Genomic DNA, 72,089 nt, shown 5'->3' with positions numbered 1-72,089 from the left:
TCAAATTTAAAATAAAGTTCCGTTGGGTTGAACAATATTTGGTTGCACAGCATGAGTTTGTAATTGGATAAAATTATTGAATTTCGAGTTTAAAAAAAAGTCGGCAGCAACGAGTCTTATTGTCCCAGCTAGCCTGCATAAGTGTTTTCATTGGAACTCGGTTTGACCAAAGAAATAGTCCCAATGAAAACTGTTGACAGTGAAGCCTGTGGTTTATTGAAAGTAATGGGAACACTATTTCTGGGACAATGCCATTTTTTCATGCTGCGGGAACCACAAATGAAATTCCATTCACCTCCATTTTATTGGGATGGAGGCAGAAATCTCAGAGGCGGATATTGTAAAACCTTTTGCGCATTCATGAAAAACTATCTGCAGGGCAAGAACACCACTGAGTGTGAAACTGGGTGAAGTGGCCCTTTAATTCAGCAGCAAGAGATGTCTAAACTCAATCCTGCAGCAGATGCTTACACCCCGTTTGCACAAACCCATATTGCATCCTATTAGAAAGGTTCATGCACACACAAGCGCTCCAGTCACACAGATTCATATGCTCTGCGTACACATGTGGTCTGACGGAGCTGTTGACACTGTTGACCACTGCAGAGGTAAAAAAAAAAGATTTCAAAGTGCCTGCCAAGTGAAGGTTGGCAGCACATCTACGACGGGTGGGCTTACCAGAGCACTGGCACATTACTGTCAGACATGACACACACACACACACACACACACACACACACACTCACACACACACACACACACACACACACACACACACACACACACACACACACACACACACACACACAGTCAATAGCCAATGCAGTAGGGCTGAGTCATTTTACCACCGGTGCTGTGTTTTATATGGAAGATTTGTAATGCATCATCTTGCTTATATTAACAATTCTTTGCCAACTGCAAGTCCGCCGAAATCTGTTCTTCCCAAGCTGTATGTTAAAAGTTTCTCACAGTCTTGTGCCACGTTCTCAAGGTCATGAAACACCACATGGATGGGTATTACGTAAGCGATGATGATCCGGTTTCATTTTATTTTACAATCTGGTCGTTTATTCTTTTACTTTTTTGCCGTCGTACCTCTCTGTGATTTATGTTTTTACATTTTGCAAACCAACCTCCTGCAATGAGGAATTGTTGCGGGCATTTGGGGGGCAGCTTGTACCTTTCTAATAATGTTTCACCACATAAAGCAACGTCTCCAACAAGATTAGACCTTATCATTTGTTTTCCCAGATACGTTGTGGGAAGAAGCGTTACTGTTTCCTGTATTATGTTCATTGACAATGTATCCTTGAGTGAAAAGGAGTGCAACACTATTGCACCTCACAGGAACTCAAAAGATAGAGGCGGACAGTGGACAAAGTGTCGGACTCTGACAGGTTTCAAAGTCTTATCCTAAATCCATGTGTCTTTATTCCCTTTAACCACTTTGGTTAAGTTTATGGAAAGAAATAAGCATGAAAACATTGAAATCATCATATTGTAACAGTTGTAACGGTATAGGATTATTATTATTAGTTGTGTTATGATAACTATTATGCTACTGCTGAAAATGAGAAACGACAGCACTCTTTCTTTGGCATCTATTTCTGTGGACGGTCCAATCCTCTCCGCCATTGGTCACAGCTATTATTTGGAGAGAGCCTAATCTAATTGTTGATCAGTGCCTTTGGCCGAGTGCTAACTTGCTGTGACGGACCCCACAGAGAGCGAAGAGGAGGGAGGACAGACGCTGCTGATCTCTGATCCCAGATCTGACAGCTGGCTCCCTCAGGAGGACACTGCCTGGGGTGGCAGTGGCTTTGATCCACTCAGGGTCCTCACAGGAATGCACACACACACACACACACACACACACACACACACACACACACACACACACACACTGGGCTCGGCCTGTTGGCACACACATACAGGAGCTGGCACCAGTTGCCTAAGAACACACAGTCGACGCTATTTTATAATCAAATAATTTCTCAATCCCGTAACTAATACTCCTCCACCGAGCGCAAGCTATCATCCACGGTGGGCTGTGAGTGTGTGGTGTGTGTTTGGTTGGGCACATATCCTACACATCAACACACACACTTGAATAATCACGTATACACACACATGGACTGCACACTCCCACGGAACTTTAGACTGGGTTTATTCATGGTGGTCATTTTGTGGTCTGGTTGTTTGGATCGAGGCGGTTTCTGGTCACTCTACGAGCAGATGGCGCCTCCAGTGGCTGAAAGTCCATGTGCATCAAACAAATACATCACAATTATTTATTTCTGATGAAACTTTCTCACTTGCATTCCTGTTCCTCTCTTCTTCTAACTTTGAAAATAATCACATCCTACATTACAACCTGCCTTCTGTTTCCTCTGCTGTTGGATGGCGGTTCAGCTTGTCTGTGTGTGTGTGTGTGTGTGTGTGTGTGTGTGTGTGTGTGTGTGTGTGTGTGTGTGTGTGTGTGTGTGCGCGTGTGTGTGTGTGGTTAACAAACAGGATACTCGCTCGCCTTCCCGACACACCGCCTCACACACGCTAAGCCTGCTGTAGATAGGACTCTGCTCTTTAATCATCACACATTCACATCCCTGCCTCTTATCTGCAAGATGCATAACTCCAAACATACAGTCAGAGAAAGAAAGACACCCACATCATTTGCACATTATTCTTCACCCTTTGTCCATAAAATGTCACTCTGCTGAAAAAACCTAACCAGAGGTTCACTGGTTTGCTGAACAGTTTAGATCACGCAGGGACTTTGTTGACAGTGCTGGGTGTTGTAATCAGGAGAGGTCTGAGAATCTGGGATGTTTTGATGTTTCCTCAATGTGCTGATGAAAAGATAGGCACCGTGTTTGAGACTGATGTAGTAATCCCACCCTGCTGCAGATGTCCAAACACGTTACAGTGCAAGTGAGAGGAGGAATGCCATCATGTCTGCCATCGTTACTTGGGCTGAACGTCTGAATGCTCGTGTTTCTTAAAAGGTTGCTGCCTTCTCAGAGCCCAAACTATGATAAAACATCCCGATTATCAGGAGCCTGAGTTCCCCCTTATGTACTGTTTTAATTTGATGAAGAGCTCTGTATTATTTTCTCAGCAGCATGTATGAATTGACGTCCACCTCTCGAGACATTATGCTATATATAGCTTTTTTCAATCTTTCTGCAATACATCAAAAGAGTGAACTAAGACATTTCCCTGCAGAAAACCCACCTTTACAGACTTTAAATTAAGTCAATTGGAGTGAGTTGTTATGACATATTAGATATTTGTGTGCAGTCTTTGGCTCAGAGTTGTCTAAGAACTAAAGCAAAGACAAACCTTGATCGTCATTTAAATCAGACTGAACAACTAGAGTCAGCCAAACAGTCGGGTCTGTATTTCAAGTGTTTTGCCACAGATGATGAGCTAACGTTGTAACACTTACGGACAATAAGAGGATAATAAAGCAGTCAGTCATGCAGCTGCTGACAGAAGCCAGTTTGAGTGTTTCTTTGTGCTACTGTGCTGCTTTGACAAACAATCGCCCACACAAGTATCCACCAGTGAGGCTCCAGAGGTTGGCATGTGGAGCAGCTGTGAGAGCTGTGTGCTGGTTTTACACACTGATCTGTCACCAAATACATTCAGAGGTCCCAGTCGACATAACTGACCAGCTCACTGGATTCCTCAGAGGTTCATCTCCAATATTCCCGGTTATTGACGTCTTTATGTTGTAGAACGAAATACACAGGCATGCATTCAGACGTGTGCACGGATAAAGGACAGTTCACCCACACACACAACAGTGATTCAGAGCAACACAGGCAGCAGAGACACAGATAGGCTGGTTAAGTGTCTGAATGTTGGAGCAAAGTGTCTCATGACACTGACAGTGTGAGCCAGATGGAGCGTCTCTGGCAGATATTCACGCTCGAGGAAAAGTTGAGCAAAAATTCAGAAGCACTGATCGCAAACAGATGTGAATCAGCCAGAGGCGTATTTATTCCCAGGCTGCAGGTTGCCACAACTGCTTCACTGTCACTCCAATTCTGAAAAGTTTCCGTCTCCATTTAGTGAAATGAAATGTATCAAAATGTTTTTGCACTTTTTTTTTTGCATGTCGACAGAAAAAAAACACTTGAACTGTTGAACTGCCGTGCGATCAAAACCCCTCCCGTATTCACATTTCCCCACATGCCAAAATGTTGTGTATGGGGCTCAGATAAGGGTGAAGGTATTTTTTATATTTAAACTAGGTGAGGCAGAAGTAAGCCCCTCCCTCCAGCCCTCCCTTCAAAGACACTCCCTCAAAAACACATGAAGACACACTACAGGGTGGGGTCATATTAGGGCCTGTGTCCGCAGGGTGCAGGGTATCGCTTCAACAAAATATGGCTCCTCGTTGTTTCTATAACACCAATATCTTGACATTATGAGTACTCTTTCTTTTCATTACCTATTTGGGACACATTTTTTGTTTGACTTGTCACCTCTCAATCTGGCAGCCGTAATGTTAGAACACTACTTTTCTGTTTTAGTCATGTTCCAGTTATGTTTTTTTGTCTTTATATCTTAAAAATGTTTCCATGCAAATAACATTGATTTAGCATATTCAGCATTCAACATACAACAACAGTGTTGGCAGAAGCTACACGTGTTGTGTGTGTTCTAAAACATGTGGGTTGCCGTTTCTTTTGAGCAACTTTTTGTTGCTTCAGTTTTTTTAATCAAATGCCACATGGTGTAATTTGTTCTTGTAAAGCCAGATGAGCACACACACAAACATGTTGACATTCCATTTTCAATGTAAATAAAAAGGAATGAAAAAAACTAAAACTAATATTAGTTTAGTGACCACTAAATAAACAGGGAGCCTGGCAACCTGAGAGGAGTTCATTACTTTGATCAACAGTAGAAGATGTTTGGCGCTTAGAGTCGGTCAAATCAAATTATCAAGTTACCAACTTTTAAAATTGGCACGTTTTAAAGATATATGTACACTACAGCACTGTTGCATGCATGTTCAGTATGGGCGGCACAAATCTTTGGCTGTTCAGTCCTGAAATATTCTCCTTCTATACAGCATCTAATGCTGTATAGCGAGGACGAGGAGGTGGAATCTTCACACCTCACTTGTTCTTTCACTATCTTTACTTCTTAAGAGTTGGATCATATCACGGCATGTGACATATCTCTGGCTTTACTCGTATCTTCTCAGTTGAAAGAGAGATTTTAGATAGCAAAAGCCTCCTCTTGTTCAAGAATGTGCTACCTAAAAAAAAAAAGAGTGACCACCCGTCTTCTAAACGTTCTCTGCAGAGCCTCCAATGTTGATGTTCTTCACCATATAATCATCATATCTCAAGTTGCATTAAGCCCCTGTGAAATAGCTCAGATACATTATCATGTGTGCAGCGCTCTGTAACTGAATACAAGTGTTTCTTGTTAGTTTAATGTTTAAACGAGCCCGTGTCTGCATTGAACATGTGTTTCAATTTATGCTTGGTGAGGTTTTCTTGATTTATGCTGCTTCGCACCCACACTTTGCAATGTCATCGTCCCACACCAAAAAAAGGAAAATCAAGTCAAGTTGTGTGCTTTTCATGAACACTTTTGATGAAGCGTGTCCAAGCTTATGAGAATTTACTGTGCGATTCGCTATTTTAGTGACTTGTTTGGCAGGCGACTGTGAAGGTGAAGAATGATTATATGAGTACGGTATGAGTGGTTAAATATACCCATCTATTACAGCTAAATTGGCAATCTTTTTAAAACCCAACTCATCTAAATCGGGGAATAAAAATTGGACCGAACTAAACCCCGGTGAGGGTGAGGGGTCACGGTTGTGACAGATGTTGGCAGGAGTCACATCTGGTTGGTATAGCGTACAAAATGGAGCTAATGGGGTGAGAGGGTGAGGGTTTGAGGCTGGCAGATGTCAGCGGAGGCCGCGCCTGTTATTGACATAGCTGCCATCTTAGGTCTTCTTTTCATCCGTCAGCCGGAATTGGCCGAGGATCCCCACTGCTTTGTAATCTGACCCAGATGATGGATCTCCTGCTGCAGCTACAGCGAATGTGCGGGCATGCGCACACGGACACGTGTAAAGGAAACACTTGAACAAACACACATCTCTCTCGGACTTGGACACATGCACAAACACACACATTAGCGCTGAGCTCGGTTGCCGCTGTCATCCGCCATTTGGATCCGTATCAGTTCCCTCCCCAAATCTGCCCACATATTATTTTACTCGACCTCAGCCGGCAGAAGAGATTTGGTCCCGGCCTGCAAATGGGATCCCGACATGCAAAAGTCATGTTGGATTAAATCCACAGGCCGGGCGAGACATTTTTACAGCCTAACTTTCGATGCTGACACAACCCACCCACTGTCGCTGATGATTTATGAGGGATGTAACTCGTATTCATCACCTCCCATGAAATAGCAGAGCGTTATGTAATGTGTGCAGCACATTTTTGATGATCAAAAATGGGCATATTCCTGCATTGAACATGTGTTTCGATTTATAGCATGTGACGTTTTCTTGATTTATCTTGCCTGGCACACAGACTTTTCCAGTTGTACCCTGTGTGGTAAATCAAGCACACCTTGAGTAATTCAAGTGACCCAGGTCAGCTACTATTGTGTCTCATATCCTCCGGTTTATAGCTCCACAGTCCGTGCATGAAGGAGGGAGGGAAACAGAGCAGGAGGGAGGGATGCAGCAGTGGCGGACTCATGACTTGTCACATTCCAGTGGAGGTCTCTGCTGGTCCCAGTATGGGAGATTAGAGAGAGACATGAGGAGGGCCGGCTGAGGTGAGAGCTGATCCCGACCACAGATAGCACCTCCGGGGGCAGTTTCACTACCTACGATGGTGGTCTGTTGGGAAGCCTCCCTCAAAGTTGTCTGTCCCTAAATCATCAGTGTTCATTGAGCTCGTCGTCATCAAAAAAAAAAAAAAAAGGTGAGGAATTGAAGAAATAAATCAACATTGTGAGTGTTTCATTAAAGCAGCGCTAATGAATATTTTTATATGGACGTTGGTTTAAATGACTGTGTGCTTTTGTGGAAGGAGTCACTCGTAAAGAAGAACCCACAGAAAATTATCACCTATTTTTTGGGGAGTTATATGGTGACAGCTTTGCTGTTTTGTGTCACTCTCACCCCGCTCTTGAATTAAACTGTGGCTTTCTGGCGGGTCTCTTTTCTCGCCGTGGGTCTTAAATACAACCTACAAACAAAAACAGCAACATACAAAAAAAATGACAAAGTATAGCTCAAATATAACATTGTATTCATACATAGTAAAGCTTCTTCCATGTTAAGATCAGGCATCCAGTTTCAACTAATCTGTCAGATCCATGGACGACTGTAAAAGGAGAGCAAGAGCGAGAGGCTGCGTCCGAAATTACTGAACAAGCTAATTAGCAAGCTAATACAGTAGGTGAGATTTTTTTTGTAATGACGGAATTGACTGAAAGCTTAATATGAAACCGATAGTTTATGAATTGCGTACTATTTCCACCATTACGTCACTGATGCATTAGTTTAATTATTTATTAATTAGTTATTAGCAATTTTGATACTCACATGAGGTTGGCACAGGTTACGTTTATGTGACTTTAAGCTAAAGTTAATGTATTGATATTTTTACATTTTTACATTTTATTTAATTTCCTGTATAATTCTGTGAATGAGAGTTTGTCGAGCTGTGCAGCTTGTGGCGTTAGCGTGAACCGTTGTCCACGTTGGCGCATGAGGAGCATTTTGACACCGTTCATGGTATTACACAAGCACGTAGTGCATTTATGCAAGAGAGACCCTATGAACCTTGCAATAAAGTGCTGAAGGACAGTCCTGGGAAGTGTGGTAGAATCCACATCAGAGTTAAATTATTCTAGGAGTATGAGTGGACAAGCATAATCTTCAATACACATCAATTCCAACAAAAAGTTATTGAACAATCGATCAAACAACATTTCCAGCAAAGGTTAAATAAACCTTGATATGTTTAGATTTGTCTAAACACTGGCAAGGCTTCAATTTTGATACTAACACAGACATGTTTGGCTCCGGGAGCTTCAGTCCGAATCCCACTGATCCAATTTATTTTCAAATTTGGCCTGCAGCTTCTTCTGTTCTTCCGTTGACCATTTGAGCGAGTCAACGCAAAACAAATCCTCACCATCCTCTGGATTTTCTTCGTACTAAGCAGGTGATAAGGAGCTGAAGAAAATGTTTTATTGAGCGTGAACAACTGACTGGTTTTCAGGAGAGAAGGTTATTATTTATTTCCAAGGAAAAGAAGAAAGAGGGAGTGTGTTTGGTTTCAAGCACCTCTGAATTGTAGATCCTCTTGTCTGATTGTAATCATCATTGCCTCCATTTTGCGCCACTTCAAGTCTGTAAGTTAGTTTGAGTTATGGATGCTGACAGATGTGGTGAAAGCAGATAAGGACGGCGAGATAAGGGAAGGCGAGGATGAGGACAGGCAGGTGAGACCAGAGGAGACATTGTGTGCAGGCAAATACCCTGAATTTTTTTTTTCTCTAATTTCATACCTGCAGACAGGTGCTTAGCAGGGCACACCAAGCATGTGAGAGGTGGAGGAGGCGGGCGGAGGGAGGGTGGGAATGAGGAAGACCTTCAGAGGGGATCAAAGAAGGTCACGCTATTCCTCCCGCTAACCCGCCCTCCCCTCCTCGCACTTTCCCTCCTCCACTGATCTGGAAACGATAGATTTCATTCCTGCTTTCACTCCTGAAGAGGGGAAGTGGTGTCGGATTACCAGGGTGGGGTCCGAGGATGTGATGTGGAACTGAGACCGAAATGCAGGATTTGTTTGAATCGTCACAAAATCAGAAGTGAGCAAAGTCAAGTCTGCAAACCAGGAGGAGAGTTCAGTTTGAATAAATAGTTTCTCAACTACAACGAACACCAACGTTTTTCAAAACTCGAAGATGTCTCTTCTTTTTTTGCATAACACTATATAAGGAAAAATCAGGGACATGTTTTCATTATCTTTGCTTCTGTCAATTTATTAAAAGATACAGGAAGAATATGTGAAAGGAAAGACATTGCTCCATAGGGGAGGTTTGGTCAATCGGTCAGTCCGCTTTGGTAAAATATAAAATATCTCAACAACTATTTGATGGATTGCAATGACATTTTGCACAGATGTTCATGTTCCCCTCAGGATAATAACTTTGGTGATCCCTCGACTTTTCATCTCATGTTCTTTGGTTTATGACCAAATTCTTGCATCAACGAATGGCATTCTCATCAACCTCAGCTGTGCTTTGTGTTCAGTGTTGCAAATGTTAGCGTACAAAACACAAAACTAAGATGGCTAACATGGTACACATTCTGTTAAACATCAGCATGTTATCATTACCATTGTAAGCATGCTGATGATAGCATTAAGTACATTCAGTATGGCCCCAGACTCCTATTCTTGTCCATTCACTGCTTGATTTCTTTAAACTTGTGTCCTCAAAAGCCGTCTGTATCTGCTTATTTAAAGGGTTTTCGTTGAGTTTGTCCTTCTGAATTAACTACTTTAGCATAGATGGTGTCAGATAGTGATCAGATTGGAAAACCTTATCGCACAAATTTGTGGTTTGGGGCTATACAAACAAAATTGAGAAGCATTTATGTTTATTTAACATTCATCCAATGTAACTTATTGATTAGCATTCATCATTCATTAGTGTCAAGGGTTAGCGTTGCACTTTCAACTATCTCCCAAAGTTTCCACTTTACCTCTCTTTAGGATTACCTGAGAGTAATTCAACAAGTGTGTCTTCTGCTTTGTCCACTAACTCTGTTTTCTCCAAATCAATTATTTCTACTCCGAACTCGATTGTTCCAGCTTTCCTACTGCGCAATGTTACTTCACTATAACAATAAGCATCCTATTTCAAGGCGCCTTTGCCGTATTCAATTTATGCAGACGCCTCTGCACGGCCATAATTCCCATCTGTGGAGTATTTATAGAGCTGTTGGACGATGTATATTTATGACTGCAGTCCCTTTATGATTTCTCTACTGTAAAGGAATAACAGCCTGGCAAGTAGAGGTGCAGCCCCAGGCCATTATTTACTGTGGTGTTGTACCTCGGAGACGCGCAGCCATGATACGGGACAGGAGGCATGCAGGAATTAAATTACAGCAGAAATTTAGTGATCCTTCAAAAGAATGGGCTCCCTTGTTGGATAGGTTTACCTATGTTTCGGCAACGGAGTTCCCCCTTTGGAAATGTCTGCAGGAGTAAATGGCAAAAACAGGTCGGAGGGAGCAAGTAAAAATTCCAAATTAAGTGTTGAGGTGGTTTGTGGGTGCAGCGTGCGGTTGACATGCTGGCTCCTGCGTTTCGGGGCTCCAAAAAGGCCGTGCTGTAGGTTCGGTTAGAGAGGCAACGGCTGATGTCTAATTACCTGTTGAGATGTGGTTTGGATTGAAGCAGCTCTTGTGACAGAATGTCTTTCTTCTTGATGAGGAAATTATAGACTACAGCGTGGGCTCACATTCTCTTTGGTTTGCATCTGGAGGTCTTCACCTGCTCCCATGCTTTTTCTATAAGTTTGAATTATACACTGAGAGAAATTCCCCTTCATCAGAAGTGATGTGGGTTTATGTTCTCTGCTGCCTGGAGGAGGTGGAGGTTTCTGAACCTCAAATTCACACATGAGATATGAGTGTCCAATAATTTGATTTGCGTTTTGATAATAACACCCAGCAATAGAAATAGATCACAAAAGCAGACTGACTGAAAAGATAATCATGTTTTATCATCTGCTGTGTGTTTGCAGGGCTGAGTTATGGTGATATTTTGTGCAGGGTCGTGTTGAGGAGTAAACCAGTGACGTAAGATCAAACAGCAGTGTACGTGTGTGTGTGTGTGTGGAGGCAAAGGGGGCAGATAAAGGCCAGTGGGAATGATCAGGCTGCCCTTGATAACACACAGGTGGCTGATCTTGGGGCTTAGGGTCTGACGCTGTTCCTCAATCCACCACTTCCTACTCTGTACACACACACACACACACACACACACACACACACACACACACACACACACACACATACAGCTAAAAAAACACAACTCCTGTCCGGGGAGTTGCAATATCATGGCAGAGCTCAGGTTACTGTCCGGGTGCTCCGCTCTGGGTTGTGGAGAGTTAAGAATGGGATGAAATAGATAGTCAATGTAATATTCGGCCAGTTCGTGCAGAGGTGAGGGGTTATTGATGGAGGCTTTGTTGTCGGACTGCCTCAGGATCCCCGTTTGATTTACAATTTAACGGCCTGTTGCTGGAGGAATGAACAAAACCATTACAGAAGAAAAAGTGGAGAAAAAAAAGAATTTTATTGCACAAACAAAATAAGCAATCACTCTCTCCACCTCTCTGCTGCGCATTCTTAAGTGACGACAATTCATCTTCAATTTCACACCAGAGTTTTCCTATGTTAGACCCCCATAAAGTGCTGGGGCGGACTAAAACGCTCCATGGTTGCTGTTGGTGTTAGCGGTGGGGGCTAGAGGGAAGGGGGTTGACATTTATGGATGAGGTTTTCCACCATCTCTACTATCAGGTTTTAAGAGCTGTTGCTAGCAAGGAGCCCCTCTGCGTGCAGCGTCGAGGGCTGCAGCGCGGGGACTCAGCTGACAGGGTCTGGGGTGGCTGCACTGTATTCACAGAGGCTTTGTAAACCGCGGCTGTGATGTGCACATCCATCACGGCCCGGCGGCATGCTGGGTTTCAGGATGGGGGTGCATTCGTTATAGTGACTCGGCCAGGAGAAAGCGGAGAGGAGGGGCTGGGGTCAAGATTAGGGTGTTGGGGTAGAGTGGACGGTGTAGATGTAGGTGGGGTGTGGGCTGGTTGAAGATAAGGAGATTTGTGCAAGGTTTTAAGGGGATAAAGCTCCATGGCAGCGGTCTAGCCGCTCAAGAAATCTCACTTGTTCTTTTACAAGTCTTTGGATTATTACAAGGGGATTTGGGGAATAAAGGGTTTCTGTGGAATTTCATTAACAAAACAACTTTCAGGGGGAGACTTAATTAGGAAAACACTTCGGGACTTTTAGGTAACAAGAACATGACTGCAAACATTGCTCCCATTAAGCTGAATGCCACTTAGCTGCATCTCTTCACCATTTATATATCGTACGATTTGGGTTGTATCCCTTTCGCTTGGTTTTAAATTGCCACTACTCTTTATCTTTCAAGAGAAGTTGTCTGCGTTGTCTGAGACCGCTGTTTGTTTATTTTTTTGACAGATGTACCTGCATGTTGATGACGGATGAATCAGCAGTAAACTTTTCACATCATTTCCTGTCTCACTTGCTACCGAATGTGACCTTTTCACGCTCAACTAGTGACTCTCTCTTCACAGCTGTACACACCGCCTGCTCAAAGTCAAAGTGTTTGAAGGAACTATTTCTTCAGTAGAACGAGAAGAACGTTCTCAGAGGTTTTGGCCGATCATCCAGAGAGTAAACTGGACATTGTTCTTGTAAAGAGATGTTGATGTGTTGGACATGGCGGCAGAAATCTCAGAAATGGATTTCTCAAAAAAAGACAATCTCCAAGGCAATTTTGTATTTTCATTTGGGTGAACCAACCCTTTTAACACATAAAAACACCATTTTCATGTATTGACAACAGTGGAAAAAGTATTGTTTTGTGTGGCTGCTTCCCTCCAGCGCCCTGTAATCTGGGCTAACAAGGGTGTCTGGTGTTAGGGGGGGGCGGGCAGGGGGGACACTGGCGAGTGATGCTGACAAGGAACATCAAAGCAAAAAGGGGGGAGGAGATGAGGGGGGAGGGGAGACAGAGATTAGGTTGAGGGAGGAGAATGAGAGAAAGTATAGGTCAGGAGCAGGGCTGCATGGAAAGCATGACAAGAAAACAACAAGTCTGAGATAATTATCTTGTTTTCAGACCTTATCAGACCTCTGGCATGTCGACGTTACTGTCTGCACGATGGGAATCTTCGTGAACGCAAGGCATCGTTGCATTTGGGATAAATACAGCCAAATAAAATATTGAAACCTAACAGCGATCCAGGCTGATAAAGAGAGGCCCTTTTAATCCCCAGGGCCGATGGCTGTATCACAAATTCCATCTGAGAGCCGGTGGTAGTCCAGAGGGTCAGTCACAGAGACACTCTGGCTATTTCTGCTGCAGCCAAACCCTCCAATCACACATAATAATTTCCATTTGCTAGCTGCAGGCAGAGGGAGCATTTCTGAACCCCAAATAACTTAAACCCTCAATTCAATGAGAGCTGGTCTCAAACTTTCTTTCTTTGTTGTTGTTGTTGCTCTAAACAATTAATGAACTATTTGTAGTCGAGTTACAACCCAGAAATGTAATAATATAGTTGTTTTAGCAACGATAGAAGATTTTGCACCACAAATAAGATTATCGGAAATACAAGCGACTTCACATTTCTGCAGCCACAAATGGAGGAGGAGGAGGAAGAAAGAAAGAAAGAAAGAATGAAAGAAAGAAAGAGAGGAGAGTACAGGAAAGGGAGAAGAGGAGGAAGAGTAGAGATGATGGGAGGACAAAGAGGAAGAGGAGAGAACAGGATCGAGAGAGAAGGAAGAACAGAAAAGAGAGATGAGGAGGTGAGAGATGAGGAGGTGAGAGGAGGACAAAGAGGAAGAAAAGGAAATCAAATGAAGTGGAGAGGAGAGGAAGAGGAGAGTGAAAGAGGAAGAAGAGGAGGAAGAGGAGGAGATGGGGAGTGCTGCATGTAAATCCCACTGAGACCTTTCGGTTTCACACCCCACTGCAGCTGAAACCAAACGTCCACAGCCGAACATCTGTTGTGTTTGGCCGTGGCTGCCGTCCCTCCTCTCCTCCTCTCTTCTCCTCTTCAGCCGACCTCTCCGACAAACCACTTGGCTCTCGCACCCACGGAACTGTTTTATCCATCTCTTGCATATAGTAGATCCTTGACCTGGGTGGAGGAGGAAGAGGAGGAAGAGGAGGCCTAGGGGGGCCTGAACACAAAGAAGAGGTTAGAAGGATACAAGCTTCTCTGAGAAGAGGCTACCCTGCGGAAACGAGAGCATTGGCTCGACAGAAAGGCGTCCAAACACAACAGTGTCTGGCTGTAATATGTGGTTATTATGGATCATAGCTTTGCTGATTCAGTGATGAGCTCATGCTCCTCTGGCAGGAGATTATCTTCCAGTCGTCCTAAACAGCATCTCAAATTCTTGTTTTTCTGGACACATGAAGCGCAGAAAAAATTAACTTTGTGTCCAGAGAAAACACTTTTTTAAAGTGCATTTAAAAAGGGCTTTTATGAACATACTTTCCTTGTGGGATGTTAAATGACTGCGGTTGGCTTAATTGACTGACTGCTAAGACGTGTCTGATCTGCCCCAAGAATTTCTACATTTTTAAGATCCGTGCTGCATTCTTGTTCAACTTTTTGATAGCTGTGGTGAAGACATGGTAAAACAAAACATTTGCTAAGCACTGAAAAAAACAGAAAGAAAATTAAGTTAATATTTTCTAAATAAAGATCTTGTGTTGTGTGGAAACATCCAAAATGTGGGTGTTTTGTTACAATTGTTAAATCAGAATGTTATACGTTTTATTTTGAAACTTGTTTTATTTTGAAACAGGAAATGTCCTGTAACTTGTCAGGTGACCTATAATCAGGAAGTGAATAAGTGAGAATATGGCTCAGAACTGCTGTTTTCGGTAGTTTTCCAATCCAGTTGAGTCTGCCTGCATCTTATGCCTTTTGATGGTATCATTGGTATGTATTGATTTGTTTTATTGTTACTTATGATCGCAGATGATTATTTTTGTGACAATGTTTAGTTTTGGGAAGTTTTATGCACAAAGTCTTTTAGTCTATTAATCCGCTATGACTGTTGGTAAAGTTCATATGACAGAATAAATACAAGTAAATATGAATAAATAGTTGATGTGTTAAAATACAGTGGTTTACAGAAACCACCAGTGAATACATAAAAAGTAGCGGTTAAAAACAAAGCAATGTATGTCACTGAAGAATCAGTATATTGACATTGTGTATGTGTAAGGTTAATGAGAAAGCATTTGATTTGTATTCATTATGCCTTTTGTGTGTTTTTAGTTTTACTCTTTCTTACGTCAATAAACCTGTGGACAACGGACAACTGTCTTCAGAGTCGTGATGTCAAGAAGGAGTTTGTCTAACTGCCAAGGTGTATCACAGCGCATATACTGAGGGCAGCATAGTAAAACAATGGCTTTCTAGCGGGCAAGATAACGCAGACAGCTGACAGACGCTACTAACAACGTCATCACACGCAGCCAGTGGATGACCATCACAGCGGTGTCTAAACAGAGGTACGTCACCAGACAACGCCATGTCCGAGAAAGCAACTTCATTAAAGACGCGGTCCCGCGCTACATGTTCTGCTACATACTCAACTGTATCATCAACGGGGTCTGCTGCAGCAAAGGCAAGAGCGAGAGCAGAGGCAGCAAAGGCACGCATGTCCTACGCCGAAGAGGAAATGAGCCTAAAGCTAGTAAAAGCTAAGCTAGAAGTCTCAATAGAAATGCTCAATTGCAAGAAAGAGACAGCTGCAGACGTAGCTGAGGCTGAAGCCCTTGAAGCTGCGGTAGACGCAAATAGTGAAAGACATAATATCATGTTAAATATGGACTCCAGTCCTTTGGAAGCTGCGCAACGCACAGAACAATATGTGATTGATCAAGCTGAATTACAAAACACAGATGCTCAGCTGCTGGATGATGGTGTTGTAACAAAAAGAGGGACAAGCCCTAACTACGAAACTCCAGCTTCATCCATCAAATCTGAAGCCAACGCCTTCTATCCAGCCCAAGCCAATATAGCTTCCCATCATACACATGGCCACAATGCAGCTTCTCAACCAACTCGCCTCACCTCACAGCAGCCTTACATCTATGAAGATGAAAAGGTCGATAGCACACGCAATGTTCGGTTTGACAACCACAATGCCACTCCTGAGCAAGGTCTTGGACCTCAAAACGACAAAGGTCATCCTGCTCTTCAATCCTACCTCACATCTTCAAACACCAATAATAACAACTCCAACATTAGCGACTTCATGAGATACTTTGCTCGTCGTGAGCTTGTGGCAACAGGCTTACTTCAATTCAACAACAGACCTCAGAACTACAGAGCCTGGAAACGTTCTTTTCAGAGTGCAACCAGAGGTTTGGACCTGACACCAAGCGAGGAAATGGATCTCCTGTTTAAGTGGCTCGGCAAAGAGTCAGCAGAACACGTCGAGCACATAAGAGCAATCCATATCAATCATCCATCAGCAGGCTTGGCTATGATATGGGACAGACTTGAACAATCTTGTGGCTCCCCAGAAGTAATAGAAGATGCTCTGTTCAAACGTATCGACGCTTTTCCAAAAATAACAAATCGAGATTACTCTAAACTAACAAAGTTGAGTGATCTTTTAATGGAACTAGAGTCAGCTAAAGCTGAAGGGGACCTACCCGGCCTCTCTTTCCTCGATACAGCGAGAGGAGTCAACCCAATTGTACAGAAGCTCCCCTTCGGTCTGCAGGAAAAGTGGCCGTCAGTTGGGGCATCCTACAAGCGGCAACATCATATGTCATATCCCCTCTTTGCCCGCTTCGTGAACTTTGTTAGCAATAAAGCTAGTGTCAAAAATTACCCAAGTTTCCACTTTGTCTCTCACTCAGACATGTCTCTCAGGACAGAAAGAACAGCTTGGAGGCCAAACAGACAGCGAGAAGTTTCTGTTCACAAAACAGAGATATTTCCAAAAGCCATCTCTGATCCTTGGGAGCCCTCAACGAAATTCGATGACTGTGACAAACTGTGTCCAATCCATAAAAAACCTCACCCTATACGCAAATACCGTGCATTCAGAGAAAAGCCCGTCGAAGACCGTAAGGCATTCTTAAAAGAGAATAACGTCTGCTTCAAATGCTGTGCTTCATCATCACACATTGCAAGGAACTGCACATTTATTTCGATGTTATGAATGTAAAAGTGAAAAACACCACACAGCGCTTCACCCTGGACCTGCACCCTGGCTTGAAGGCACAGACTCGGCTCCAGAGCATGGCGGGGAGCAGGATAGCTCTACACAACCCCATATCACCACCAAATGTACAGATGTCTGTGGCGGAGACGTGACGAACCGATCCTGCTCTAAAGTATCCCTCGTGAAAGTGTATCCAGCCGGCCACGCTGACAAAGCAGTGAAGATGTATGTGATTCTGGACGCACAGAGCAACAGATCACTAGTTCGTTCACAGTTCTTCGAAGTCTTCAATGACCAAAGTCCAAGTGCTCCTTACTCTTTGAAAACATGTGCTGGAGTAAAGAAAGCGACAGGAAGAAGGGCCAGTGGCTACATCGTGGAATCTTTGGATAGGACCGTCACCATCCCACTACCCAGCCTCATAGAATGTGATGACATTCCAAATAACAGAGATGAGATTCCAACGCCCAATGCAGCTTTTCATCACGCACACCTAAAGTCAGTTGCACACCTCATCCCAGATATCGACCCACAGGCCCCAATTATGCTTCTCTTAGGTCGGGATGTTATCAGAGTCCATAAGGTCCGCAAACAGGTCAATGGCCCACACAACCTACCTTATGCTCAGAAGTTGGATCTGGGATGGGTCATCATGGGCAATGTATGTTTAGGCCGCGTTCACAAACCATCGTCAGTCAACGCCTTCTACATGAACACCACGGAACGGGGACGCCCTACTCTCTTTGACCCGTGTCCTAACGTGTTGCGTGTAAAAGAAAAATACAGTGACATCCGGGCCACAAACCACCTCCAAACACATCCTGAGGAGATATCAAACTGTGATGTTGACAGCCTAGGACAGCGGTTCCCAAACTTTTTAGGCCACGCACCCCCTTCTACATCCTGACCGGGTTCACGCACCCCCAATCCCCGACACCTTAAAAAAAAAACGCAACAGAGCCTATTTATAGCCGCATAAAATCGGACCAATGCGAGAACTGTTTGCTCGCGCATGGCGTTTGTTACAAGATTTAGTCCGCTGTATACATTTCAGTTACACAAGGCGTCACTTTTAAAGAGCAATAAGGATGGCGAGGACACACGCACAGGCTCAGAGACAGATTGCATTTCACATTTATTTACTTAAACACAGTAAGCCACGTAAAGAACAAAGAGTGGCACATGCATAGGCTCAGAAACAGATATAAATAAAAAAAGGAGGCTCCAGGGGTGCGCGCACCACACTTTGGGAATCCCTGGTGTAGACCCAACACATGAATGAGACTGCAATTGTTTTTGGCTGTTTTGTAAGTCTTCCAATTTTGATCTAAAAAATGTAAGGGGCTTCTGACTTGCACTGGCATGCTTGGTGTTCAGGTGGCGGCGCAAATAAGAGGCTTCAGACAGCTGTTAGCCAGAACCTCACTGCACAACACGCACTGTGGCTTCGGGCAATCTGCATTGCCAATCCAAGTGAAGCCCAGACCCAGATAATTGTCATCATATTTCCTCTTTTTTTTCCCAGTCTGATGCTCACTCTCGTTTCCTCTTTTTTCACCTTGACTCCGCGATGGGCCTCTGTGCTCCCGCTCCGTCTCCTCTTTCTCCAACTCCCGGTTAATTTCTTCTCCCGGTCTCTGACGTTAGGTGCACAAGCTAGGCTAGCTAGTGTGTACGTAAAAGACAGTCTGACCGGCCGGACCGGAAGTGCATCTATTTATGGAATTGTACATTTTTGATTGTAATTAAATGTAAATCTTACAAAGAGAATTTTTATAATTAAAAAATTCTACTTTTTTTTTTTTAAATTATGTTTAATATTAATTATTACACCATTAGACCACCATTACATTTTCCCTCTCGCGCACCCCTTAGAGGCAGCTCGCGCACCCCCAGGGCTCCCGAATAACAGGCCACAGGCATTGAACCGTCTCAAGTCGCTCAGGCGCAACTTTGAAAGGAAGCCTGAAATGAGAGACCACTTCCTCATTTTCATGGACACGATGTTCAAGAATGGTCACGCTGAGTTAGCCCCTTCTCCGAATGAGGATGAAGAACAGTGGTACTTGCCAATATTTGGTGGGTACCATCCAAGAAAACCCAAACAAATACGAGTGGTCTTCGATTCCAGTTCTATTGTTTTTCAGTAAGGGAAGACGATAGGAACTTCCTACGTTTTCTATGGTTCCAAGATAACGACCCCTCCAAAGACATTGTGGAGTATCGAATGACGATCCATGTCTTTGGAAATAGCCCTTCTCCCGCAGTAGCGATTCATGGACTGCACCAGTCTGTTCAGGTCAGTGAGCTCCACATCGACCCTGACGTCCAACGTTTTGTGATGCGTGACTTCTATGTAGATGATGGGTTGAAGTCCCTGCCCACAGTCGAAGCTGCGGTCAACCTGCTGAAAAGAACACAGGATGTTCTCTCCAAATCAAACCTAAGGCTGCACAAGATCGCAGCAAACAACAAGGAGGTCATGGAGGCCTTTCCAGCCGAAGATCATGCAAAAGACCTTAAAGACCTGGACCTCAGTGCAGATGCGCTGCCGATGCAGCGTAGTCTTGGAATCAATTGTGACCTCCAGACCAACTGCTTCCACTTCAGCGCCTCTGATGAGATAAAACCCAACACTCAACGGGGCGTCTTGTCCAAAATCAACAGCCTCTACGATACTCTAGGGTTTGTAACGCCAGTCACAATACAAGGCAAGGCTATTCTGAGAGAACTCACAACTGAGAAAAGTGACTGGGACTCGCCTTTGCCCCAAGAAATGGAAGAAGTCTACAGTCAAGAGATCAAATGTATCCAAAAACATGAGCAGATCCCTAAAAGTAGTTCTCTCAAAAATCTGGATCCTTTCATTGATGAACACTGCCTTCTGAGAGTCGGAGGCCGCCTCCACAATGTAAACCTTGATCAGAGTGAAAAGACTCCAGTGATTATTCCTGGCAAACATCTGATTGCAACCTTACTCCACAAGCACCAGTGGCGGCAGGTCCAGCACCTGTCCAACACCTTCTGGGACAGATGGCGAAAGCAATTACTCCCAACACTATAGGCACGCAAGAAGTGGCAGTCCACTCATTCGAACATCAACCCAGGAAGTGTTGTTCTCCTCAAGGATAGCCAAGTACCAAGAAATTAATGGCCTCTTGGACTGGTAACACAGACCATCCCCAGCGAAGACGGGAAGGTGCGAAAGGTCGAGATCAAGGTCACACGAACAGGCCTGTTTCTGAGATAGTGCTTCTTCTCCCCCCAGAGGCCCAGTGAAGTGAACTGTCTAGGATTTATTGAGTGGCGTGTATTCACGCCAGGCGGGGAGTGTTTTGTTACAATTGTTAAATCAGAATGTTATATGTTTTATTTTGAAACTTCTTTTACTTTGAAACAGGAAATGTCCTGTAACTTGTCAGGTGACTTATCAGGAAGTGAATAAGTGAGAACATGGCTCAGAAATGCTGTTTTCGGTAGTTTTCCAATCCAGTTGAGTCTGCCTGCATCTTATGCCTTTTGATGGTATCATTGGTATGTATTGATTTGTTTTATTGTTACTTATGATCGCAGATGATTATTTTTGTGACAATGTTTAGTTTTGGGAAGTTTTAAGCACAAAGTCCATCGAGTCATTAATCCGCTATGACTGTTGGTAAAGTTCATATGACAGAATAAATACAAGTAAATATGAATAAATAGTTGATATGTTAAAATACAGTGGTTTACAGGAACATATGTAGGTAAATCACCAGTGAATACATAAAAAGTAGCGGTTAAAAACAAAGCAATGTATGTCACTGAAGAATCAGTATATTGACATTGTGTATGTGTAAGGTTAATGAGAAAGCATTTGATTTGTATTCATTATGCCTTTTGTGTGTTTTAGTTTTACTCTTTCTTACGTCAATAAACCTGTGGACAACGGACAACTGTCTTCAGAGTCGTGATGTCAAGAAGGAGTTTGTCTAACTGCCAAGGTGTATCACAGCACATATACTGAGGGCAGCATAGTGGGATACTGTAGTAAAAGTGTATCAAGTCAAAAATATAAATGTGCACCTCAATAAATAGTGAGCCAGATTTGTTTTAAGTGGAAAAATACAATTATAAAGCTTTACCATCTCCTTTACCACAATTACATTGGTAATATTAATTTAAACTGTATTTACGCTATATAGTATATTGTTCACTTGCACATTTTATTAGTCAGTTTCCGTTTTTTCTAAACTATACATTTAAATATTATATGTATTCATCTCCCGTTGTTTATTATCTTTAGCCACCCTGACTTAAAGCACTGGTAAACAGAGCAAGATACAGCTAGAACTTTGAATTTCACATACACTATATTTCTATCCATTAAATAATCTAAGTTAAATTCAATGATCTTCAAGCTACCACATACATATTTTTTTATTCTAATACTTTTACGTACTTTTACTACTTTTAATTTATGACTACTGCCTACTTTTACTCTGTCTGACAATCTTCTCCATTTTGTCAGTTCTTGTTTAGTTTTGTCGCATCAGGTTGTGCTTAATACAGATTATGACACTTTGGTTGGTAGTTCCTTCTCTGTTTATGTTTGTGTCACATATATTCACGTTGTGTTCTTTTCTCTGTGTGCTATGGACCATATGGTCAAAGGAGCTTCCCGTCTCCTGTCTCCAGCACCTTGCATGTCAGCCTCACAGTCGCTGTTTGTCTCATCCGCCTCTGCTGCTGCTGCCGCAGTCCTGGCAGGCATGTGGTCCAATAATAGCCCGGCCAGGTAGCTCAGCCATGTGGAATTTGACATTATGTCCCAGGGCATGTCGGGCCCCCGATGGGAGAGTGTGAGTGGACGGGAGACAGCCGTGTCAGAGTTTTCTGGAGTGAGTTACACAGTCTTTGGTGCATTTGATCAAGAGTGTCTGCAGATAGTTTAGAAGATTGGGCTGGCATTGTGACATATATACATAATTATCTAAAAAACTCCTTTAGTTATCCTAAACTAGCCTGTCATGAAGCAGTAAATCAGAAAGAAGAAAACAAATATGAATCTAAATCTGAAATGGAATCAGAAAGTGGAATAAGATGATTTTAATAACGTTGAAGCTACTTAAAATGTATCGTATGTAAACTGTATGAATTCATGTCCCATCAATGCATATCAATAACTCTGCTTCTTCATCGGCGTCTTTGTGCTTTCTCGCCTCACAGGTTTCCATGGATCGTGGTTTTATCTGGACCCTGGTCCTGTCTGACACCTACTGCATTAGTATTAGTTCCATTACTATTTCCATTAAATACTTTTATTATCCTTTTTATTGTACTATATCCATTGCTGTTGTTATTATTGGTGACTATTACTCATTATATGAATCATTTCTGTCATATGCATTGAATGTGTTGTGCCTCTGTTATGTTGTTCATTCTGTTCCCATAATGCACCTCTGTTTATCCTGATAGAGGATCCTCCTCTCTTGCTCTCCCTGAGGTTTCTTCCCTTTTTCTCCTCGTTAAAGGTTTTTTTGGGGGGGAGTTTTTCTTGTTCCAATGTGAGGGTCCCAGGACAGAGGATGTCGTATGTGTATAGTTTGTTAAACCCTCTGAGGAAAATTTGTGATTTGTGATTTCGGGCTATATGAAATAAATTGAATTGAACTTAAAATGGAACATTTAAGGAAATAGTTTACTTAATAAAACCGTAACAGCCAGCTGGAGTTTACCTGTTGTCCAGAACTATAATAAATACTCAAGCTTAGTACTTAATTCAACATTGTACTTTTTACTTCATTACTTATACAAAATAGTAAAACATTTGATCCACCTCAAACAAGTAAAATGCAATAAATTCATATTATAGAGGAGCCTATTCTGCATTAAATGTTTTTACTTGTAATACTTTAAGTACATTTTCCTGGTTATACTTACACAATTATATATTTGCAGGACTTTTATTTGTACATGTATTTTTATATTGTGGTTTACTACTACTTTTACTTACAGTAAAGGATCTGAATAAAGCCCCAAAGATACAATATGTATGTGATCAGATTGTTCTTTCTTTATCCCTCCCAGACAAACCTTTCCTCTAATATTGTATGAACGTTAAGCAGTGAACCTACACCCATATACGCAGATAGCACACAGTGTACACACATAAAGCATTTACACTCGACATACTTCAGCCTCCTACACTTCTCCTCAATCGCCCTCCCATCTCTCCTCATCTCTCTCCAAGGGCCAGTGGCTGCAGAGGTGGGGGCAGAGTGATTCACGAGCAGGGCGGAAAGAATGTGTATGAGCACCACATGTCTTTTCTGTTGCGTGCTTCACACACACACGCACACGCACGGCGACAGGTGCGGCGTTGCAAGAGAGTACGTGGCACTGAAGGAGGCCCTTGTTATCGTTGGCACCAGCCTCTCAGCTGTGCCCTGTCGCACCACCGGACGCTGTGTGGTCAGGCTGATGTATGGGCTGCCGTATAGGAGCCGACGTGCCATGACATTCAGTCATTATAGAGTAACGGTGCAGGAGCGAGTACAGGAAGAAACCTCTCTGTTCAAGTGTTTAAAGAAAGCACTGACATATATGTCATCGTATTCATAATATTCAATTTGATAGTTATTCAAAGTGGACATGATTTTATTTTCTCTCTCTCCATGAATAAGATGTTTGAGCTTTCTGCTTCCTCCCATAACATGGATTATCTCAAGCAACAAGGTACACTATTTCTGGACCTGTTGCTGCTCAATAAAGTTTCTATTGCTGCGAGCACCACAATTCGCTCTCAACATTTTTCATAGGGATTATATTTTTCAGGAAAAAAATTATTCACAGCGATGTCTGGCCATTTTCCAAAATAAAGGGGGTCATTATTTAGAAAGAGATGTTGATGGTTAAATGTTATCAACGGAATAAATCATCCTTTTACTATTTTATCGAACGAAGCAACGACAAAAATCCCCAAGACTGAAAAAAAACTGAAAGTTTATTCTTGACCTTGGAGACAATCATATTGCACAATCTTCCTCAACAGAATGAATCAACAGGTTGAAGCTAACTTGGAAAAAAAGTCCTTAAAGTGCGAAGAAAAAAAAGGAAATTTGGACTTCTATAAATAAAATTACTTAATCTGCTGAGGAAGATTGTGTTATACTATCAAAAGCATTAGAATGTTTGGTTATACGTCCCCATACACCACTTGATACAAGTAAGAATATGCGTTCTTGTAATTTGCGCAAATCAACACTTTAAATTTAAAGACATCACCAAGAGTTGAGACTGTGTAAATATTAATATTTCAGTCATGGAGTTGACAGCTGTGGCCCCATTTGGTAATCACAGTAACATATCACTTGTCGTTGGGGTGAAAAAGAGGTTGTGTGCAGAGGAAAAGGTTTTACCTTCACATCCAAACATTTAAAAATAATCTAATTGGTTATGAAAAGGTTTAATAAACCCGGGAGTTAAAGCATTTAAGCAACCTTCAGGGACGACCAGCTTTAACTGAAGGTACCTAATAAAACTCTTCAAAATGAGGTCATGTGGAGGTTAGAAACGTTTAAGTGGTGATGATGTGAAGCCCACTTTCCAGAATGACGTATGTGTTCATATTTCTCTGTCCGTCCTTCCTTCGTGCTCTCAGGGGGGCCAGGAGGTTTAGCTGGTGAGAACGAGGAGAGGACAGCGACTGGCAAATGAGCCAGCTTGTCAGAGACTCGAGACAGCTGCCTCCTGCGAGAGCGGCGGTGTTAATAGATGCAAAGAAAATGGTTCACGCTTTAATTAATATCACCTGGAGATATGAGGGTAGTTTACATTCATGTCCATGTGTTTGTAGCATGTGAAACTGGGTCGGGTTGGTGATTGTTGAGAGTCCTGTGCACCTCCTCTCGTAGTTCCAGTTGTTGTGTGTGAGCATGTTGTACTCATCTTGTGGGGACATAAATCTGTACACTGTCACATTTTGGGAACTCGCCTTTTCGGGGGACAGCATGGTGATAAACTGCACATGTCAACCATTACATTTTAATGTGAAGACTATGTTTAAGGCTCGGGTTAGGCTGCTAGCGGTTATGGTTAGGGTATGTCTCCAGGAAATGAATGTAAGTCAATGTAATGTCCCCAAAAGTCATGAAAACACAACTGCGTGTGTGTGTGTATCCTCAAAAAGACCCTGGACCCCTGTATTTGTGCCAGTGTGCGTGTGTTTTTGTGTTTGGTTTCAGCACGTGAAAACATTTATGTGCAACCAGAAGAATGCAGCTGTGCCTCATTCAGAGGTCTGCCTTTCCGTGTGTGTGTGTGTGTGAGTGTGTGTGTGTGTGTGTGTGTGTGTGTGTGTGTGTGTGTGTGTGTGTGTGTGTGTGTGTGTGTGTGTGTGTGTGTGTGATTTGATGGTTTCCGGTGAGGATGGTATTGAACCAGTAGCATTCAACTTCTCTGCAGGCATTCTGAGTGTATCTAAGCAATGATATATGATTAATTAATTTAGACGGATACTCATGCACAGCTATGATATGATCGTTTTTTCGTGTTCCTAGCAAACCAGTTCACTTTTATTCTTACTTTTCTATAAATAAAATGGTATTATTGTCTCTCCTGCGTTACCGTATCTTAACATTTGAGTTAAAAAACGTTTTTGTCGTCCAGTGACACTAGTGTACCACTTGAGCTGGTCTTATTCAATACTGTATGTAAAATAAAATTGACCTGGATTTTGAGGTGTGCTGTGATATTATTTGAGCAGATGCCTGGCAGCCAATCGCTGGTATTTTTTGGCAGCATGGTATACATACAGATGCATTCACACCACCCAGTGTTACATTCACATTCATGTTGACTTCAGGAAAATACATGGAAGGTTGTGTCTATCTGACAAACTCATCAGCCACGTATCACACATGAAAGCGTGAAAACAGGTTCTGCAGTGTCGAAAACTTGTGTTTCACAGTTGTGGTTTTCTTTATCAGACTATTATTTCAAAACTATTAAGTACTTTATAATAGACTCCATCAAAGGAGTTTTACCTCTGGGAAAATTTCCCAGGACAGGTACTGCACAGCTTCAAGTGCCGTGCAACATTAGGGACCAAACTCTGAGTCTATGCATTCCTGGGCCTGTGTGCTGGTCACTGGTTGCTGTCTGCAGCTGCGGGGCTGCTATAGCTGGTTGAAGAATGAACCAATAATGTCCTGGCTACGTGATGAATGGACCAATAGAGGATGATGAATAACAGCCAAGAGGCCGTTGAGGCCCGAAACATGAATGTAGCAGCAAGATGTTAAAATCAAGAGAAGGAGAGGGAGAAAAACATAAAGGAAGATAGAGGAGACAGGTACAGGGAGCGAGAGAGAGAGTGTGTCTGCAGTGATAAGTGATGGGAAAAGGAGTGAGAGAGGGGAAGAGCAATGTGACAAAGTGTTACCAAGGGGATGAGAGCTGACAGAGGAAAGGAGGATTTATGAGTGGACAGAGAAAGGAGAAAGAAACCGACGGAAATAAAGAAAGAAAGAAACAAGATAAGCATAGATTAGAGGCCCAGCTGAACGTCAAGCTAAATGCTAACGTCATGCTCACAATGACAACGCTACCACGCTGATGTTTAACGTGTTCACCTTCTTTGTGTGTTAGCATGCTAACAATTACTAATTAGCCATAAACCCAGAGTGCAGCTGAGGCTGATTGGAATGTCATTGTTGTGACTACATACAACAAAGCAACGAATTAAAAACATTGTTTTAACTGGATGGTGGTGATAGATGAAACGTGAAGGGTTTACAAGATAATTCCTCCTCATGGGGTCAAAGATGTGTGTCCTACTTTTTACTGCAATCCATCATCGGTGAGGCATTTCACTGAAAACCACAAATCACGGTGGGGCAAGATGAGAAGTCAAGAGGATCTGAGAAAGATTCCTTCTCTGAGTGCAGATTGTCTGAACAGCATTTTATGGCAAATCATCCAGTAGTTGTTGAAATTATTGAGATATTTCAAATGGTGGCCTGACCAACATTGCCATCAATTGATCAGATGGTTCCCATATAAATAAATTAGTATACTCTAATCCACGTTATACTGAACCAGGAATTATTCAGACCAAAAACACCCACACCGAGGAGATGAATGGGTAAAAGAAACACTATAGTATTTCACCTGGGAGACCACTGTTCGTGTGCCATCTGAAATGAGAACTCAGTATTGATTTATTAGTCACTTTTGGAGTTATTTTAACCCAAACCAAATATTTTTCGTAATCTAATTAAGTTGTTTGCTTTGAAGAGGGAAGTTTACTAGTGGAAACTGACTTTTGAAGGGAAACGCATGAAATGTCTTTTTTGTAAGATATCATACGAATTGTTGTATGAGGATTCGTTGCATAGATTAAAAAAAAGGAAGAAAAACAGCAGAAAGGAGAGACTTAATTATGACATTATGATGCATTGAGCACAACACTCATGTTATTCATTGAAGTGTGTGTGGATATAAATCCATCTACTGTGTGATAACCACAAACGTGCTGCAAAGAATTCCATGAAATAAACACATTTGCTTGGCAACCCTGCAAACAGATTATTAAAAACAAAATGACTATTTTTTTCTTCCATCCAGGACCACAACCCTCTAAAAACAATCCAATGAAAGGCAATGAAAAGGTGTGCGATAACTCCACAATAAATCCTCCTCTCGCTATACGACATCAAAACAGTGGAATATTTTCCATTAGGGGGATATTTTCCGGTCTCTTGGAGACGTGTGCCCAGGTTTTCATGCGTATCAAAACTATCCCAACGCAGTTCTCCCTGGCAAGTCAGAACCCAGCCGCGGGCGCGATTTCTCCCGCCAAAGCAACCGATACCAGAAAAAAGCTGCATGGTCCAAGTTCGAGCTCCCGCGGCAACTTGGCAGGTAGCTTGTAAAGCCGTCATGCGGGTTGGTCTCCGAGCGGCTCTGTCAACACAGCACAGCGCCTCACAACAAAGGAAGACTGATTAAGGGTTAGTGGGGGCGTCGTCTGCACACCTGTTCATACTCTGATATCAAAAAGAATCTCTTGTTTCTATTCACAGGCTGCGCGCCGTAAACATCTTTCACAGTCTGCGAGAAGCATTGGGAGCAGTCGTGCACAGAGGGAACCGGAGGGATTGTTCATACACGTAGCCGAGTGATCTTCCCGGTGTTTGAAGTCAGTTGATGATGGAGAACATGTGGGTCAGTTTCCAGCTCCTGGAGTAAGTCCTACCTTCAAACAGAATATCTAAGTGTACAAAGAGAGACAGAGAAGAAGAAAGAGGAAGGAAGTTAATTATAACAAAAAACAGATGACATGTTACAATTAAAAATGAATGAGGAGGTAAACAGATGGTAATGGTATAGCAATCTTGTCCATATCCGTTCGCCCGGCCCAGACGGTGTTGCATCTTTTACCAGATAAAGGTACGTTTACTGAGCTGCTTCTCATCACTTTTTATATTGTAGCAGAGATACTGATCCGCTGATCCAACAAGTGTAGATTGAGCCTTCAGTCTTGATGTGAAATGCTCATAAACCCAATGTAACACTGAGTCCAAGAGTTTTAAAAGTGAATACTGGTGTTATTGACACCATCAGCTAATCTGCGTTTAATAGAAACGTTGCTCTATTCAATTAAAATGTACAATGCATTACAGTACTTGGATGTTTTGTCTGACTAGTGCTTTATTTTTCTGCCAGTTATTTAGCATTTCATTATACTTTCTAGTTTTAATATCTTCTACATTATTTATATCGCATTTTTACAAAAGTATTGTTTCATCAACACTTGAGAGTTTACACAGTACAACTTTATTTTTACGACCATGTTATAATACAAACTTTATGTCCTGTGAACAAAAGGATGAACATTAATAAATGTACCCAACCTTTTCAAAGAAAGTGGGACCAAAAGCTAGAAAAGGCTGCTGAAGCACTTAAAGTGCAACGAGTGACATTTATTTATTGGAAGATGATTAGCAAATTAAAGTTAATATTACAGAAACAGAATCAAATGCAGCGTCAGGGTCTCCAAGGAGAGCAAATAAAAAACAGAAGAAGCCACAATGTAAAAACTACACTGACTCAAAGTAATCTCCCTAACACATCAGAACCACACATCAGAAGAAAAGGGGAAGCTAAATAAGTAGAAGAGAAACTATAAGGCTTCTTTAATAAGGTCACAATAAAGAGCTGTGTCAAGGTGCTGTCAAAGAAAACCGAGTTTCACCTGTTAACAGTTGTGTGACGAGGAACACTGGTTCGTTGAGAAGATGCTTGGCTGATTGTTGAATGAGATTCAGGTGTGAGGCCCTGAGAAAGGGGCGTGGCAGATCCCATGCTAACACACTGCGCTACACTCAATCGGTACGGACTGCACACTGCCTACTACATTATTAAAAAGGATTTAACCGGCAGACTGCTCACACTGAAGGAACTTAATTCTTCAAAAACAATCGTAGCAAATTTCCAAACATGTTATTTTTGGCTAAACTATTAGGTTAATTTATCGCATGAAAACACAACACAACGTATAAAGAGGGCATATTACCTGGCTCTAAAATCAAACAGTTGATACACTTGATATAAGAAGTAGACGTAATCACCGTGATGTCACCCATTGGTTTGTGGATTGCGGTTTTGAAGCCGTCACCATCTTGTTTTTTTCCAACTAGAAATGACAAATGTGTCGAGCTAAGTACAGACGAATGCCGAATAAGACATTTTTAGGCGACCAAACTGTTAACTTTTATAAACTGATAACACGCTGCGAAAGTATAAAAGTTCTGAAACAAAAACACAAGTAACTCCCAGACTGGACAACGCAGCGGTAGCGACCTGTCAATCACATAGTAGCCCCGCCCTAAAGCACACCCTGCTTTATCTTCTATTTTACTTTAAACGGGACCATCCTTTCTTAAATGAACATCATGCTGTATTGAAGAATACCTGAAACTATCGTTTGAAGAAATAAACTCATATTTGCAATCTCTACTGAGGTAATGAAACAAGTTGAGTCATTTTCTCATAAACTTCTAGACAATTGAACTTCTTTTTGCAACCAGATGAGTCTGATGGTCGGTAGAGAGAATGCAAGTTTAAAGCACTTCCGCATTGGCTTCACTTTTCAGAGGTTGTCGCCTGCTCTCGAGGCATCTGGATGCAATGCATTGTGGGGCAGCTTAGTATGCGCAGTAAACTCACATCTAATACTCAGTTAGTCCTGCTGTATACATCTGTGAGTTTCTCGAGTACACAAAATCAGCATTGTATGAAGTGTGACCACACACCGTTCTCCTGTTTATGTCGCACTTTTTGAACACAGCCACAAGAGAGAGACATCTCTCTTACAAAAAGAGGACGGAAGAAGAATCAGTGGACGTAACAGAACGTCCGATGATTGATGCGTTATAACTGTAATGTATCATCTTGCAACAAAGGGCTTAGATATATTCATGTACATTACGTGTATGCAGACACACCTGGGATCAAAGGAGAAGAGAAGAGGCAACCTGGACCATTAGTAGTGGAAAAAAACACCACTATTATCCAGCTTCTCTCAGGGGTTGCGATGCTCCTGTCACTGTAATGAGATGAAAACAAATAGTAACTGTAGCCCAGTGTGTGCGTGTGTGAGCAGACATACTATATCCTTGTGTGTATCCGCAGTGCTGTGTTGTCTGGTATCGATGGCAGTCACTTAGAGAGTGTGAGTCAGTGTGTTTACTGTTTTCACAGATGGAGCTCTGACACTGTCTGGATAACTGAGATAAATGACTCGCACTCCGGCTCAGCAGATGGGAAAAACAACAGCCAGTCACACACACACACACACACACACACACACACACACACACACACACACACACACACACACACACACACACACTGACTGTATGTTAGAAATTAAGCACTTTATCAACTGATGTATTTTTGCTTCTATTCACAGCAGGGAAGGAAAGAATATAGCTGCTCATTAGTGGGTAAACGTCAGCTGCTGATTGGATCAACGTGGCCGCTAATTCAAGCCAATACAAGGAGAGCTCATCTGTAATCAATTAACAGCTGCATTTAGTTTCAGGGGATTTAAAGCATACGAGAGAGAAAATGTGAGGCAACGAGGTCTCCATGCAAGCTACAGCATGTACGAGAGGTTTTGTGAAAGTGTGTAAGTGGCCGTCATCCATCGCGCCGTCTATAAATGACCCCCAAAGGTCATTGTTGTTTAGTGGCGGCCACCGCAGCAGGTGTTAGAATCTGCTAATGATGATCTGCAGCTCAATGTGTCCTCCTGCTCCTCGTCCACTGAGTGTCCTTGATACTCCTGACAAATACTGCCCCCGTGTGGACCAAAACACATCCGGTGCTCTGAGGGAAGCAGGGGTTGACTGTCACACACAGAAGTCACCCTGAAGCTGCCCTTCAACCTACATGCAGTGGATGAAGTACTCAGATCTTTTGCTTGAGTAAAAGTAGTACTTACTACTGAAAAATGACATGCTCCAACTACTTTCAGCGCTTACACTTTAACTGATATTGTCTTGAAGTTTATGCATACGCTCTGGCACTAAATTCCACTTCCAGGTCAATTTATCGCCCAAACTTGTATTGACGTTTCATCAACTTTCAGAACTTCACTCTGCATTTACAATATAATTATGAACTCAATCAGTTTTTACCCTCAACCTTGACTTCTTTCCGCACTTCAATTTCAACAGACAATAAAATGCAGCTTATTTCAGTTTCGTTGTTTTGTATTTTAACTGCCGTGACTGAAACTATTTTGAAATGAAAATTTTCCGCAGCAAGCAAATACATTGTCCTGATCCTCCCGTCAAATGCTCACTTCTCTAAACGTTCGGCGTGTGCAGCATTGCTCATCACTTCATTGAGTCAGTCACACTCAAACAGCACAATATTTATACATAGGTCAAAGGACAGCACACACACCAGCACACACTCTTATCAAAACACATTTGAAATATAATTTATTGCACATTAAAGATCAACATAAAGTGGCACAATACCCATTTCAATCCTGTTACATCAGAAACAAAAAAGACAAAAATAACTCCAAAAATGCTTCTTCTTTATGATCCTTGTTTTTGACTTTAGAACAAAATAACCATGGAGTTGCAGGAATGCCAGACTGAAACTGCATAGATTCATAAAAAAAAGACACTTATTTAATATGGCACAAAAACTCCAATCAGACCTTGTTATTACTCATATTAGTCACGAGCCCATCAACTTCCACATTGTCCCAGTGACTTACAAGCGGTTCAATGCGTCAGAACAAAACAGGGGATTTCCAGTTCCTAAAGAGGAAAGCACTGATAAGATATACATGTATCTCAAGCCCAATTTCCAATTGTCTTTTGCAGAAATAATAAGTCGAATAATAAAAAAGAAAACATTCCTTAAGCCCCATTTACAGTAGCATGTTATTAAAACATTTTGGGAGCAGGCAACACTGTAAAAACCTCAACTTGGAGATGCAATTAAAGAAACTATACAAAAACAAATTACATGATAGTCACAGTCATTTGTTTAAGATACTATTTACATCTTTGACCTCATTGTTCATGTCACATCACAACCCAGACTCATTTTTAACGTCAGAATCGTCCACATCATTGATTAAATTAGCCGTCATGATTCATAATCAGCGCAGTCATAATTTAGTGGTTTTAGAGGGAACAGACCATCTTTTATTGCTGCATGGCTCATATTTTGTTTTATTTGTTGACAACAATCTATAACTTTATATCTACTGTTGCTGCATTGAGTAAGTCATAAACTAAACCACTGTGAAATGTGTGACACCCAACATAAATACCTGCCATCTGAAAGTGGCTTACATGATACAAAACCAACCCTAAGAGCTACAGTATGTACAGAATGACAGTGAGAACTGGCAGCCGTGGGTAAGATATATAGATATATAAAAAAAAAAAACTAATTGTAGGTTGATGGCACAAAATGTTCAAAAGTCTGTTTATGTCCCCGTCACCTCACCTGAACTGTGAGTAAAGTAAACATACACATGATGTACAGTACAGCATAAATACAAACCCAGCCAATGGTCAAGAGAAGAACGGCACAAAAGCATGCTAACTGGTTTTAAAATCAACTCTCATCGTAAAGTCATAAGCACAGTTTTATTAGAGTTACCTGATCAAAGTGTTAGTCATTAGGGCCGCCCGGTTGCATATTTTTATGGTCACAACAGCTGTGAAGTGAATGAAAACCATTTTAATCTGTGACAGGTTTATCTGGAAAGTTTACTCACTGACGTGACGTTTACTGGGGAAATGGTGCAGTTTTATTGTAAAATGTAAGTAAACAGTTGCCTGTTTAAGAACTAACCCCCCCAATTAAACCCCTTGATGAGAAAACATTATATACATGATAGCAGTAAAGAAATGTGATTTGTTTGGCACACTTTTACACTCTGGTGTCTTCCCATCTCGGGTTGAGTTGAATATTAAACAGTAATATGATTGGTTGCCATATCAGCTTCTTAGGAGGTCACATACATGTTTCATGAAAGTTACCCCATTTATGCCTCTGAGGAAGCCACCATAACAGTGATGATTATTGTCAATGCAACTGTCCAGTTAAATCAAGGTAAAACAACAAGCATTCAAACACTACCTGCATCAAAATCATTTTTAATTGTTGAGATTGGATCCAGCCGGCCGCTGTGGCTGTTTCAGCGCATGTCAAGAAATACAGCTAGAAAAGAGACGGAGGGCTAGACAAAAGAGAAAGGCTTCTTAAACTCAATTGACGGAACTTTCAGTGTTACAGAACCTGCCTGTCGAGTACATCTACCTTGGCACTACCATGGAAACTTTTTGCCACTGAACAAAACCGTAAACCACAGAACGCATATTGTCCAAGTAAACATAAATAAAGATGCAAAGTAGAGTTCCAGAGCTGGGTTATTTGGAAACACTTTGAAGAAGCAGCACTTGAGAAAACTGGAGGGAGATACTGAAAGTCAGACGGAAATAGAGAGGCAGAAGGGAGATAAAAGGACGTTGAGAGAGACAGACTTTCCTTTGGCACCTGAGCCACAGTGGCAGTGCTCTTCTGTGGGCAGAAAAATGTACCAGACGAGGGTAAAGAGACATGACAGAAGAGGGAAAGAGGGAGGTTTCGCAAAACAGCTGATGCTTGGAACATCCTCCCTTGACCTTCTCTCTTAGGCAATAGGTTTATTCTTTTTTTTCCCCCTCGCTCCGTCTGTACATCCTGATTTGGTTCCTACTACATCAGTCGAATCTCTCAAAAACACATCAAATCAGAGCCAGAGTCTGTGTTCTCCTTTACAGCCTTGAGCCTCACCTTCAGTAAACAGTGAGTGAGCTTGCAGAAAGCAGGTTCGTCTGTAACAGTTTATTTATGGCACATGATGGGACTTCTGCAGGTTTCTAGCTTGGTTTTTGTTTCCACAGAAGAATCTCAAGTTTCTCCCAGTTGAGTTTCACAGGCGCTCCTCTGAGGTCGGTTAGTGCAGGTCGTTCTGTGTTGAGGTTCTCGCCCCCGGGTTCGCTTCAGTGTGTGGTTCTATAGGTTCTCCCCAGGCTGATACTGGGGTTCCGTGGAGGTGAAGTAGTCCTCGAGGAAGCCCTGCAGGTACTCAAACGTAGGCCTCTCTTCTGGGTCCTTCCTCCAGCAGGAGAGCATGAGCTCGTGCAAAGAGATGGGGCACTCTGCGGGGCAGGGCATCCTGTAGCCGCGCTCCACCTGGTCCAGCACCTCACGGTTCACCATACCTGCCGGGAGAAGCCGTTAGAGTTGGGAAACAGACAGACCTTCTTCCTCAAAATAATAATGAAGTACATCTGTCAAATTACATTATTAAATTTGCAAAACACCAACATCAAAAATACTTTGTGTTGTTTCAGAGCATTATAATAATTATTATAATAATAATTCCTAAAATAAAATATGACCTGTAAATGAATATTCTTGTTAATTCATGATATTCTTGTTTGTCCTGTAAAATGTTATAAAAATGGTAAAAAAAAAAAAATGTCCACCGAAAGATCGCAGGGGACAAGATGACTTCTTCACATAAGTGAAGCTAGTTTTGCCATTTTTGCTTTAAAAAAAAATAAAAAAATTACAAACAATTATTCAATTATCAAAAACAGCTGCTGATTAAATGCCTGTTGATTGACAATTGTTTCAGCTCCTATCATCCAGCATGATTGTTGTTAAGAACGTCTCGTTAAAGAAGTGCTTGTTCTGATGGAGAATTGTTGTGGTGAGTCTTTACCTGGATAGGGCACTCTGCCTTTAGTTGCCAGCTCCGTGAGCAGCACACCGAAGGACCAGACGTCTGACTTGATGGTGAAGCGACCGTACAGAGCTGCCTCCGGGGCCGTCCATTTGATTGGGAACTTGGCTCCTGAGGAAACATGGTGATGAAATACAGTAGATTTTAGAACAAGCATTTCCAATTATTTCAATCACCGGCATCACTTTCCAGCAGGAAACAAATATGTAGCTTAATAGAAATGAAAGAATAATATGCTGTGGAAAGAGTGGACTCACCCTGTCTCGCAGTGTACTCGTTGTCTTCAATGAGTCTTGCCAGACCAAAGTCAGCTACTTTACAAACCAGGTTCTCTCCCACCAGGATGTTGGCAGCTCGCAGGTCTCTGTGGACGTAGTTCATCCTCTCCACGTAGGCCATGCCTGCTGCAATCTGGAGGAGGTGATGCAGAGAGGACAGGGATTTTAGTATAAATACAAATATTGTGTAGGGTTTTTTTGCATCCGTGTGGCTGATCCAAAACCTATTTTACCTGAGCAGACATGTCTACTAGCTGAGGCAGACGAAGCATCTTTCCTGCGTCTCCTTTTAGGAAGTCAAGTAAGCTGCCTGTGAGTGCAAGATAAATGTAACAGTTGTAATGACAGATAAACACCAAATAATCAACTAGTTGTTCATTATATGTGTAAAACACAAGCCATCATCTCGATTGTAAGGTGTTTGTATGCAGTACAAATAGTATATATGTAATGTTAGACACGTTTTGAGAAGTATAAACCAGCCTTCAGAAGCATTTCAGTTTCAGTACCAGATCAGATTTGATCATCACGTGTCACAGTCTGCATCCTGCGTTACCTTGGCTCATGTATTCGGTCACAATGTAGATGGGTTCCTCAGACACAACAGCGTACAGCTGGACCAGCTTCTCGTGCCGGAGCTTCTTCATGACCTGTGCTTCCTGAAGAAAGGCCTCTGGAGACATGGTGCCGGGCTTCAGGGTCTTAATGGCTACCCGTGTCGTACCGTTCCATGTGCCTGTCCATACAACAACATCACTGTATGACTTCTTCGATTAAGCGTTAGACTTGAAAGGAATAATTTGACATTTTGGGAAAGACACTTATCCCCTTTCTTTCGGAGGGTTAGATGAGAAGATCAGTGCCACTCTTTATACAATTAGCAGCCTGTTAGCTTAGCCCATATACTGTAAAGCTCACTAATTAAACACGTTACATCTCATTTGTTTACTCTGTACCAAAACTGAAGTGTAAAAACAAACACTTTGCCTTTTATTGTGAAGTTACGTGCCAGACTGATCTTAGAGGTGCTGGAAGGTGAAAATGACTACCGTTGGAGCCAGGCTACTGTTTCTAGTATTTATGCTAAGCTAAGTAACTACTAAATGTAGCCTTAAATTGAACAGACAAACGTATCAATCATTTCATCTAACTCTCTGTCAGAAAGCAAAGAATATGCCTCTCAAAATGTCAAAACATTCCTTTGAAAAGAAATAAATTATCTAGAACAGCTTTTACCAGAATTAACGTCATGATCGCACGTACGATGAGCAAATGCAATGCATAACCTGTCTATCTGCCATGGTGGGAGGGAGAGGAATTCAATCAAATTCCACTAAAAATGAGTGGTGCGTCATCCTTACCCATCCAGACCTCGCCAAAGCAGCCCTGTCCCAGTTTAAGGTCTAGGCGGAGGGACTCTCGGGGGATCTCCCAGGCGTCCCTGGCCAGTCCCTGGGTCTGAGGTTTGGCCACAGGACACACGTCCGATAGAGCGTGGCACAGCCCATCAGAGTGCTCTGAACGAGGGAAGAGAAGGGAGAGTGAGCGGGGCAGTTCATGGGCAAAAGGTGTTGTGAAAGATTTACGGTCAGAGAGAGGATGTGAGGACTCACTGCGGTAGTGGAAGACTAGCTGCTGAAGGCTGCTGAACTGGGTGCGGGAGGTGATGTAGAAACCTCCGCTATCTAGCTTCCTGATCTTGTAATGTTTAACATTCAGGCCTTTGGTGTTGTCATAATCCAGCACTGACAGGCAATATGCCCCTGTGAACAAGACAAACAGAGACAGGTTAGAACAATACAATCAGGCGTGTGTGTGTGTCCCTGTGTGACAGCTGCTCGGTGGAGTTTCCTAGCAGCTGTGCCTGAAGTCCCTGAAGGCCCCTTCAAGGGCCCCAGAAATTCAACCAAGCCTTTATGTCCTTGCCCAGCACCCATGTTTGATCTTTCAGAGTAAAATAGTGATAATTATTGACTTGTTTTGGGCAGCCATGTTTCAGAAAACAACTTATTGAGAGACAATTGCAGACCATTAAAACAGTAAATTATTATTAGGTCAAAAAATGAGGCTAGAAATATAATTTAAAAGTGTGACAGGAATCAAATGTGTTTTAAGAAGTGGTTCAAAACACTGAACAGACTTAACAACCTAACCTCAACAGGGAGAGTACAAATTGAAATCAGTTCTCTTTGATCTGGTGTTCACTCCTCATCCTTCAGTCAGAGAAAAAATCTAGTGCAGTAAAGACACACTTCCACAATAACTGAATTGGCAGTTTATGGATCCAAAGTGCTGATTGTCACAATACTATTCCACCAGTTAAGTCTGTGCTATAGACCAGGTCAGACATTACTGGCTAAACTAAATATACAAACAGTGAACTCAATTATTTCCTGTTTTTAATCGAAATGTGTGCACAATATAAGGCCTCCACATAACTACAACATCCATCTCATTTTACATTAATATCTCCACTCAAAGGTCAGATCCCAGGCACACACATTGCTAACAAAAGCTGAGATGATGGTTTTCATCTCCCGTGATTTAAAGTGTCTTCTAACCTTAGAATGATGAGATGCATCACGACCAGTCGGACACAATTTAAGCTTTATTTAACATGCAGTACGAGCGCTATGCTTCTGCTCATCTGTGTCACACCATGAGCTTCACATGTGACATCTAATACAGAACACCCAGAGTTCCACACACCTCCTGCCAGAGCTCCTCCTACTCTCCCTGATCCGCCCCCTGTCCCCCAGGTCTCCCCCTCTTCATGCCTCGCCTCCCCTCACTCAGTGTGTGCATGTTGGGAGAACAGAGACTTATAGCCAGGAGGAAATCCAGCACCCTCCTAGCTTGACCTAGTTCTGGCAAAATGATTCACCCCTATCCATTCACAAGGCCCACTCCACTCCTCTGTGCTCTTTTCCTCCTCCCCACCTCCAAAACAACCCCCTAAAGAGCCCACTGACGTCACCAGGACTACATCCGACTGCAGAGTTTCAGAGAAAGATGCAAAACTCCAAAGAACAAAGATACAGCGCCATCGGCCTGCGTGACAGTTAACAAATGACTTAATTACGAGGTTCTGTCTCTTTTAAATTGAGTCCCTAAAGATCTAGTTATTTCAAAGTAAGATCACATCGTCTCTGTGAAGTAAACTCCAGGGACCGATAAAGTGTCATCATGTCCCCTTTTCATACAGTTTAAAAATTAGAAAGCTCAGGGTTTATGAAACATGTTTTTTTTTAACCTGATTTTTTTTTTTTCTCAAATACACAATGTCATAGCTGTACTTTTGCATTTCTTGAAGCAATATGTGCAGGTTGGGCTGCAACCAATGATTATTTTCACATCAATTAATCTCCCAATTATTCCCACAATAAAATCAATTAAATGTTTAGTGTATAAAATGTCATAAAACACCTGTGAAATGTTCCTAAAGCGCAGGTTGAAAGGTGCAGTTGAATTACTCTACATTGCTTTAGAGAGAGAAACAGTTTGAACACATTTATCATCATAAGCAGACACTGAGAAAAGCAGAGGAGCTAGTTAGTCCATCTTGATAATGAGCGTAGCCTCCGGAGTGTCTGCTCTCTCACCTTTAGTGGTCTCGCTCTCCCTCACCAAGAAGGTTCCTCGTCGGTTCTGCAAGTTCAAAAGGAGCCTCTCGGAGTCGCGCCGAGTGATTTTCCCAAAATACCACCTGCCAATGTGTGCCACAGAGAATGTGGTCAGAAAGAAATACGACTACTGAGCGCCTGGAGCGGGCAGGCAGAAATGTGTTTTGACTGGAAATACAGAGGACCATTACTATACTGGATGCTGTATTGGGAATATTCTCTCAATACGCTTTGCATTAGCTTGAAGAAGTAGATATAGCAGAGAATAAAGCTACATCCAGGATTTGAACTTTGAAAAGTGCTTTAGATTAGGAAGAGTGAAACAAGGAGAGGATCATTTACTCTTCTGCTTGGATGGAGTCGGACGGAGCCACATAGTTGCTGGGGATGTAACCGCTCTCTCCTGTCGTCAGGGAGCGAGCGAGCCACCAGTCCCCTTCTCTGTGACAGAGAGAGAGAGAGAGAGTCAACAATAAACAGGAAACCGACAAACAATAATAACAGTGTTGGTCTGGAGTTTTCAAATGACTTTCTTTATGTCAACAAATGTCATGAAAAGCCAAAACCAACAATGCAACCTCTGTGGGTCTCAGCCTAAAGCCCATTGAGGAAGTGTCGCATACATAGTGATTTAAAAAAAAGAAGCCTAAATGAATTCCTTTACCAGCTCGGCACTGTTGTTTCTTAGCGAATAGAAGCACATTTCACAGTCGTTAGAATATATTCATCCACATCTTAAAATAGTCTCTGTTTGCTCGAACGTATTTATGGCCCAAGGAAGGTACATGTGGGATTGACTCAAAATAAACTACAGTGCCCACGTTTGTCATAATAAAAAAGGAACATATATACACACACCAGTGCAACAGTGTCGCTCATGTATGTGTGTGTGTGTGTAGTTTTTGGAGAACAACACGGTCTATATGGCACAGAGGGATAAGATAAATCAGGATTTTTAGTTGGATAACTTGTGTTTTGGTCTTTTCATGAGATGTGTTGCCAATTAGTAAAAAGATGGATCACCACCATCCATTAAATATCACAGTATCTGCAGCACAGGATGCTTCAGATTTTGTCCTCAGGTTATGCCTTCTTACGTAAGAAAGTCTACTTCTAAAACTTCACCATTGTTTGACTGACAACCCATGATGTGATTTACAAAAGCACAGAAAAACCTTTGATTCAAAAGATTGAGTTGAAAATAAAAAAAACACATCTCATCCAACACTTAAATGCAGAAAGTGAAGAAAAACAAATTGTTAAAAGAGGAAATAGACAGACAAATGCAACCTTTTGTTCAACTTGAAGTCCCTCGGTCTACACTTTAAACCCTTAAACTGTTGCTCTAAATAGAGACGTACAATATGTTACCTACCAGCCGAGTTAGAGGACCAAATCCCTCTCCAGCACATCTCTAATATTTACTAATTCATTGCAGTTACGCTGCGAGCTTGATCACACAAATCCGCACAGCAGCAAAGGGACAGTGAACAAAAGGCTGCGTGAGAGTATTTTTTTTTTTTTTAATTGCATTAAGTATTACTGACCTGAAGCTGTACTTTTTCCTAAGAGGAATCATGAAGCATGAGAGAGAAAGAGAGAGGGAGACATAACAGACACAGCAGACACATCAAAAACACGCAAGGGGACACAGCAAGGCAAGCAGCAGAGACAGAGAAGAGCCGGCTTTGCTGTGGAACTACACAGTGAGGTCAAACGGGCTGCGGCTTTTGAAAAAAGTTTAAAAGTTCCACTTTCCACTCGACTTTGTCACAGTTTTAATAGTTCTAGAAGAGAGGAATGCAGAACTATCTCCCCATTTATAATCCATAAATGATCACTAATATATCATGTGGGATTTCTGGGGTTCGCTTTGTCGTCTCATTACTTATTGCATTAAAAACATTTATAAAAACTCCCGTGCACCGAATACTTTTCTTCCGTAAACTAGATATTCAAACTGTAATATTAATGTTAAGTGTGAATTAATTCCACTTCTCAGCCCGACTATGTCGTGCCAGACTATAGCTAAAGAACAGCAGACCAGACTTATGGCAGGAAATTATGGAAAGAGCTCAGTGGAACAGAAAACTAAAAAAAACATTGTTCCGATTGTAAACACCTGCGGAGGAGTTTTTCTCCAGTTCCTTTAAAATACAAACATCGATTCTCACTTCCTGGGACTGAAATCAGACTAAAATCCAGAAACTTTAACATGTGCCAATGTCTAACAGGTAAACAGTGTTTAAGTGTTATGAAAGACATGCGAGTGTAGAGACCCTGATATGACAAGCTCTCTACAAAGTGTCTTAAAGATGAGGATGCCGAGAAGTAGTCGAAGGAGAACAGGATGCATTTAGTAAAGTGCCGTTCTGCTCGGTTTCAGTCAACAGATGGAGAGGATCAGACTCGGCTGTCTGGATCGCTCCTCACTCACCAGCGCTGACTTTGCTCATTCATTTACACATTAGTTCACGCTTCAATGGGATTTTTTTTTTGCGACACCAGTTGTGGCACCAGAGAGTGAGAGAGAGAGGCGGTTGATTCTTACGTGTTGTTGACAATCTGCAGCCTGTCCCCTTTCCTAAAGGTCAGATCCGACGCTGTCCGTGACTCATAGTCATACAGCGCCACAAATGTAGTGACACCTCCTGCAAGAAAGTACACGGAGGAAAGATTGTAATTAAAGACAAAAAAGGTACTTCCCGCTAATAACTGTTTCCATTCACTTCACTTCCATAATCTTACTTTAATGATACAGATCTTGCTCTACCCACTGCACAGCTGGTATATTGTGCCTCTGCTCTGTAGCTGTATGAAACAATTCACCAAGGCTTAATGAGAAATATCGACATTCAGATTGCTTGTGGCCGATCGGCCGTGAAGGGCGCCGTCATACCGATGGTGCTCCATGTTCTGTGCAGCTTTCTACCCCTTCCTTTTAATGAACCTGTGATCTAAAGCCAGGAGCTCTACAGCCAATCATCGATTGGCTCATTAGATGCACAGGAGGTGGAGGCCAGCAGACACACCAGCAGCCCTCCTCTCTCTGGATGGATCAACATTAACCTAACCATCTGGCCGGTCTAGACACATTGCAGCTTAATGTCACGTGAAACCTGGACAGTTTGGCGCGACAGGCTTCAAAGTCAAAGAGAAGGTTTGAAGTCTGTTTGGCAGCTGATGGTGGGAATAGGACAATCTTTTTCTGTGGACATATGACTCACTGTGAATCATTTTTTAAGATATTCTTCTCAGGACTTTTGTGATCTCAAACTGAAAGCAAGTCAGGACTGAGTGGGCCGACTCGAGATGTCAAAGCTCTCATCAGATCTTATTCAGTCTGCTTTCATTCACAACTTTTTTCACACACACACAAAAAAATAAGATTCACTAGTCATTGGGCATGCAGCATTACTTATACTTTAACAATTAGTTGGAAATGCATTTATTTGCTTTCTTGCCAGGAGTTTGATGAAAAGATCGACACCACTCTCATATCTGTCTGTAGTAAGCTGGAACCAGGAAAAAGCACAAAAGACTGGAAACAACTAAATCTGCCAACCAGCTCCCTCCAACGCTCACTAATTAGACGGGAGGTTATGATGTGCAGGACTATTTCTTGGCCGGGCACAGTGACTTCCTGGAGTCAGATTTCCAGGTAACAGGCAATTTTTTATGAATTAAACAAATGAGAAACAATGTTGTGTTTTGTGAGCTTAATTAAGAGGTGCTGGTAAGCTGGTAGAGAATCAGGCTAGCTGTTTGTCCCAGTTTCCATACTGTATGCTAAGCTAAGCTAACCAGTGGCTGGATACAGCATATCACATGATCCAACAGTGGTATCGATCTTCTCATCTATTTCTAGTGCTTCCATTTGGAATATTTGAATAACCATCACAATCCCCCCCACCCCAACATTCCTTTCTTTGCAACACTGTTGACAAAATGACAATGAATTTCAAGAATTCAAGATTAAACTCTCATTCAGTAGCACCTGTAAGCTAAGTGGACGTTGTCCTATAATATGTTGCTATATTTGCACTACTCCCAACCGTCTCAAGAGGTTTCCTACCTCTATGAGGCGAGGTGATGGTGCCCGTGTGGTCCACCCCTCCAAACAGAGCCAGCTCAGGAGTGTTTGTCGGGGCGAGCTGGTGCTGGCCTTGGTGCCCACGCCTGCCTGTCCCGACGGCGGGGCTCCTGTTGGGCGTTTGAGTCTGCTGGGCCGGTCCCAGGTGGTGGAAGTGGCCGCTGTCGGAGCCGGTGCCGATAGTGCCGTCCAGGCTCATGGAGCGCTGGCCCGGCTCCTTGGGCTTGCTCTTGCCCGCCCCCATATGCAGACCTGGGAAGAGAGCCAATGATGAGTAAGTATATAAAGCACTTTAAGAAAAAAGAAGAATGTCTTGTTATATACCAAACAGCACACACAATTCAAGTAGTCGATCCACGAAAAAATAACCCATTCAGATTGTGAGGAATTGCTGTTTTTTTCTGTTTCACAATCACTGTAAACAAAAGATTATTTTTTGCATTTTCCAATTTTATGACCTTTTACAGACTAAACAATACATTGATTAATCATAAAAGCAGCACTGATGCCAAATATAGGTTTTTAAAAAGGTATTTGTCAATTTGATCGTGATGCATTTTATGCTGAATTGATTTCTTCTCATAAAATGTGGTTCTATATTCTGAGAAAACTCTGCCATCATATACTCCGGCATTCTTTCATCCTGGTAGCAGTAACACAACACTTACAGTAACATAAGGAGGACATCTGGATGTCAGGTAACTTTTAAACTCTTGTAATATTTGAATTAAGACACATCCTTTTCCATGAGGCAACATCATGTCAAACCAACGAAATGATGCCATTGAAGTGAAACATTTGAGAAGAAAAGCTGTAAACACATTTAAAGCTGTTGAGTGAAAAGAAGCAAAAACATTCAGTTACCATTCAAACCCTCTTCTTCTTAAAACAAAAACAAAATCCTCGCTGCAGTGTGTGCGCGCTGCTAGTGTCACATTCATCTCTGTTCACCACAGAGTATCCTTGGAGTCGCTCCAGGTTCAGTTAGAACCATTTAGCATGCAAATACTCTGAGAACAGGACACCTTCAAACAGCCAACACACACACATTTAAGGTCATCCCTATCTGTTGATTCAGTCTGTTCAGAATCAATAAGCATCTACAGGGAACACAAACAAAGGACAGAAACAGTTTCACCTCCTGCAGGTAATTATAACGCCGCTTCTCCTTCCCACCTCGATGCAGAACACATCTACTGTGGCCCGATGAAAGCAACAAAAGTCATCGTGAGCCCTGGCAAAGACAAAACATGCTCAGACAGTCAAGTGCGCCCACAGAAAGTTGTAGTGCCGTGTTCAAACACCAAGTCCGCCCCTCGAGGCATCGCAGGGTGATTCACTGCGAGACCGGCTATTTCAGGCCGGCTGAAACAGAGACAGTCATACACACATGAAACAGCCCTGTTCCTTTTCGAATAGAGGCCCTCTCGGATCCACACAGAGTCTATGCTCCTTGTGTATGTGCGTGTGTGTGTGCGAGCAGCTGTTCCTTGGTTCCTCTGGGAAACGAGGATCTATCGCCCACCAACGCCCAACCACGGCTGAATCTCACATCCTTTTTCCAACAAGTGCATGCATCCGTGTGAGTGTCTCCAGCACAGAGTCTGACAGACAGGACAGAGAGGGTTATTAACAGATAAGGAGGAAGGAACTGGCAGTGGCTGTAAAAAGAACTTGTAGGTGGTTGTTGTGTACTGCATGGACAGCTGAGGCTTAGTGGGTGTTTTAAGTGTAACGTCTGTGCATAACATAATTACACAGGTACGGGGAACCTCAAAAGATATGGAAGGACCTCACTGTGGAGATGTGTGGGCATGCAAGCCTGCCGAGTGTGTGCAAATGAGTGACTTTGAGCGCACACGTACGGTCACGCAGGCTTTGATTCAACTGCTGCCAGGATGTAATCTGGCGCACTGGGGGGGTTAATGTATCCCGCGGTGCAACACTGAGTCACACACAGAGACGGGTCCATAGGCCTGCAGGAGGACAGGACTGTGTGAATCGTACGAAGAATAAACCGCTCGATTTAGCCAACTGCTCTGGATATCAGTCATGGACTTTGTGGCCTAAAACATCTAACAGCTCACCGAGGATCAGAAACAAGCAAAAGTACAAAACGCAAGCAGAATGATCACAGTCTTAGAGTCTGCAGAATAATGAAGGCGATTATGATTGAACGGTCCATGGAGTCAATATATGCAAGCAAGCATATAATTGGGGTCCTTGAATCTATGCAAAAACTACTGAGAGATGAGTCTTGCAAATTGATGATTTGTATTTTAAGATGGAATGTTCACACTATGAGCAACTAAAAGAAACAAAACGGTCAAGCGTAGCCAGCTACATCGTCGCCATTGAAGCGTTGCTCACTCGTTGACGTAGTTATGTCTTTAAATAGCACTCGGAACTGGCAAGTTCTTTAATTTTTTTTTTTAGACGTAGAAGAAAAGGATTAGTGGGAAACAGAGAAGGAAACCAGAAATGGTTAAACAAAAAAAAAATTGGTTGACGCATGTTGAATAAAAGTTGAAGCCAGCGAAAGTTTGTGGCTTCATCTCAGCTTCCATTGAAAATGACTTGTAGCCTGTTTCTCATTGTGTGAACACAGCTTTAGCATCAAATAGCAACAGTGTCACTTCTGTTCACGTCGCTTACAATGTGAAGTGACTTCAGTTCGCCCGTCAGTGACCTCAGAGGAGGCCTTCACTGGGCTACTGACTGCTGTCATCAAAAGCTCGAAAGCTTGAGCACCTGAACTGCAGCGCAGAGCGTAGAAGCACAACGCTCCAGGAGAGGAGTTGAAGGCAAAGCTGACGGTAAAAACATGACAACTAACAAAAAAGTTTTGTCTGTAACTTCTTCCTGACGGCTTGTGATGGAAGATGATGCAAAAATAGTGATGCTCCCGTTGATCTGATACAAGGAGGTCAGAGCAAGTTGGAGAATGAACCTCAATGATCTGATGGGAGATTCAATATCTACAAATTCTAATTTCTCTAAATTGATGGAAGTTCTACAAAGTTAAAGTTTGCAGTTGGCACACCTACTACGCAAGATTTGACATTCGATTAGGAAAACTGACTGATCATCACGATTAAGCACACACTGATAAAGTGAGGTAATGATCCTCATCAGCACTGCACACGTATCCCAGAGCAGTGATGGCAGAAGCCACGTCCGATGAGACTCATCGCCCTGGTTCTCTCCAGGACGCTGCAAACACCAGAGTGCCCTTGAAAGCCTCACAGCTGGCGTATGCAAACAATAGAGCCAGCACGGCAGCTGAGCCTTTAGTAGTCACAGTGCCCTAACATTAAAAAAGGTGAAAACATGTGACTACGTCCAACATTATGATTTAACACGGAGGAGGGAAGATGACGGAGAGACAAAAGCATATTGTACAAAAGAACAAAACATGATATGAAGAAGAGAAATTAAAAAAAATACGGAAGGGATTTTGAGGGATTATGAGAGATATCTGTCCGATGTGAGCTTTTCCATTCAACGGAAGCATGGAGGAACGTTGGAGAACCACATTGCACCACACTGCTACGGCATGAACAGGCACCTGAGCGATGGGAGGCTGGATAAAGGGAGGGAGGAGGGAGATGAGGAGGGGGAGTATTCCAAAAGAAACTCTTGTTGCCTTATACCTGGCTTTACAGGATCACTATTGCATTGTATGAAACACTTTCTTACCATTACATGTGTATGTTAAAAGTGTATGTTTTATTTTATTGTAATTCAAAGCAGTACAAGCTGCCTTTCCGGTATGAATGTGCTCTAGTTACCCCAACATGTGGTTTAAATGTCCGAAAAGAGACAATAAACTCATCGACATGCTGTCTGTGTGAATAAAGTTGGGCCTGGCTGTGTTGTAGGAATGGAGATTTGAGGGACTAGATGTGAATCTCGGCAAATAGAGGCTTCCTTCAAGGGCGTCCCCTGAGGGGTGTTTACCTCGGGAACAATGATTGAGTTCAAAAGCACTTCATTTTCCGCAGTACGTTCATCACCAGCCTGTGTCTCGCTCACAGTCTCACTGTTGACCGAGTCTCACAAAATCTATAACAAAAGAAGAAACAAAACCTGTCTCTGTACATGGGCCAAATAATGAATGGCAAGTGAGAGAGCGTCAATGCCGACAACGTATGAAAGTCAATAAAGAAGGCAAGTCCAGTCAGTCACATTACATTAGGGTTGACACAGACAGTATTTTCAAGTCTGACTCTTTGATTCAAACAGGATTCAGATTCACATGTGCATTGAAACTGTTTTTGGTTCCTGTTATTTTTCCTCCTGTCCTTAGTGGTCGCTAAGAGATTGTACGTGATTCCCATAGATCAAAAATATCTCATGACTCACAGACGATGAATCCTACCGACTGAAATATCTCGACAGCTAACTAGCGGATGGATCATCATAAAATGTGGTTCAGGCGTTCAAGTTTTCCCTCAGGATAAATTGTAAGAACTTTTGGCGACCCCAAGTAAAGCTTTTAAAATTGCCCAAATCTTTGCAAATATTGCAAAACTGATATCAGCTTTGTTTACTGCAGGTGAACGGGTTAAACTACGATTGGTGAGCATGGTAAACAATAAACCTGCTTAACATCAGCATGCCCGATGGCTGCCGTGAGAAGTTTAGTTTGCTAATGTTGGCATGCATCTCCTGTACCAGCCGCACTAAGCAGCGAGCGCGGCTGCAGACTCGTAGTCCCTCTTTCCCCATAAAAGACCCTCCTCCAGAGCTTCACAAGGAAGCATTGTATCCAGACAATGAAGGAATTTGGTACTGGAATGACAAACTTTGGATGCACTCTCAGATTAGACTAACTCGGACTGCAGAGGCCTCGTGTTGGTTCAAGATAAACTAAAGGGAAATGTCGTCTCTTACATTGAATTTGGAGTGATCAAAGGTTAATGTTAGCTTGCGAGGGTCATATTAACAAATATGAATCCCTCTCTCATCCTTGTCCTTCATGACACAATGCCTTTACTTCGGGCCTTCCAAATCATCTGTTGAATTATTCGCACATTGTACTCGTGTGTAAAAAACCTACGTTGCTGGTTTCTAATGTCAAATTGAATTATAACGTAGCTTAGCTGCTTCAGTTCCAAACTATCAATGCAGTAATTTGTCCGAGAAGAACAGGTGTCGAATCAGCGTTTGTGACCCTCCGTCTGAAGCCGAGCACACAAAGCTGCACGTTTCTGGTCGGGCACATGAGCACATTTGGCCGCGACAGACCTCACTGAGTCACAACAGACGGTAGCAGTTGCCACTGTGCTGCAGAAAGCGGAGGAGCTCGAGCCAATGTTTCAGTCGAATGGGGAAATTACAGTTTTCCCTGTGGAGGAGCAGCTAGGGGAGGAGGGAGGAGGGGGATGCGATGATGGCTCCTCAAGATCAAAACAAGCGGAAATGTGCATATCAGCGTTAATGTCCTGTCCTGCTAAATGCTGGCCGATATCCTGACACAGTTCAGTCCACATACATAATACACAGATTATCTATATATAGCCGGAGCTATAGAGAGCGGACAGCCGTGTTAAAGAAAGCGAAAGAAACGCCAATGAAGTCACATAACTATCAAGGACCGTCCCATTTCGGGTTCCCTAAATGAATCGATCAGATATTCTCCGTTATCCCCCCCCAAAAAAAATATACTTTGCTGACCCCATGTCTAGCTATCCTATCCCATATCCCATCTTCCTCAGGGACAAACACAGAGGAGGAAAACGAGGGGAGGGGGATTGTGGAAATAAAAAAACAACAACAAAACATCTCTCTTCAACGAGAGGCTCTGGCTGCAAGTCTGGCTGTGAGGAATCGCTTCTACTGCATGGCTGACTCCATAACGAGGGGAAAAGGGTGGGAAAGAGGACATGAAGGCTGCTTCGGTACAGAGGTGCCACACTTTTAGCAGGTCATTAACTCTACAAATACACATAACTTTCATTAACGACTGCCTGTAATCTCAAAATGAATGTACTGACAGGATATTAAAAAGAAACTCAGGCTAATAATAATAATCTCCCCCTACAAAATGTATATTCTCTTTTCATGTGTTTATGAGCCTGTTTGACCGTTCATCGGTCAGTCTTTAGTTGATCAACAGACAGACAAATAATAAGCAAAACAAATTCAGCTCCGCATATGGGAACATTTTCTGGTTTCCTTTGTCTTTTGTGAGAAGACGTCTAATGTGTTTGTTTTGAATTGTTGACTAGACATATGGAGATTAACCTTGGGTTTGGGGAATATTGTTCAAATATATTAAAATGAAAAAAAAATGATGAGCCAAGAAAAGACTTAAGTTGATGAATCAATAATGTAAATACTCTTCAGTCAACAGCTCAACAAGTCAACACCAGCATCCCGGTCTCACTGCCCAGACAGAGGGAACATGCTGTCTTTTTGACCCATTGTACGTTTCCTCATCTTCTAAAAACATTTTTTGGAGAGAAAGTCATTCAACAATCCAAACAGGTGTTATTTCACAAACCATGGCACCTCGTGTTGATCAGACGGACATCATATCACAGCATCTTCAACATTTTGTTCCTCTTCTTTTTTTAAAACAAACCTGAATTCACTGCCTTATAGACATTAGCTGGAACTTGTCCAAAAGCTCAAAAACAGACTGTAAATAGATTAGCCACATAATTAAAACTCTATTTCCACGGGATTAAGCACCAGTTGTCGGCAAAGCTGCTTTCAGAGAAACAAGGGGTGGGGTAGTAGAGCTGCCTAAAGGAGTAGCAGCTGTCAGAATAATAACGTCTTTGCTATGGTGAGGGAATTACAAAAATCAATTAATTAATTAAAAGAAAAAACGTTAACAATCCGTGTTTTCCAAACGGATCCACATTAGCACGTAAACAGGGGATTTGTGAATGAAAACAGGGATAGAAGGCGACAACGCTGACTGCTGTGGTCGCGGCTCCAGCTCACACACACACACAGCGTGCATATGCGGCCTGATGAATCAAAACAGGTGCTGTTACAGCTCCATTTTGAATTTCGATGGATTGTTGACTCTTGTTTTCTGCAAGCAGTCGGTTTTACTGCGTCTTCTGCGAGCGCGTTTTTTGGTCGTGAGAAAGTCCAAATTAAGACATTTACGCACACGGTGCGCATTTTGTCTGGGAAGGAAGGGGAGGGGTGAAGGGGGTTCTCGTCAACAACGGAGCCCTGGCACACTGAGTGGCACTGACCAAAATGTACGAGCAGCACTGACTTGAATGGCCTGTAAAACAATGAAATACGAGTCAGTGTGAGAGAAGGGCATCAGACGCCGAGTGTAAAACATCAGCATGGGAGCATAAGCAACAACAAACCAGAACCCCTGGATGTAATTCCGACATAAATGTCTTTTTTTTCCTCCACATCCCAATAGAACACCACGAGCTCTTAATTAACTCACCTTTGACGAGTCTGAAGATTCAGCCTCTCTCTCCCCTCTTATAATAAAAAAAAAATCAAATACGCGCAGCGAGCAGCGGAGTTAAATCCCGATGGCTGTCCTCATTAGAGAAATAATGGAAGCGGATGTTCCAGTTGCGGTGGAAACCTCGAGCCGGCCACGAACCCCATTTAGCGAATATGGGCAGAACGGCAGGAAGGGGAGGTCATGACGGGGACTGGCTGCGGGAGCAGAGGGCACAGCTGCCGGGGCGGCTGCGGCGGACCGGACCAAACACCGCGGTGCACTACGGCTGGAGAAGCCCGCTTCGCTGGGGGAAGAGTCGACGGCGCGGTGAATTCATGCGCGGAGGCAGGAGCGGTGTGGGGAAGACATGCCTCGCATGTGGGGGGGCGGAGGAGGAGGAGGAGGGGGGGAGGCACGGGAGAGCGCATCACCGACGGAACACGAGAGCGCACAAATATGATGAGTCTGGGTTTTACGCTTAGTACGCAGCACGACGGATTCACGTCGTGCTGCGTAACTCGACGCCCTGACATTGGCGTTCACCGAGGCGTTGGCAAGCTGTCAACACCCCCGTTTGGCATTTTATGAAAGAAAACGAATAATACAATCATTTATATTAAAATATTGATATTAAAACGTGACCGTTCTGCGACCTAATAGGCGCTCTTGTCATTGGGGACGGTCCAAATTGTTAGTTTCTGTCGATAATGTTTGAAGGAAAAAATACTCAATAAGTATGCCTTTATATTAGCTGATAACCCGTTTTAACACACAACTAGTTTTAATAAGGCGTCTTTAAATCGGATTATTAAATAAAACTATTCCCTATACTGATTTGGCTTGATCTTCCCTTATTACGTAACTTTTTTTTTGTTTATTTTGGATGGTGTCTGAATATTATGTAAATGTTGAAAGTTTCTTTTTATTTTATTAAATATAATGCACCTGCAGAAAACAGCCACAAAACTGCAGCTCTATAAGTCATGATTATTCAGAAAAGAAATGAATATAAAGACAAGATATGATCTAAATCTGACAAATGACTAGATGATGTATTTATTTGAAAGTTGAAATCCAAACACAACTCCATCAGGGATATTCAATTCATAAAAGAAAATAAATGCACAACAAAAAATCCTGTAAAATATGTAGCTGCATAACAAAATTTGATATACAATATATGACAATTTGATTTTTGTAATACTGTATTGAATGTGAAGGACACATGTGAAGGACATGCGGTCATTCTCAAGAGTCTCAAATGAAATGCACATTGTTATTTGTCGTAATAGGACATTAGTGTTTTGTATACCTATAGTGATAATTTTATTGCTAACTGCCAATGTTGACGATACACATGCATTCACACTCGCTCACATGCAGACAAACAGACACACACACAGACACACACACACACACACACACACACATACACAGCACTATCGCTTCTTTTTGCTCTCCTTCTTTGGTTTCTGTCGGATCTGCGGTGCGAGTCCTTTCGGCTTCTTCAACTGTTCAGTAGCCTTCCCATCAGTGGACTCGGTCTCCTCCTGTAGAGCAAACACAGGAAGCATTAAGCACCCTGTAATTTCAAAATAAATCATCTGAGTCTCACACTTACACAGACAGTTTTTGCCAAGGTATTATTTTCCAAGTAAATCTCAATACACAGTCTGTGTTTTATACAAAATACTGTGCATAGGGGGATAGTAATTAGTGATAACAAGCGATATACATTTTAGTTATGCAGTTTTTCATCCCTCCAGATACCTCAGACTCTGCTTAGACTTATCTCAATTAAATGGACTGTGGAAGGAAATTCCCTGAGGTTTTGAAGCACATATGCACACACAAAGCAAACAAAAGAAATTCAGATGTCTTTCAGCAATGTCCCTCTGTCAGCACCGTTTCTGTCTTTGTGTGGCAACACAGAGCTACAGCAGGCTGCTATAAAGGACGGAATGGTGACATACTGTGGAGAGTAATCAGTATCATCTGATGACAGTGTCTGAAAATAGAATAATTAGGCAGTGGATTTAATTGCTCTTGTCTATAAATAATCTCTCCTGACAGTTGTTAGTATGGAGATTGTGGAAGTAGCCCTCCGTGGTTCGGTCTTCATGGACATTCAAAAATAAGATATTCTGCACTTAACTAACTGAGAGCTGGTTTCTCTGTGTTTCAGAAAATAGTGTTTTTGCAGAAACAGATCTGTCAAGCAAGATGGAAGAAATAAAGATATTAATCAAACCATTGTCCTAGTTAAACCATCAGCAGCTGTGCCACACTGCAAATGTTTCCGATTGTACTAATTTGATATCAGACGTAGCCACCAGAGAGAGTATTGTGTGGAAACACTTCTTGAGCGCAACCAAGCCACTCATTTGAGTGAATGGGTGGCTTCATTACTGCTAGTGTGTCTATAGACGCTTACTTAATCAGAATGTCGCCTACGCCCCGAGTCGTATAGCAGTCCAGGAAATACTATTTCTAAAAGAAGAGGAAGACAGACTTCGACCTGCTCCCCTGGGTGTCTACCCACCTGTTCATGTGACTTGGATGTGGGGATGATGACAGCCAGGATACAGATGAGCTGGAAGATGGCCCCCAGGAAGAGCCCATAGCGCAGCAGGATTTCTAGAAAGGTGGGCTCAGGAACCTCTGGAGGGGACAGGTCCACTTCTGCAGACATGATGCTGCTGATTGGCTGTTTGGTCTGTTGCTCTTCAGTGCACCTGTCTCTGAAAACACCACGTCTAGCAGGAAAATAAAAAGAATGTACAAAAATATATTTATTTAAAAAAATAATGTATAAACCAAATAAAGGACGGCTTACTCATTTCCACTTGCTGCAATACGTATATTTAGCCATAGTAATCATATTAATCATATTAGAAACAGATGAATTAAAAAAAAATACGAGGAACGTCCAAAGTCAAAATGTCATTTAACTTAAGTGATAACCAATTTAGTTTCTATCCAAGTTACACAGGGCATAAGAAAAACACGTGTTCTAATGCTATCTGTTATATTACAACAGCACAGCTAAACAGGTACAAGGGACTGCTTCAAATGTAAACCTTAAGTAAGAAAAACGATTGAAAAATAAATGTCAGAGATCCTGAAAAGTGGTGTAAAGACAAACGTGGAAGTGTGAATCAAATGATGTATTGTGCTCTCACATAGTCGTGCTGATTAAAACCAAACACACTAATAAACTACACCCACAGATACTAATAAACATACTGCACAGTTTAATTGTGGACAGACCAGGGATACACCCAGACTAGGGTTAGACCCAGACCAGAGATAGGCCCAGGCCAGGAATAGACCCGGACCAGGAATAGACCCGGACCAGGGATAGACCCAGAACCAGGGATAGACCCAGACCAGATCATTTCGTTACCACGGTAGATTTAAGCTCACGCTATGCATGCATTTCATAAACGTTGACACGCAACGTCAGGACGTGGAAGAAGAAGCTCACCAGTGCCGCAGGTACTTCACGCTTCACTTGTCGTTGGAGTAGTTTTCTTTATTTTTTACATCAAAATCAGGGATAAAAAAATATGAGTAAAGCGGTGAAACACAAAAATGCTAATTAAGCTCACAAAGGGAAAAATCAACATCCGCTAACCGGAAGTGACGCAAGGAAGTCTGGGATCAACTTCCGACCCGGTGAATGGTTGTTTGGAAAATGTCGCCCTCTAGCGTTTAGATGAGATATTCATGTATTAGTCCCACAGTGGAGACATTTGCAGGAGTAGAGCAGCAAAAAGGTTTAATATATCTTTATAATAATTTGTAAGGCTTGAACAAAATTGAAAACTGTGTACTTTCAGTCTCACTACTTTGAGAGGAAAGTGTTCAATTCAATTCAATGTCGTTTTATTGGCATGAAAGTACAAAAAAAAAAAAAAGTTGCCAAAGCATTTAAAATAACAAAAGTACACAATAATATTAATATGAATATAAAAAGTTGAAGCATTTGACCTGGTTGGCCCGTATTTACTCAAGTACTGTACTTTTCAATTTGAGGTACTTTACTTGGGACTACATCACTCCACTATATCACTCCATTATATTACTCCACTATATCTCAGAGGTACTTTTTACTTTTACATTTTACATTTGTCTGACAGCTTTAGTTTGTCTGTCAGATTCAAGTTTTTTCATATTTTCTATGTCCAGAGAAAACCATATAGTATTTATTTATACCAGAAGTATTTAGACATAAAAATTGTGCTAACACCGTGTTGCATCAACAAATAAACACTGAAAGTATTCTTCAGTGTCAGTACTTTCTCAGTGAGTTTTAATTTTAATATTTACCTTGTTTTACTGCTTTCCTGGTATCAGTGAGTTAATCATCATAAGACTTCTTGCACAGAATATATATCATAGTAGCTTGATAATGGTGGCTGAAGTATGACTTTATGTCAGGAAAAGTAATTCATATTAGATTTTAGTTGAGAATATGTGAGTTCCTCTTCAGTCTATTCCTGCTTTTAATGCAAACACACTGATTCATATAAACATAATCTATTTAATACAAAATATTGTACACATGATTACAAAGAGCAATTGTACAAATGAATGGACAAAGATAAGTCAAACAGATTAAAATAAAGAGACAATAGATACACAATATAAGGTATAACACATGTTGTCTACTAAGGCTAAATAGTCTAAAGTCAACATATAGGCCTACGCTCTTTATTGCAACTCATACAAGTACAAGCTTCCTCCAAGACATTCAGGATTATATATTTGACTAATTATGCTTGATCTGATCGACATCAGGCCTCCAGGTTCACTCTCCATTATGGCCTTTCATGTCTCTTCTTATGATGTCATTCACTGTAAAAAATCACAAAAAAGTATAGGATTCACAACTACACTGTAATAAACAAAGACACCATGTTTATTTTACGTAACATTTTAAAGTAGTTCATCTTGTGTTATTTATGTTACATATTGCTGTTGAAACCAAACCTACTTGACAAAAAACATCTCTGATTTGAAGCCCATTTGTGTAGATTATTTAAATTATAATGGTGTCTACAACAGTGTTTTAATTGTAATACTACCAGCAGGTGTCGCCAAAGTCAATTATTTGGGGGACATCTTTTATTTTTTATTTTATTAGAGAGCGAAGGGAAGAGGTGACAGGAAACGAGAGAGGTGGGCATCAAAGGTCCTCACTTGGACTTGTGGTTTGTGGTCAAAGCTGCCATGGGGTCCCCAGAAAAGGTCTAATTTCATACATCCAGTTTATTTATTTATGCATCTCCAAAGTATGTTCCACTATGTTGATATTTTGTTGAACATAGATTTTTCTGATACTCTTTTTCGACAAATCAATGATGTCTTTAATAACAAAACTAAGCAAAATTGCTGCATATATGAATCTTTTGAAATAAATAATTGAACTATCATCAATATTGCATCATCTCAAGAAACAACAACAAATAATATCAACACAATAGTGTGTTTTGTTTAATTTGCTAGAGATGCTCTCACTATTACCCCAGTCTGTATCCGAGACCAGCACAAAGGGCAATGCTGTTGCTTTTCCAAACCACAGGTGTGTCTGCATGTATTTGTGTACAGAGCACACTTCCTGTTTCTGTCTCCATCACAGGGGTGTAAACAGAAACTTTGCCCCTGCAGAAAACAAGGTCAAAGTACATCACTTGTTCTCTCACTTCATGGTGATGTTGCTCTTTCTCCTCCATCATGCTCAAATACGTCAAGAATCATAAGTAAATTGTATTAGATTTATCTGAAATGAGACTGCGGTGTGCAGAAGTGTGGTGAGTTGTGTGAGTGAGACTGAAAGAGGCAGAAAGGCCCAACACAAACCACAATGCAGGATTTGCAAGCGTACAGTTGCAATGTGCTTTTATGCATTTGCAAACTGGACCACAATCCCTCAGACAACTGTGCATGGCTTTTTTGCATAGTATTTTTACATTGAAATTCTTTGGGTGAAGCAATTAATGCAGAATTTTCGAACAACTCAGCTTAACGGCAGCTTCAGATCGATCTGTTGGCTTGTCAAGGAAAACCCCAAAAAGCTGATGCAGAGATAGACACAGATCTACTAGCATCACTCAGACCGGGTTGACGAATGTAAATGTGTTGCCAGTTGTAAACACACAATATTACACTATGAAATACAGAACACACACACTTACTGATACAACCTGTGGTCTGAACGTTTTAGCTTTTTTTAAGAAAGCAGCATGTCAAATAATTACTCACCATCCTCCAAGTAGGCATAGCGGAGATTCTCTTGTTTGACCGTGACCCCCTCTGGAGCTCGCTCCTCGTGGTTTCCTCGACCAGAGCCGATCTGGGTCAGAGGCTCCTCTCGGCTTCCAGCCTTTCCTTGGGCTTGACCTTGGATGTATCTTGAAGGTGGAGACTTTCCCAGTGGCAGCGCTGTCTGCATATAACTCCCTTTGCCCATAGGGGTTCTGACACTGACACACGGGCTGGGAGCGGAGGTAGGGTGGGAAGCCATCGGGGAACCATGCGGGGCGGCACCACAGTTGCTGTAACGTTGGTTGGCAGTGTGGTAAAGCACAGGGTTGTTGATCAGAGTGCTGGCTCTGTGCTGGTAGTAAACTGGCTGGTCGTCCAGTGGATCAGGGATTAAGACGTGGGCTCTGGGGTCCACAGTGGTTAGATGGTACATTGCTGGAGACGCATTCAAAGATTGAAGGTGGTTCTCCTGATCCAGGTGATGGTAAAGCGACTTCATTGACAGGCCAGACAGGGACTGGTTGTCTGAGTAGATGTATGAATTCAACTGGTAGTCGTCCAGTGGTTCTGCTTTGATGGCTAGAATTAAAAGAATGTAAAGGTGAGATAACTCAATGTAGGTCTGCCATTAGGTCACTGACAAGAGTACAAGGACAGAAATAAGAATAAGAGTCTGAAGCCAGACAGCACATTGGTACATCAAGCTAAATGCTAACATGAGCACGTGAACATCCTTACAATGGCATTGCTAACATGGTGACCTTTTTTTAGCTTGTGTTATTTACCAGGTGTTGTAGTTTAACCAAGAGGTTCAACCTTTTGTAACTTAAGGCCCACTTCTAATTGTAAACAAAATTCAGTGGGCTTCTTTCCAAAATACATGAAAAACCCATCAGAAAAAGGAGGGGAAAAAATACATTTGTGTTATGCGCCTATCAAATGATACATTTAAAAAACATATTCTGGTTACCCTCACCCATCAGAGGCTGCCATTATGAATCCAAATGTAATGCAGTCAGGGTCATATTTCCTCACCACACACTTTGGAGCTTTTACTGACGCAGGGTTGTCTCTATTAAAGAATAATTTGATGTAACTTAATCCCAGACAACGTTTGCTAGCTAACAGTGAAAACGCATTTGTCTCTACCTGATGATGTGTCATAATTGATGTTGTGATATTCAAACAAACTGAAATTATCCATTTTATTTTGACATTTCTTATCACATTTAGATATTAAAATATAAAAAAAAAAAATACAAATGTTTTATTTAATCTAGCAATTTGACAGTACCACCATGGTTCACTAGGTGGCGCTCTCAGACCCACCAGTCGGCCCAGTGGTTGAGAATAGCTGGTTTATCCTATTAGCATGATAATATTTACTGATCACTAAAGACAAATTGCAACTGAGGCTGATGGGAATTTCTCTTTTGGGGGGTCGGTCGGAAATATACCAAAGTAGTGGGCCAATTGAAATTTTGACGGTGATGGTGGCGCTTGATGAAAAGTAATGGCATCACCAACACAGGAAGGGTTCTCACTCAAATCTGTACACGATTTCACGAGAATCCATCCAATTGTGCTGATAGAGGTGAGAACGACTGATTTCCCCTGCTGACCCCACTGTGAACACCGATGGCCTTCTAGCCATCACTCCATTCTCAAAAATTCAAGGTACCCCTCATCTTTCTGAGCTCAGCTCTGTCATGGCTGACAGATGTATACCTATCATAGGGGTGTAGATGAAGTGCTGAGGCTGGCTGTGTTTCTTCTTCCCGTTGACGACGTAGAAGTTGACTTTGGCTGGATGGGAAATGGTCCGGTTTCGATACGGAGGGACCTCAACAAAAAGCATGTTCTAGATGGGGATTGCGACACGACAGAAAAAAAGATCCCGCTTCAGACAAACAGTCATGTTGAAACAGAGAAGCGAAGGCTGCCCAGATCTCACACTGGTATGTTTCGAATCAAAATCAGTATCAGAAATAAAACTCTTTGAATGTGATACATGTAGCAGTGTGTGTGTGTGTGTGTGTGTGTGTGTGTGTGTGTGTGTGTGTGTGTGTGTGTGTGTGTGTGTGTGTGTGTGTGTGTGTGTGTGTGTGTTTAGCTTTCTGTTCATGTGAATTTGTAACAGACAATGTTGATGTGATGATCAAATACATTTCTCCAAAAAGTAGATAATTGGTTATGTCAAATCTCAAAGTACCTCAATCCATGTGTCATGACAGGTAAGTAAATTAACTCACAGCTTGTGTTTTGTCTCTGTCAACAGTGGCCTCCACTTCCCAGATTTGCTCTCCATCTGTAAACGGAGAGAATAAAGTGTGTTGACGCAGTTTAAAGCAGTAGCTTGACATTTTGAGCAATACGCTGTCTTGACGAGAGATAGATGAGAAGGTTGAAACCACAATAAACAGCTGCAGATAGCAGCAAGTTAGCTTAGCTTAGCATACACAGGGGAAAACAGTGTTAAAATGGCAGTTTTACTTGGGGTTCTGGGTTTTAGAGGCGCTGGTATGCAGATTGTGTGCTAAGCTAACTGGCTGCTGGCTATAGCCTTATATTTGCCTGAAAGATATACGAGAAAAAATCTGACGATTTTAAAGTTAGCTTAGCTATTTGAGCACATTTATAGCAGGCTCTTTCTGTCTGTTTTTTTTGTTTGTTTCATTCCCACCTCAGTTTTAACCTGCTGTTTCAATTTTCTACCCACGCTATAAGAAGAAAAAAAAGAAAACACAAAGTCTCTGCTCCGGGTCTGAATCTTTATCAGTCTGTCTAACCACATCCTGTTGCATAAAACCCCACGCACAGCAACAGGGAGGCTTTATATGCAGACAACTGTACCCATCCTGCTCTCAAACCATGTAAAGTAATGTAAAATCTTGTGTGGGCAGTCGGAGCAGTAATGAGGTGAAACATTTCCATGTAGAAATCAATAAAAGGTGTCATCAAACAGTAAAAGTTCAAAGAAATGGCTCATTTTATCAGAGTTAACAGTGTGGGCTGAAGGAAAATGTGCGTCACTAAAAGTTGATGTTCCCCGGGCAAAATGAACAAATACTATATGAGTAGGTGCACACGCTGAAGCAGCGTTTTGGGAGGACACAAACGGATGTTGCACAAAATATTAGTTTATTTTAATCATAGAAATCTGGTTGGAGTCCAAATATACACACACAACAATCACAGATCAACATAACAAACACAGTGTGTGAATGTTCATGATAACTAGATGGACAGCATAATGTATTCAAGGAATAGTTCAACATTTTGGGAACTTATTTGCTTTTTTGTTGAGCTTTAAATGAGAAGGTGTTCATCTAAATCTTGACAAGAAGTGGAACTATTATTTTAAGTGCATTTGTATTATATGTTTTGGCTCATCTTTAGTACCTCTTAAAACATGTAATTTGAGGTAGACTAACTTCCTAACTACTTCACATGACCAGACAATGAAACTACAGATTTCATCTCACCTTGTGTCTTCTCTGAGAATATCACTTTGGAGTCAGTTGTGAAATTCTGTCCCGTGAGGACCATTTGTTGACCACCAAGCACTGAGCATCGGTCCAGGTCCTGCCTCTCGACTGCAGGGAGCTCCTGAGCTGAGCGCTGGGCTGAGGAGAAGACACAGTCGCATGAAAGACCACACTGAGGTCAGAAAACATCTGGTGGGAACATATTCAAGGCAAATGGCTTCTCCAACCCACCAACACGAGTTAAGTTAGGGAACTTGTCAGCAGCACAGCAATAGCATCCAACATTAATCGGCATTTACATTTGTAATATGAAGATGTATACATATTTTAGGAGTTTGAAAGATAAAACATATGGATAGAAACAGTAGTGTAAGTAAATGCAAGTTCCACAATACGAGATTTCATGACCCAGCAATAGAAAGCAAACACTCCTTACAGCATTCGATAGGATTAGAGGCAGCTTGAAGAGACACCAGTTGGCCTCCAGGTTGAGGAATGTGGACACGAAACACCAAACGCACACGTGTGTTTTTTCGCCCAATGTCCGTCTCACCATTCCTCAGTTCGATGTCGGCATTTCTCAACTTCAGGATTCCTACACAGTCAATCCTACGAAGTGTAAGAAGAAAAGACAGTGTGCTGAAATTAGGCCAAAGTGCTCGAGACAAGTGCAACAATTGTCAAACTATAGTCCACTGATTTAATCTGTGTCCGTTATAACCTAGTTTTGTTCCGGCAAAGTAGTGGTCTGTGGTATTTCGATAATAAAGAACTTTTTCAGTTATTCATCATATGTCAAATTCATCAAAGCAGGGGTTTTTTTTGGTGCTGTTGTGAACAGCCAGTGTGTGGTAGATATTCTTGGAAAAATGTTCTGGCAGACAGGAAGTGATGCATTTTGTGTTGCCGCCACACACAGGTAGCAAAAAATGACAAAAACCTGATCGCTTGCAAGAGCGGCAATAGCCATCATGAGTAAGGATGAATAGAAAAGAGCAATGAGCACAAAAAAACTGAAAATCCAAAGAAAACAGATGGCATCGTATTTGAGACTCAGTTACATGTATCTCTGCATCTCTAGATCGGTGAGAAAGAATGCCAAAACCCCACAGAAGTGACTACAGATTGTTTAACATGCTACTCACATCACTCTCATGTGGTTCTTTGGCTCCAGAGGGATCTCTAACACTTTGGTCCCATTCATCATCCTCTCCATGCTGGGTGTGGTGACAGTCTTCCCAGTGATGCGGTGGGCTTGGTAGAAGGCGTGGGGTTTCAGGATCCTCTCGTCGGCCGTCCCTATGAAGACCTGCAGCCCCACTGGAGCTGTGCCGTGGTACCCGCGGAGCTAAGGGCAACAAAGATGATTAATTGCATGCTTCACGGTGAATTACATTTACTATGACACACCATTAACGTCCTTGGCTGCAGAGAACACATTTACACTGCACAATACATCTCTTTCCCTGTGGAGAGGATTTCACAGGTCACTGCCTAACTGGCATAGCAAGAACACTGGTTTGCATAGTCTGTTAGTGCCTCAGTGCCAGGAAAACCAACAGTAAAAGTGTTTTCAATTAACTCGTCAGAGCAAACAGACCCATGAACCGATACTTGTATGTATCGACACACGTGACTTGTAACTATTTGGGTATCTTTGAAACGGTGAATGTTCTTGTAATTTGCCCTCTCATTCATTTGCATTATGGCTGTTGGCTTTACATAATCACAATACCCAGGAAATACCACCCCGATATTTACAATCTCTCCTGCTTTATCTTTTACAGAACTAGCAGCGAGACAGAAGGGAAGCGAGAGCGATCTTCATTTGTTTGCTTGCATTTCCTTCCTTCTTTGCACACCCCATACACCCAAAACAAATGCACCTGAACTTCCGGTTGCCCTCCGTTGGGTGTCTTCACAGCTCCACGGCTGCCCTCTGTCTCATAGTGAGCTCTGTGGTGCGATCTGGGCTCCTGCTGGATGAGAAGCTCGTAATGACCAGACTGGCTGGGCAGCGGCCACTCTAAAGACGGAAGTGGAGCTACAGAGAGTCCACTGGGCAAAAGACAGAGAGGGAAGCAAAGTTAAAACATTACATATCAAAAAATAATATTACAATTGAGCAGAAAGACAGACAAAAAAATCTCTCTATCAGAAAGGACAAACAACACACCTGAGTGCTCTGTGGTGGACTGGATGAGGCGGAGGCCACACAGCTGGAAGCATGTAGAAGGTTTCAGACTTGACCTCGGCGCCCGCCCTGCTCATCCTCTCCTGCTCGATGGCCCGGTCGTACCCCTCTCCGTACACACAGTCCTGTCTCGGGCCTTGCCCGTGTGCATCGCGCACCACCGAGTAAGGTATAGCTCTGGGTAGACTGGAGCTGAGGCCGCTCAGCATCTCCTCCAGGCACGGGGAAGAGGTCTGAGTTTGGGGCGGGAACTCTGCTGGGGCCTGGTATTGTTGGACGTAGTAGGACCCCTGGTGCTCATGGAGCGAGGGGATGGGGCTGGGGCTCCGGGAGCGCTGCTTGACTGGAGTGGCCCCCTGGCAGGTGTGTGTCGGGTCATAGGAGCGCTTCCCGTGCGGCGAGGCAGAGCGGGAGCGTTGGTGAGGGAGTGATGAGGCGCTGTGTTGGTGCTGGGGCAGGAGATAGGTCTCGTCCGTGACGCTGTTGCGAGGCGAGGCCCCTGGGGAGGTGTGGGTAGAAGTTGTGTGGATGCCCTGGAGGCCCGGGCAGAGGTCTAAGCTGGACAACCCCATGCCTCCATTAGACGGGGAGACGCAGGGTGAAGCCAAAGGAGAGTATGCCTCTACAGGCCAGCCTGTGGAGGAGTTACTGCTGGCAGGGCTCACACACTCCCTGTAGGCCCCGAGAGCTTTAGTGCCAGGGCTCAGCTCCAGGGTTTGAGAGCTGTGAGAGTCCCCAGACGGAGTGATCTCAATCCTGGGGCTGGGAGCGGGGATGGTCCCTGGTCTTGAAGCCAGCCCCAGCGTGTCAAACACAGCACCGGACAGGTTTGCTGTGGTCGGACTGGGAGAGGAGGCGTCCTGACTGGAGGCTGGCCGGTTGGAGCTGGAGTTGTACGCGGTGTGATGGTCCACCACCAGTAGAGGAGGCTGGAGGTCGCTCTGAAGGAGAGCACCTGAGTCATCTGTCCACAACCAAAGTAGAATTTATTTGTGTCCAGAGACTACTAGTATACCACCCTAAGATAGCATATATACCCTATGTATAAAGACATGCAAGTAATCATAACTTGTGTCTGATATGGGGTTTTTTGTGCACAAAAACATTCAATTACCAATTAGAAAATCGTAAAATGACATCCACGAATTGAAACCACATTAATCTATAATAGAGACAGTTCATTCCTCTGTTTCTATGTTTCTATTTAGTTTCCTGAAACAGAAAGAAGAGTCTTGTGGATTCCCCCTTTCTCAATGACAGTGAAAGAGTAGGATTGCAGAGTAACTGACAATAACTGACAGCTACTCACTGATAAATATCCCAAAGCTACTTTACTTTACTTCACTGCTAAAAAATGAAACACTCTAGACAAAGCCAGCATCTTTAAAATGACAAAGAAAAGAACATCATGCAATTGGAAAAGCCGATATGATGTTAAGTTTCGGTAATAACTACTGCACACACACCTTTATCACAGCCGACAGCAAAGTCCTCCCCAGGTGGATTATACAGAAACAGGTCGGAGAAGTCCAACTCCTCCTGGCTGATATCTTGACCCAGGTCCTCGGTGAAGCCCACACCTGCAGAACTCATCTCCAGCTCTCAATATGCAAATCTTCCTTCGACAAAGTGTATCTATTATAATAACATTCAAACTCGACAACTAACGCAAGCTGTACACATGAGCGATTTAATTAAAAAAACCAAACCGACGATGATCCAGTTGTTCCTCTTGTGAGATCTAGATGTAAAACATGTGGCAGCTGCTCAAATACAACATACAACAACGCGACATGAAGAAGAAAAAAAGAGCGCCGACAGATGCTTCCTGTCACTGAGGATGATGACAAGCAGCAGGAGGTGCGGACCTGCATGTGTGTGTGTGTGTGTGCGTGCGTGTGTGTGTGTGTGTGTGTGTGTGTGTGTGTGTGTGTGTGTGTGTGTGTGTGTGTGTGTGTGCACCTCAAACAGGCCTCATTTCCTCCTGTTTGAAGCAGGAGAGTCACACTATGACATGTGAAGGGAGGATAAATACACAGTGCAGTAATAGAATATCAAAAGGGTCACGTTGTCATCATTTCCAATTATAGTTGTATAAACCTGTAGCCATGTGCTATAGCTTTGGGATTAAACTTCTTTGACTGGATCTGAATTCTCGATGCACGAATCACACCGGTCCGGACGATACACGTATTTAAAGACAGGTTTATTATATAATAATAATACGAGCTGGTCATCAATGGCGCTGCTGCTGCTACAATGTATAAAATATAAATACAGTTGATTCATTGATTGTTGTCTGGATTTAAAATTGTGGAATTTAAAATCCCACAAATTATTATATTCTAATGTATCAAAGGGTAAAACTACATGACTAGTGCATTGCTATAGAAACAAAATAAAGACGTACACTAAAGTCAATGGTAAACTACTAAAATCATAAATTGTATGCTCAATCAAAACGTCTCATCTGTTGCTTGCATCAACATCTCATGCCAAAGTTAGCCCTTACATGAATGTTTTTTGTTGCTATGAAAACAAGTGACAGCTGACATTCATATTTTAGTTCAAGTTTATCTTGAAATTACAATCCGGCATATTTAAACAAAATCAACAACGCCTACCCTCCGTCATATTCATTAACCCTTTATTTTGTCAACAGTTTTTGTTAAAACTTTGTCTAAATTATATAAAAACATATTAATTATTAAGGGTACACTACTTAAGAAATATGAAGGTGCTTATGACAAATTACCCATGAAAGAATAAAAAAAGAAAAAGTGAGGTCTGGCTTTACTGGTAAATTAGCCTGAATAGTAGCACAGATGATCTTGTGCTTAAAAAAATACAATATAAATGCTTGAAATGAAATGGGGGTGTGTAATAACACATATAAGTAAGTGGGCAATGACATCCTCTGTGCCACATTTAGCACAAATTCACACAAAACATAACAGTGAACGCAGCTTTTAGCCACTGAGTGGCAATATTGTACCATTTTCATCCACGCACAAGCTCTGTTAACTCTGTTGCTTCACGTTTAAAACGAAAATGCATATACTTTGTACCTTTTCTTCTCACTACTCCTGTGGCAAGTAGCCGTGCATAAACTAAAGTTGTTATGAGATATCTGTCAAAGATCTCTGCCTCAACCCTTTTAGGCGATTTCAGTACTTTCTACATTGGTATAAAATTACATTAATTCCAGCAGTCATTCAATGGGTTCAACGTATATTTAGATCACCTTCCATGTGCAATTTCTAAAACCAGTCTTTTATAATTACTACGTCTTTATTCGAGCACCTCGCTCATTTTTCATCAGGCGTCAATCTTCAACCATGAAATGTGAAGCCAACAAGTAAGTGCCTTAAACCTGCACCTTCTCTTCTGGCCATCAGGGGGCGACTCCTCTGGTTGCAAACAGAAGTCTGATTGAAGTCTATGAGAAAATAGACTCCCTGATAGAAGAAAACAGGTCCCTGATAGTTAAGCTAACAACGTTTGTTTTTTGCGTGACCAAGTTGAAGTGTATTGCGGTAGTGTAATGAGCTGCATTAAAGTCAGTAAAACAATAATGTTTATGTCATTGTAACTTCAAGTGTTCATTTGATGTTTTCATGGTGAGTGTATGACATAACTTACATCTTAATACTTTGCCGGTGGCTCAAAGTAATCTGCTTTTGTTTGTTTTCTTTTAACGTTTTTTTTTCTAAGCCATCAACCTGCTTGATCCTCCTCAAAGTGAGTAATGTTACTTCACATACAAGAAGGTGACTTTATAATTATATTATATTAATTATACAGTAAACTTTCCAATGTACCAAAGCTTTGTGGTGTATAGCTGAAATACAAAACTGAGCACGGTGTCTATGTAAGATATATTCATATTTATATATCACTATGCTATTTTACGCTGTTAATCTACCAACACCAAACATTTGCAGGACTTAAATATATTTCTTCACAATTAAAAGCAGGGTTGGTAAGAGTATAGGCTTACTATAAATCCCCCCCCGCCCAAAAAAAAGCCAGCCCAGTGTTGCTCTTTTCTAATGAATGGAGCTATAGCAACACTGTTTCTCTTTTTCCTTTCAGAGCATTTGATTCATTGATTGTTGTCAGGATTTAATGAGAATTTCAGCAAAGGTATTTAGAATTTTTGAAGATTACCAGTTCTGTCTTGTGTCAATATTATGGTGTCAGAAATGACCCTCTTAGGACACAGACCAGCTGTGGAACATGTGGCTCTATAGCTTTAGCTCAGTGGTTAGAGCTCTGGTCTTGTAAACCAGGAGTCATGAGTCAATCCTCACTGGGGCCTACTTCTCATTAAATTGTTAATTCAACTTCTATCAGCTTTGAAGATGGAGTCAATGCCAATGCAATTAGAAGAAGGTGAACATATGTTCTTTGTACATTTTTATTCTGACCCTTTAAATAATTACACAAAGTAACACCGTTTTCTTTACTTATTTAACTGAAAATATTTCAGATATTAAAATGTCCTCTGGCTCATTCACATGTTGATGTACACCTGAGGTCACATGTGAGGCTGCAGCCTCGCAGCAGTCATGCGATTCACATGAATCAAAGTGTGAAGTGGTGTGAAACTGCCAGGGACGATATGTCACGACACCAAATGTGAGACAAGTGGTGTTGCTTATCTTTCAGGATGTTCTCAAACGAGAATCTCTTGTCATATTAAAGTCAAATTACCAGGACCACAATATCAATTTCCAAATAACTTTTTAACACGCTTGTTCCGCGCTTGTTGTCTGACTCAGTTCATATTTCCCTGTGTTACATATCTTTTTGAAGTATATGAATTGTCTAAGAGCAAAGGAAAAGTACATGAAATCTTTCACAATTACCATTTTGTTGCTCTTTCCTGTTACATCTTTTTCTTTATTTAGTCTGGTTCAGGAGTGAAGAAGTAATTTTAGTTCATGGGCCATATACGGACCAATTATATCTCATACGGGCCGGACCAGTAAAACCATTGCATAATAACAACACCTCTGTGTTTCCCTTTTCTGTTTATGTAGAAAAGTACAAGGAACAATGCATTCTAAAAACGGTCACAAATAGTGAACCATTCATTTGTGAAACATGATGAAAAGCCTGAGATCTCTCGCTGACCTCTCGGGTGCGACTGAAAAACAACAACAATTTGCGTATCCACCAGAGGGACTACTCTATGTAGGCTGTGCGTTTTAGTGAAACATGTGACTTCTCTGCAATTTTCACACTTTGGGCCGGATTGGACCCTTCGGCAGGCTTGTTCTGGCCCTCGGGCCGTATGTTCGACACCCTGTTCTAGATGTACTTTTGTAACTACAGTCATGACACATAAGCTCTCAACCTCATAACTTACTTTCATAACATAAGTAACCTTGTTAACTTCTGTATACAGTCAATAATTATTTTGTGTAACATGATTTTGAGATTGTAGGATTAGGTTTGTATACTACGACTCATATTAACGCACTCACTGATTATTAATCTTTGATAAGGGTTAAAACAAATTGACAATAATATACACAGTTTGGCGTGGAGGAGCTCACATGGATCCACAATGTTCCTCTTTTTTTGTTATTTGATGCTTTTATTACCAAACTGTGGATATCAGGAAATATTGATCAGTTATCTTCAATATAATTAGTTACTGATGCGATCAGTGGGATGAATTTGAAGAATATTTATCTTGTAACAAGTTGATTTCAATTAGAAAAAGGATTTAAATTGTCAATATACCTCAGATTTTTTGAAAATCCTAGGAATTTAGTAAATTACATGAAAATACAGTGTAAGAAAGACAGAATAATCTGCCGTCATCTATTTTTTCTTTCCAGTATTTAATGCCTCCTTCAAATTAAACAGTTGGAGAAAAAAAGATCTCATAATTTATGTCCAAACTGAGACCAGAATGTATAGCGAGAGTCACAAGCAGACATCTACTCATTTTAAGGAGTCACAAGACAACGGGGCTCGGGATCTACACAGAAAATACATTGTTCCAAACACACAAGGCTACTCAACTTTCTTTTAAAGTATTCCATCAAAAGTTTTTCTTCATCTGGAAAGGATTTAGATTTATTTCATGTCAAAATGTACAGATTAGTTAGCATGAACCTGTAATGATTCTAATCCAATGTTGGACCAAGATCTGAAGAAAATCGCTTGTTTAAGTAACAGAGCTAAATAAATATTTTAAAAGCTTAGCTAAGTAGTATGGCTAAATATGAATGCATGTTTCTCTTTTTTTTATTAAGCTGTAAAGACTCCAAATCACCCAAAGACTTTAATACCAATTCTTGTTTTTCAAAATGAAAGACAGACGTGGCTTATATTTATGAATGTTTTTATTTCAGTGAATAAAATATGTCTCTAAATAAAACAATGTACAATATTATAATGGCACTTTATATACACAATGACAAATATACATATGCATGAATATATATAAGTATTAAACAAGAACAAGAAATAGTTAGACATTTACATACACAGCTGCCTTGGTACAACATTCAATTTGAACATGACAACTGGTATTTTGGTCAGTCATTATCAGTCATAAGAAATAGTTTTAAATAAGTTTGAGGTATTTGTGGCATGATTACATGTATAATAATGTCTACATATTTGTTCTATTTACAGAGCAGCAATACAGGGAGTCGCTGGACCATCAGGGCCTCGGCAACAGAGGTATCATCTTTCTGTCACTACGTCCACAAGAGTTGAATAGGGAGCTGAGGGAAAGAATAAATAAGGAATTAGTGTGAATGCCACAGTGTTGAGAAAGCTAAATTAAAGTAACATAAGACTTAAAGTTGGAGTTTGACATTGTGGATTAAACGTGGATTCACTGTCTGGTTTTGAGTGAGATAAGAACATTTATATCACTCATATCTGTTCAGTAAATATAAAGCTACTGTCAGTTAGCTTAGCTTAACACAAAGACTGGAAACAGGTAGCCTGGCTCTGTTCAATATGTAGCTCACTAATAAACACATTATATATCGTCTGATACACGTAGAAAACAATAATATGCTGTTTAACAGGGCATACTTATATTTGGTTGCTTACCGGAGTATCTGTTGTTTGAAAACCAGTAATAATGTTTTAATTTGTGAGCTTTAGTGGTGCTGCATTTGACAGACCCGGGCTACTGGTTTCCCCATGTTTCCAGTCTCTGTGCTAAGCTAAGCTGACAGGCTTTAGCTTCATATTTAATGAACAGATGAGAGTTGGATCAATCTTCTTGTCTAACTCTTTTTAAAGCAAACATTGTAGATCTAAGTAGAGACACCTCCTTACCTCATCGCTTAATGAAAGCAACGGGAAGTTCTCTGCTGGGGACTAAAAGTCCTGAATGGATCACGTCGAGCGGCTCATTATCTGTTGCCACGATCTCATAGTCTCTCACCAGCTGTAAGAAACACAAGCAGAGTTGGATTTGATAAATCGATTTAAAGCTCCGAGAACAATCCGCCTGATTGTCCGAACTGAACTGAATTATGAACCGAACGGAACGTTGTGTGATCTTACCCAGCACATAGCCAGATGTAGCTGCAGCTCCGCCAGCCGGCGGCCGATGCACATCCTCTTTCCGATGCCGAAGGGAACGTAGGCGAAGGGGTTGATGGTGTTGTTCTCCCGCAGCCAGCGCTCAGGTTTGAACCGCTTCCCATCGTCAAAGTATTCCTCGTTGGAGCCCAGTGCATGGCTGTTTATCATTAAAACGGTCTGTAAATGAAGGAAAATCACAATTAAAGCATTGGTACATTATTAGTAGGATTTTCAGTTGCTCGCTAAAGATAAATGAAATAGATAGTACAGTAGATTGCAAGAGTACAGTAGTGTTACTGTAAATCTGATCATGTCATGCAGTTTGCAGAGTTGCACAAACTTAAACATTTGCTGCATTTAGACTTTGTACAGTATGTGAGCGTCTTTTTTGTAACACGCTTCATCAGTCAATATGTATGTTAACAAGAACTAAGCCACTTACCCCTTTGGGAATGGCATAATCTCCCAACACAGTGTCTTTGTCCAGAGTCCTGCTGGTGAAAGGGACTGATGGCGATAACCTGTAAGAATTTGAAGGAAAAGAGAAAAAAAGCGCATGAGAATATGTCCTCAGTGACGCTATGGCAAAGCATAACACACATATCTAAGCTCTTTAACGGGAGTTAAACATACTTCTGATGTTTTTCACAGTGTAAAATGATGTGAGATATAATCTCCCGTCAGGGGTCATATGGCCATGGCGTTAGCCTTGAAAAACATGTTTGGCAACTTGGGACCGCACGAGAAGAACTGTAAAGAAACCTGTGTTAAGGGTTATGTAATGACTTGAACATGACCGTGGGGTTTAAGATGAGACCACACTGGTTGTCACCAGTCTTGCCTGCGTATCCCATGTAATGGAGGCAGTCATGTGTGTGATGTTTTCACCTTAATCTCCGTGGTAACCCACTGAGAAATCATGATGCAGCCAGTGAGTCTGATAGGAAATTAATCGGTGGATGTCATGACATGTTACATTGGTAAATGTACTGACCAGTGGACATTGTTAACGCATTACTGTATTTATATTTTTGCAGCCTTTGTCTTCAGAAGGCTCATGCTGTTGCCTTTGCTGTTTTTATGGTGTCTTCTGTCTGAATAATTTATATGTAACATATCGCCAAAGAATTGCAATAGAAAATTAGCCAGCTGGCTAACACATAATGTGTTGTGTCCTTATAAATAGATAAATCAAAATAGTTGGACATATACCGCCAATGGAAGTCACTGCAGTGTGTTGCCTGCTTATCATTTCTCATAATGTGATTGTAGTAGCTTTTTTGTAGCGACCCTGTCCCTTGTACTGTACCTCATGGACTCCTTGAGGCAGGCCTTGAGGTAGGGCATGCTCTTGATGTGCTCTCCACATGGGTCCTGGTCGGGAGCAACCACCGCTTTAATCTCCGCCAGCAACTTATTCTGGGCGTCAGGGTTACGGGACAGGTTGAAGATAGCCCACAGCATACTGTTGGCGGTCTGAGAAACGTAAGCACAACGAGAGAGAGAGAGAGAAAGAGGGAGAAGGAGAGGGGAGATGTCACTTATTGAGGCAGCTACTCTTAGTGCATTCCTCAGTGGGGTCCTGAAGGGAGCTGAGGAATGTTTGGGGTCCCTATAGGGATCTTCAGTCACATCCACATGGCATACATTTTCCGCTTTAGAAGCACTGTAACTGCAGCACCTGTTTGTTTTTAGAGGTTGAGCAGGAAAATAGGCGAAAGGGGCCTATTAAAAGGTTAATCCGCGTCTTTAACCATATGGCTTCTGCTCTACCGCCATGTG

The 72,089-nt window shown here is 41.9% G+C and overlaps 4 protein-coding genes across 6 annotated transcripts in view; all 4 read right to left on the bottom strand.

The window, feature by feature from the left end:
* Positions 1–34,621: 34,621 nt before the first annotated feature.
* Positions 34,622–43,595, bottom strand: LOC306736840 (proto-oncogene tyrosine-protein kinase Src-like; the record flags this gene model as incomplete). Of its 3 annotated transcripts, none has more annotated exons than XM_079218520.1 (11): positions 34,622–34,830; positions 35,337–35,468; positions 35,615–35,768; positions 35,869–35,945; positions 36,192–36,371; positions 36,997–37,152; positions 37,249–37,398; positions 39,238–39,341; positions 39,601–39,699; positions 41,810–41,909; positions 43,304–43,595. In XM_079218520.1, the coding sequence occupies 11 exons, from the start codon at positions 43,593–43,595 to the stop codon at positions 34,622–34,624; spliced, it is 1,653 nt and encodes a 550-aa protein (XP_079074646.1). The 3 variants fall into 3 exon arrangements, with proteins under 3 accessions (XP_079074646.1, XP_079074647.1, XP_079074648.1); XM_079218521.1 differs by having other exon boundaries at positions 43,307–43,595; XM_079218522.1 differs by having other exon boundaries at positions 43,334–43,595.
* Positions 43,596–51,844: 8,249 nt separating this feature from the next.
* manbal (mannosidase beta like) lies at positions 51,845–54,486 on the bottom strand. The gene is made up of 3 exons (XM_079219027.1): positions 54,274–54,486; positions 53,329–53,542; positions 51,845–52,336 (listed from the first exon to the last, which is right to left on the bottom strand). The coding sequence occupies exons 2-3, from the start codon at positions 53,476–53,478 to the stop codon at positions 52,226–52,228; spliced, it is 261 nt and encodes an 86-aa protein (XP_079075153.1). The 5' UTR covers positions 53,479–53,542; positions 54,274–54,486; the 3' UTR covers positions 51,845–52,225.
* Positions 54,487–55,534: 1,048 nt separating this feature from the next.
* nfatc2b (nuclear factor of activated T cells 2b) lies at positions 55,535–64,331 on the bottom strand (the record flags this gene model as incomplete). Its single annotated transcript, XM_079218047.1, has 10 exons — positions 55,535–55,646; positions 57,054–57,635; positions 58,785–58,917; positions 59,309–59,364; positions 60,542–60,682; positions 60,981–61,153; positions 61,690–61,892; positions 62,431–62,602; positions 62,721–63,702; positions 64,205–64,331. The coding sequence occupies 10 exons, from the start codon at positions 64,329–64,331 to the stop codon at positions 55,600–55,602; spliced, it is 2,616 nt and encodes an 871-aa protein (XP_079074173.1). The 3' UTR covers positions 55,535–55,599.
* A 4,814-nt stretch (positions 64,332–69,145) lies between these two features.
* cyp24a1 (cytochrome P450, family 24, subfamily A, polypeptide 1) overlaps positions 69,146–72,089 on the bottom strand; it is a 6,252-nt gene continuing 3,308 nt past the window's right edge. Inside the window, exons 8-12 of the mRNA XM_079218545.1 lie at positions 71,617–71,783; positions 70,750–70,828; positions 70,287–70,484; positions 70,056–70,167; positions 69,146–69,487 (exon numbers count right to left, since the gene is read on the bottom strand). Coding sequence (XP_079074671.1) covers positions 70,057–70,167; positions 70,287–70,484; positions 70,750–70,828; positions 71,617–71,783 — 555 coding nt within the window. The 3' untranslated portion in view covers positions 69,146–69,487; position 70,056. The remainder of the gene's footprint in view (positions 69,488–70,055; positions 70,168–70,286; positions 70,485–70,749; positions 70,829–71,616; positions 71,784–72,089) is intronic.

The sequence above is a fragment of the Taurulus bubalis genome, assembly GCF_910589615.1.
Source record: "Taurulus bubalis genome assembly, chromosome: 5".
In the NCBI taxonomy this organism is placed as follows: domain Eukaryota; kingdom Metazoa; phylum Chordata; class Actinopteri; order Perciformes; family Cottidae; genus Taurulus; species Taurulus bubalis.
This window is presented reverse-complemented; position numbering and strand designations above follow the sequence as displayed.

What these genes read in the sequence shown, in the direction of transcription:
- manbal (XM_079219027.1), bottom strand. Translation starts at nt 53,478, where the DNA reads ATGTCTGCAGAAGTGGACCTGTCCCCTCCAGAGGTTCCTGAGCCCACC. An exon ending in CATCCAAGTCACATGAACAG is followed by an intron (nt 52,337 to 53,328) that starts GTGGGTAGACAC and finishes TTTGCTCTACAG; the next exon opens with GAGGAGACCGAGTCCACTGA.